We start from the raw sequence: 58,537 nt of genomic DNA, 5'->3' as shown, positions 1-58,537 counted from the left end.
ACGACGTCTTATCAAGAGCTGCGCTGTTCGATATAAAGTCATCAAGATTTGATGGCCTCATTGACAGACATGGTAGCTCCTGATCTGACTTCGCACACGCGCATACTGGTCTGGAGCTTCGTTAGTCGCATACGACCCATTTTGGTGCGACGCCGTTGACGTTGATACATTAGGATTGTATAGATTGATTGTTTAAGTATCATGTGTGCATTAAAACCAGGAAGACATGTACGAAGTTTAACAAAAAAACGTTTATATTGATCCTCAAACAAAGTAAAACATTGGTCTCTATTTAATATTGATTTTACAACGTGAACAAAAACTTTGTTAGATTTATTAACCGTTTTGTTACCTGTACAAATCGTGTAACAGAATATGGTGTGCCGATATGGTTCAAAGTATTTCTAGTGATTCCCCGATAATTGAAATTGGATATCATTGAATATAAATTAGAGGGTTTACTATTATCGTATGCGGGTGAACGTTAAGCATATTTAACAGTGTTGCGGCCTTTGAACGTGTATTTACTTGCACATGCATATACGATGTGTGCAGTATCGTGTTTCAAATGACAACACATCGTTGTATATCAGACAAAGCAGAACAATTAGGTATGCGTGTAGGCCGTGAAAGCCTGTGTCTTTTAAAAGCATCTGTGCTAAATGGGTTTGTTGTCAATATGCGATTGCGCAGGCTGTCCTGGAGCTACGATGGTCTCATATGGCCTACGACCCATTTTCGCATGACGCGGATCATATGAAGATCGGCAATTATTTTGTTTGAATATTCAATGATGTTTGAACTGTCATGGTTTTACTATCAATAGTCAAGGTTTTAAGTGGTTGATGTTAAATATTTGATAAAGATTAGCAAACACTTGTGTCTAAAGGAAGCTATGCAACTCAAGTTCGCTTTAAGATTTTCTTTTGTTTAAAGTGATGGTGTTTTGGTAGTATGGCTATTGTTTTGCTATGAAATGAACATGATTGTACGATATTATGGTGATTATATATTTGCAATGTTTGTCAGTGTAATCAATGAAATAGTAACGTGAGTGAGCAAGGTCATGACTTAAAGTCGAACGAGATAAGTCAAACATTAACCAGATCGTGTCAGTAAAGTTCCGTAGTTAATGGTGTGTACGCAGCGACGAAGGTTGCGTTACATGATATACACGATCCTGGATTTTGGAGTCTGTTTTCACAAGGTTCCTAGCAACATTGCAACGTACAATTTTTTTTTATATAAAGGCTTACGTTATATTTTTTATGAGAAATGCAATGAAGGCCCGAAAAGGGTACACAAGTGTGAAACATCTGTCCAGTATGGCTCGATTGGTCATTGTCGGCTCGGGTACTACTTAAATGTACATCTTAATGTATACTTAAGCGTACCTCGGCTACATTTAAGTAGTGCCCGAGCCGACAATGACAGATCGGGTTCCAGTATGTGAAGTGTTAAATAAAAATGATACTGACTCACATCAGAAAACATGAATACATTTGTATATTAAACCAGGTTTCAAAATACTTCTTTGGAACATTTCTTAAATAAATATTTTGTGTCCTTTTTATTGAAATGTCTTGAAATTATTGGCTAGAAAAGTAAATTATACGATGTCTGTTCAAGAAAGTTTTTTTTCTCACAAAAGCAATATAAAGATAGTTGTCACAGTTTTAAATACTTATTTATATGGTGGTAAAAATTTATCAGATTTTGGTCATGATAACTTTATTTACATGACATTGGTAATTTTAATGCATATACGGTCGACAATAAGCGAATTTTTATAGGAACTGGGTGTGTAGCGGAGCATGTAAAGGAAGACACCAATTGTCATCTCTGACATTTGCTAAGAAGATAGACAATCGTGACGTACAAGAGTCATAGTAGGTTTTTTATTATGACAATTTCATCTACATTGCATTAATTGCACATATAATGTTGCAGAACAATTGGATTCGTTGTAATATTAAATATTATGTGAAGCTAGCTTGACCTTTCTTTTGAAACGAACATAAAGAAGCTTCCTGTGATTGTTGTGAAAAATATGTGACCCTGCTTGTTGTTTACTAGTTACGTCATTTAAGTTCGACGTTTGAGTACAGCGTAATTATTTTGCCTAAACGTGCGGGTATAGCATTATTGACTATAAATGTACTTGTAACCTGTTCATTGTTAACACGTGCGAATATATTTGACTTTTTTGGGATCCTTCCGCACCTGAGGCTGCATATTGTTGGCCCATCTACCTTATTTCTGCTGGAGGCGGTATAATAGTTTATATAAAAGATAGCATCTCTTTTGTACGTAGACATGATTTAGAAAGTGACGATATTGAATCTATTTGGCTACAAATCAACATTGTAAAGTACAAACCATATCTAATTAACTTTGTTTATCGCCCACCAAATAGCCCTCAATCTTGGATTGACTCATTTGAATTACAGATAAATAAGGCAGACATGGAAGATTGTAATATGTATTCAACCGGGGATTTTAATTTTCACTGTTTAAGCCAAAACATATTTAACAATAAGAAATGGGAAAAACTTATCACTGATTTTAATTTAAAACAACACGTGTCTTTTCCAACAAGGGTTACGGAACGTTCATCATCAATATTAGACCATTTGTATTCAAAATATGACAACATTTCTGAGGTAATCATACCAAAAATAGGCATAAGTGACCATTACCCAGTAGTTTTTACATTAAGCGTCAAAGGTAAAATTGTTAAAACAGATGATCATAAAATTATTAAGTACAGATGTTTTAACAAATTTAACGAAATCAATTTACAAAATGACTTAGCAAATGCTAATTTTGATATGGTTGAAACAATAGAGGATGCTAATGAGGCATTTTAAGTATTTTATAACATATTAAACTCAGTCCTTAATAAGAATGCCCCTATCAAATATAAAAAAGTGAAGAGATTACAACAACCTGGTTGGTACAACGAAAACGTAAAACAAGCAAGGTCTTTAAGGGATAAATATAAACGTGAATCTAATTGGCCACAATATAAGTTGTGGCGTAATAAATGTAACAGTGCAATCAAAATGGCTAAAAAAGAATATTTTTCGAATGCGGTACAAAACAGAACAAGTGCGAAATCGCTCTGGAAAACTATTAAATTAGCATCAAATGAACACACAGAATCCTCTATTTTGCCAAATGTAATAAGGAAGGATGATCGGATAATATCTGGTAAAACAAATGTAGCTAATGCACTTAATGATCACTTTGTTGACATCTCGAAACTTATTAAAAAGACTTAATTTGCTGAACACGATTTCCACTCACTAAAAACATATCTAGATGCTAAGCTAGAGTCTAAGCATTTCTCTGTTCAGTTTATTACCACATCAGAAGTTAGTACTTTAATTAATCAACTTCATTCAAACAAATCTGCTGGGGCTGATGGTATAGGACCCAGCATTATTAAACTTTGCAAAGATTTCATTATACAACCAATCACTGCTCTTATAAATAACTGTATATCACATGGAACTTTTCCCGACATGCTTAAAATTGCAAACGTAATACCTTTATATAAGGGTGGATCGGTAGAAGATCCCAATAATTATAGACCAATATCACTTTTACCTACTATATCTAAAATATTTGAAAAGCATATAGCTAAACAATTGCATATATATCTAGAATCTACAAGTCTATTAAACAAAACCCAGTCGGGTTTTCGCAAATATCATTCTTGTCAAACAGCATTGATTAATATAGTTGATTCATGGCTTAAACAAATTGATAATGGAAATCTGGTAGGTACAATTTTCTTGGATTTTAAAAAAGCATTTGATCTTGTGGACCATAGGGTTCTTTTACACAAATTAAAACTTTATCATTTTAATGATAGGTCATGCGACCTATTTTCTTCATATCTCCGCAATCGATTTCAGTTTATCAAAGCAGAAAACACTACCTCTACTTGTAAAAGCATCATTGCTGGTGTTCCCCAAGGATCTATTTTAGGAACTCTTCTATTTCTTATTTACGTTAATGATCTTTCGCTAGATCTTACATGTGATTCTGCAATGTATGCTGATGATACAACATTGCACACTGTGGGAACAAATATTCAAACACTTCAAAATAAGCTACAAACAAATCTTTCAATTGTAAATGATTGGTGCCAAACTAATAACATGATTATTAATCCACTAAAAACTACTTGTATGGTATTAGGGTCAAAACGGAAAGCTCAAAACATGACAGATCTAAAACTTAAAATTTCAGATACGGTGATCAAAACAGTAAATTGTCAAAAACTTCTTGGCCTTTATATTGACAATACTCTATCTTGGAAACTACACATTAACAGCGTTTGTTCAAAAATGTCATCACGAATGTTTCTTTTGCAAAAAATAAAACCATATTTAACCCTTGAAATGCGTAAGCTCTTCTATAATGGTCATATCTCACCTATATCCGACTACGCATGCGTTACCTGGGGTTCAGCGGCCAAAACGGAAATTAATAGAATAGTCAAAATACAAAAGCGTTGTGGTGCACATATTTTAAATAAAAAGTACAACACTAATTCAAAAACACTATTTAAAGATCTAAAATGGTTGACTTTCGAACAGCGTAATCACTATTTCATGTCAGTTATTGTATTTAAAGCATTTCACAATCAAACCCCAACATACATACGTGACCTTTTGACACCTTCACAAAATATTCACTATAACTTGCGATCTTGCGAAAAGGGGGATTTAAAGCTAGTGCGAATACCCAAAACAAACTATTTCAAACAATCGTTTGAATTTTCTAGCAAAACAATTTGGAATTCGTTACCCCAATCTATACGTCAAACAAACAATTTAATTACATTTAAGAAAAAATTAAAAGCTTATCTTTCTTCCACACTTTATGAAATAAACTGAACATGCTTCATGTTGTTTTAGTAAATAACATTAGTTTAATGTTTAAATACTGTTCTTGCATAAATGGTTATTGTAGTTTTATGTCTGTCATTTGTTTTTAATTATAATATATATCATTATATGTGTATGCATTTATGATTCTTTATGTTTTGTTCTTATTGCTCAAGATGAAATATGATGTATTTGTTGTAAATTGTATCTTGTTAGAAGACCTTGTTGAAAATAAGAAATGTATTATATAAATTGCATATTATGGAATTTCATCTGATGTATTTCTTAACAAGTCTATCTTCTTTAAATAAAGATTTTATTATTATTATTATTATTATGTACCAGACCATCGAAAGTATGGACTCTGTTTCAATAAAGCAGCGACGTCCATCTAATTTTATTTAAACTGAAGGGCAAATTATTTGGATGTGGTATTGTGTTGTTGGGACAAAAAACGCTTTTCCGGTGTGGTGACAACTAACCAAGTGTACATGCACCGGCAGCGTGGATTGAAACCGGGTTTGTCTAAATAGGAAACAAATAAGAGTGTATTTGAACAGCAACTCGTACTATCGTATCTTGCTGACAAAGTGTCGGGAAGTAAACAGTGTTCGTGTTGAATGTATTGACACATGCGCGTAGGTAACAATACGTACATACGTCAGAGAAACAATTAGCGGCGAGATAATCGATGTATGAAAATATGCTCCTATGGGGGCTGCTTTCTGCCATATCGATCTTGCGTGTTGGCGGTTTTGAAGAGCGACACCAAGCCAGAACAACACACATGTGCGCGAAAACAACGATAACGGGTTATTACATCTTTAGGTATTTCGCGTGTTTGCGACTTTCAAACCATGTACATGCTAGAACGACACATGCGCCATCTGAAACTTTTGGAATGTTTGGCGACTTGCAAACCTGCCAACTCGCGGAATTCCAGAACGACAAATATTCCCGCCCAAACGAGAATAATGAACAGAACAGAACAGATAATTTATTAAGACTTGCACATAGTACATCGTTTGCATAATATGTGTACATAATATACAAAAGGTCATGTGTCAACATGGTAATGACAATGTTAGCAATACATGTTTAATCTTATATATTCAAATAAATAAATTTCAGTAACAATATACATTTATAAAGTAGTAAGCAAAGGGGATGTAATCTAATATATGACAATAACTTCATTTTCTATAACAGTATACACTTATAAAGAAATAAGCAAAGAGTTTGAACAAATATAATTCTATAGCAGTATACATTTATAAAGAAATAAGCAATGAAGATGAACAAAAGACTATTAAGATCCTTCGACAATATTAAAAAGAGTTTTTCGGAGAAACATAGCTTCTTTGATGTATAAGGAAAGTTTGATGAGATCTTCTCTTTCACACGATTTCATAAGTTCTAAAAATTTAAATACAGATAGATTTCTGTGATATTTCGCTTTGATGTACTTTTTTCTATCTGTTGTGAAACTTGAACAAACAAGTACAAAATGGTATTCGTCTTCGATGCCCCTTGTGTTACAGCAAAGGCAATACCTTTCCTCTCGCGGGATTCGATTTCTACCGAACCTCCCGGTTTGTATCCTTAAAGGATGTACCAAGAGTCTGAGTCGACTAAAATAAAATCGTAAGCTTTTAGGTATAATATCTAAATATGTTTCATATTCAAAATTTAGTTTATATTTCTTATATAGCATCAAAACTGGACTTTGTAGCGACCATGACCACTCTTGTTTAAAACAATCAATAACTCTAATTTTGAATTCAAATAAAAACGTTTTTTTTTCATTGATACAAGCGCAGTTTTCGAAAACACAAGTAAAACCATAATCATTCAAAAGTTTCTATATATTTGTTACCCAGTTTTTATAACCTTTCTGGCAATCTCTAAGTGCATCATAATAAACTGTGCGTAAAATAATGTTGTCACTATTGACCACTTTTAACCAATATTTCAACAATCGTACATATCTTTGAACATACAGCGGAAATCTACCAAGTTCACCGTAAACACCTGCTGTACAAGTATTACTCCTAACCTGCAATATCCGTTTACAAAACTTAAGGTGAATGCGCTCAATTTCTTTTGACTTCGTGTAGCCCCATATTTCACAAGAATAATTGAAGATAGGGGAGACAAATGCGTCAAATAATTGACATAGAGTTTTAGGCTTAAATTCAAACTGTTGACATTTAAACAACAACAGGTTTAAGGCTTTTAAGGATTTACCAATGAGATGTTCAATGTTTATACCAAAATTCATTGACCACCTCGATGGGTTGGCTATTGTAGGTCCAAGTTTCCGAAGGAAGCAGTCCTCCACGTTTCCGAAACACCATAATCTTTGTTTTAGAAGTATTAACTTGTAGGCCCCATGTATCACAGTAAGTGTACAAACAATCTAGATGGGCTTGTATTTCTTCCGGATATTTACCTACAATAGCCATATCATCTGCAAATAATAATAAAATCAAAACAATATCATCAATATGTAAGCCAGACTGTATGTCACTTTGCAAAAATAATTCAAGGTCTTCGACGAAAAGAGAAAATAGGATAGGCGACATTACCTCCCCTTGACGTAGACCAACAGCGTAATTGAAACAGTCTGAATAGTTAGAACACGATCTAACACACGATTTTACTTTATCGTACATGTCTTTTATGATTCTGAGTATTTTACCGTCTATACCTTGTTTATATAATTTTAACCAAAGTGCGTTACGAACTATGGAATCAAAACATGTCATCATGTCCACGTAAATGACATACAATCTTTTATTCTCGTTTAAAAATTTATTTACTAACGAATGAAGAATAATTATGGCGTCAACAGTCGAGCGCACTTTTTGAAATCCGAATTGTGCGTCCGAAATAGTATTACGGTCCGCACAGTATTGTTCAAGCCACTTAATTATTATGTATAGTCGTAAATAATTTTGACATACAGCTGACTAACGTTATACCACGGTAATTATTGACATCATCTTTACTTCCCTTTTTATGGAGCGGGATTATAACACCTTCCGTCCATTTCTCTGGATAACAGCCAGAGTTTAAAATGCTGTTAAAAATATCACATAAATGAGATGCTAATATATCTATGCATTCAATAAAATACTTTTAAGCAAACAGTCGCTGCCAGGCGATTTGTTTCGTTTTAACGATTTAACAGCACCGCGTATTTCATTAACTGTTAATGGCTCATCGAGTTCAGAATAAGTGCTGTTAGACTCATCAAAGTCATGAGTAGCACAAAAACTAGCCGCTTCTGTATTGTTACATTCAGATAAACCTTGACTTCGATTATAAAAATACTCTTTAAATTTATCTACAGTTATGTTATTACCACCATGTGTAGATTTTGATTAAAAATATTTCCAAAAATCTTTAAGTTTCGATCTCTTCAATTTTTAAATCTCTTGCGTTTTTAATTTAATAAACATGTTCTTTCTTTTCTTAACAACATTTTTATATGTAGTCTTACATTGAATTTAAAATATATTTTCACTCGACTTATCATCGTTAAAACGATTAAGCGCTTGTAAGTATGATTTTCTGGCAGACATGCAGTCCTTATTAAACCATTCTTTATTTGATGCTAAAGTTTTATTTGAAAACATTGGTTTATTATTTATAGAGTACATTTTGCTAAAAAGTGGATCCGCTACTGATCTAGTCCATATAAACGGACTGCCAGAGCCTTTGATAATTTTTGCTATGGCGGCTCTGGCAGTCCATATGCACCCCTTCATAAACATGGTTGCAGTTCAGCGCAGAGAATCCGTGCGCTTCACTAAACAGACGTCGTTCGAGACAAATTGAGGAAAATAATGAATAAACTTCATAAACATGTTAAATTTACCTGAATGGCAACCTACGGATGTTATCCTTTGCATGCACCCTATGAAACCCCGACGATGTTTCAACACTCTTTCCTCGCTGACATGTTTTATGTTTAAATTTGAAACAGTGTATTCTGTATCGAATAACACATCGTTATCGACTTTGTAGGCTCCAACACATAACCTGACGTGCAAAATATTGGTGTACTGCGACCTAACCAATATTGGGTCAATTTTCCAATATGGCGGATACAGCGTACAAAACAAAACCTTAGTCAATACAAATCAATTATTTCTTGCTTTAATGGTACCATTTGGATGAGTTTGTGGTTTAGATGGGTAAATTTTAATAAGCTCTTGCAGTTTCAGTGTTCATTAACCTTTGAATTGTTGATAACATTTTGCACCCATGGACAAGAGAGAGCGCATTGCAACTAAGCTGAGAGTTGAATTATTGCAACTACTACTGATCGTACCACCTCTGTAAATTCGTTAACAGTATTATTTACAGATTGTCTACTGTGACTATCAATATTATTTACAATACAATTCAATTTGGGCAAGCAACCAATAATCTCCGCCCGAAAACGTTCTCGGTACTCATCATTCCACCTAAGTCTATAATTACTTTCCTCGGGAATTATGACATTTGTCGTTCTCTCGTATTCGTGTATTGGTGACTTTCAAATCCGCAAACACGCCATAACCACACATGATAACGCCAGAACGAATATTATGATATCTGTCATTCGCTCGCATTTGATGATGGGTGATTTTCACATCTGCTAACACGCCATAACCAAACATGCACCCACAAGAACGGAATTTATGACATCTGTCGTTCTATCGTCTTTGTGAGTTGGTGACTTTCAACACGCATACACGAGATAACCACACATGTAACCACCGAAACGAGAATAATGACACGGTTCGTTCCCTCGTGTTGACGACGTTCTCTATGCATGACATTCTAGCACACGGTATGACTAAATACTGAATACAACATGTTTTTACAACGTTGTTTTGCACCTCGAGAGAACGACAACAGTCATAATTCTCATTATGGCGGGTATATTTGTAGTTCTTGTTTGTCGCGTGGTTGCGGATTTAAAGTCGCCCACAAAAACACGCCCACACGAGAGCACAAACATGTCATGTCGGCGAGTAAACTTGTCATTTTGTTCTCGTCTACATGTGTTGGCGACTTTTGGACCAAAACTCCAATAAGGGGGGGGGGGGGGGGGGGGGCAAAATAACGGTAAATTGAAGTGAAGTGGTTTTAGAAACGTGTCGTATTCACGTATCTGATAAGTCGGTCGTGTGTGTTGGCTAATTTGAAAGTCGCCAAAATGCGTGCACGAAAGAACGACACGTGGCATAATGTCGTAAGCGTGTGTATCTTTGTCGTTTTTGTATTTGGTCGTGTTTCAGTTCTTCGAACCTGCCAACAGCCGAGAACGCAATGGTAGACATCCGCCACCATACATTCCTAGTATGCATCGTCATCGTTTTCTACTGATTTATAGCAGCATTTGACACACATTTGTATATACGGGTTCGAGTTTGAGTAAATACTGTTTCAAAAGCTGAACAATGCATGGACCAAAATAGTATTTTGTATTCATAATGTAACAGAAAAATAAACTTCGTATGCTTGTAGTAGAAATAGAATAATGTCAATATGTAATATTAAGAAGTAGACAAAACATTGGTTCAATTAACCTTAGCTGACAGATAACCAATACGGATTCAACGCAGACTGGAAATTAATTTTAAAATTATTTACCGATAATGAATAATTGATTAAATATAAATGTTGCATGGGGGCTATTTGAACAGTATTATTTATGTAACAAATAATTATGTTCCTGACAGTTAACATGTAATTTAAACATGAGCAGCACGTATTTACCCAACACATCAATAGAACCAATTCAATTTCAAACCATTCATGGTCATTAAAATAATCGAACGAAATCGTCAATTTACCTGGGGTTAAGTACATATCATGTCACATTAAACACTTGTCATTGTCTACTTAATGACTAAATTTAAGATAAGAATTAAAATGAACAATCTAATCGATATGAGCGCATTACATAAGCAATCTGACATGAAAGCCTGAAATTATAATTAAAATAATGATAATAGAAAGCACATAAACGACTTTCAACGCTTTAACGACGATACAAACAAGGAATGAAGTCCCATTTTCCCAGAGCGAGGCTCAACTGTCTAGTTTGATTGTTGATGATACTGACATATTTCATCATTTCAATCTTGTAGCTTGATGAGAAATAACAATATGTGGACATGGCAATTTTATGGTATTTATTACTTTGTTGTTATTCTGTTTATCATTTCAATAAGCCAGTTACTAAGAACTAAACGAAGTAGTTAAAGAATGCAACAGTAATTATTAACAATGCAGTTGTCAAATAATATGTGTTACTTAGCCGTTTTCGCTTACCAATTGTCATTGCGAACTCAACGTAGTTAGCATTAATTTTTATCATATCGCAGTCTAAGTCTCAGCACAGCAAAATACTTCGGTGAACTCCGCGTTTTACGAGATGTAATCGAAACAATTATCAATTTATCAGGATCTCTAGCAAATCAACGTACTGACAGTACTGATGTGACGATGCTTTTGAAGAGGATGTATATAAAAGCATCAATTTAAGTTTATCTACATCACCAAAAGTGTGTATGTGGGTACGAAAATTTTGGGTACGAAACAAAAATGGGTACGGAAATTGTGGGAACAAAAATTATGCCAAAAAAATGGGTAAAATTTGGGCTGGATTTTTTTTTGGGGTAGGAACAAAATTGGGTACGGGTACGAATAAAAATTTGGGTACGAATAAAAATTGGGTACAAAAAATTTTGGGTACGAAACATTTTGGGTACGAAAAAAATTTGGGGGTACGGGGAAGTAGTACGCGTGGGGAACTTGATCCATTCAGCGAAACTGGGAAGCGGGTTACATTCTCGATCAAATATAACAACAAATATCTTTAAAAAGATATTCTACGTGTATTTTCTGTACCACTTATCTTAAAAAACGTTTTGTTACAGTAAAACGTTTGTGGATAATAACATAACGTTTCAGCAGATATATTGTAAACTTGACATGATCTTTAATGACACCATGCTCTTTAATTTCACATGTATATCATACCAAACTTTATATTTCGCTGTTTTCTTTCCTAAGTTAATGATGTCATGTGTACGTTCGTGATTTCACATAATTTTTCTCTTTTGATGATTGTTTTTTTTTCTCTAATTCAATAAGCTTGGGCATGTTTGTTCGTTAAGTACGGCAATAATTTCATGATGATTCCCGAAAGTAGGTATGAGCACATAGTCGTAAGAGTACTTGAATACGTGAATTCGCCCAACAACACATGGCAAGGTTGACTAAATCTCCGCGATATGACCTAATATGCGTTTAAAACAGCAAATAATATCCAACAAACGAATGAATTATCAAACATAGTATGTTCACTGATGTGGCTCTGTAATTTCTGTTTGAAAAGTTTATTCAACATGCAAAATGAGAAAGCACGCATAAGAGCGAGTTTCATAGATATTATACGTGTGTGTTGTTGTAGTTTATTTACAGGTCTTTTCCGCGTCTTCACGACTACATAAGTATCGACCTGCCCCTGTGATGTTTCAGGGGAGACAATCTCCAGATAAATTCTTGTCTGGACGCAGCTCCGCCAAGGGAGTGCAAGCACCGCTCAGCCTTTATGGCCCCTCTCGCTGTCACCGGCTGTCGTCTTCATCCCCGAGATGGTTTCCCCAGCGCGTTGAGCGCACTAGGTACCGCCGCCCCGGGGTCCCTCTTTAAAGCCACCCCCTCGATGTTCATGGGTTCCCTCCCATAACGAAGGAACCCCGAGTCCGTCCCGTATGTCGTTCCACTGGTGGTCTTGCTGTCCCGCCGTACCCGTCCCTCTACAGACGGGACCTCTGGACCGGTACGGGCAGGCGAACTCTCGACGATAAACAGCGGATTGGTCAGATCCGCTGAATCCTGGAAAAGACAGCAGTCTCAGCAGTGAAGAAGACGTCCGGCTCGAGGGTGACGGACTCAGCTGGATTTGCTGAGCCATCCGCAGAAGATCAAGCCGCGAGATATCAATCTTCTGCAGGTGGCTCCTGGCCTCGGTCGCGACCGAGTAGATATTATACGGCTATTATGCTGGTTATATACCATACTCGCTACAACGTTTACAAATGGCAGGTTTAAAATAATGCGTTTTCTTTACACTCATTATCGCGTTAAACGTTAATTATACACGTTTTCAGTCGAAATGTATTTACAGAATCACTACAAATGTCAAATACAATACAGAAAATGCATAGTTGTTTCATTGATCTATAAACATATAATGGATTGAATATAACTGATTTAAAATGAACGTTTTCAAACTATTATTACATCTTTTCCCCAGAATATGCTGTCCTATTTATAGCTGACCTTCTTTTACCTTTATCAATGATAATCAGCGAGGTATGACGATTAGAAAAATCGAGCTATCTCAATCGGACTAGCTCAGTCTTTTACATAGGTCGCCATTTTGAAGAATTTGTTCATGGTATGATAACTAAGACGATTTGCTTCGCAGCATCGTCAAAAAGGCGGCGGTAAAACGGAAAGAAGAGAGAAAATAACGTGGTGACGAGGTTTACTAGTATATGTATTGACTTACCGGTATACAAATATGAATCGCGAGTATCGAATTTTACAAAAAAGCAGTTGTAACTTATTGTTGGCCAGCAAACATGTTTATGATCTTAACCAATATATTTATGCAATATACACGCTTCAAACATGCATTGAGACTGCTATAAAAAGTATATGTAAAGTAATACGTATCATATTAAATTTCAACAATATCACATATTAACCCCATTTATGCCTAGCGTCTGGAAAAAAGGCCTTGGCAAACAGTCTACGCTGTTTGCTTAAAGTAATTTCTGTAAGAAATATTCTAAATATAGAAATAAATATACTAGACATCCCTAATTTTGGAAATAAATTGATCCAATTTAGAAGGATGGGAGAGTCCACTAGACATAAATGGGTTGAGAAGGAGACATCGATAATATCGCCTGGACTCATGAAACATCTTATTTTCTAGTTTGTACATATTTTTTTATTTCTAGTATAATGCATGCAAATGGACCAATAGGTACCTACAGTCAAGCATTCGGTGAAAAGTGTACTCTAGAAATTATAGAATAGAGGCCCGCCGGCTGCTTGCCAAGTCCATTATTAACACTACCTGTCATTATTCAAAGAACTACACTATGCACATGCTTCACTAGTTGCGTCTAGTATAACCTTTGCCCGAGGGACGAGACACCTTCTCCAAATGGCAAGCATGTGTTGGATGATTATTGCTTTACGCCCAAATTGAACCATTTACATGTACGTGTAACCATGACAATTGCGGAAAGAAGGCGGTTGTTACACAGGACAAGCAGTCTCCACATAGTGAACATTGTTGGCAAATTGAATCGCGTTTTGAGAAAACTGGGCATAATGCATGTACGTAAAGTGTCGTCCCAGATAAGCCTGTGCAGTCCACAGAGGCTAATCAGGGACGACACTTTCCGCTTTTATGGTATATTCGTTTAAAGGAAGTCTCTTCTACACGATAATCCAGATAAGGCGGAAAGTGTCGTCCCTGATTAGCCTGTGCGGACTGAGCATCTAATCTGGAACGACACTTTACGCACATGCATTAAGCCCAGTTTTCTGAGTACGCGGCTCAAATATTATTAAATTACATGATTAATAATAGAGTCATAGTTTAATGAAAAAATGTTTTATGACAATGTTTTAGTTCGTCCTTTAAGATTGATCTTCACTTTGAGGCGGGTAGACGGATGCTACACGTACGACAAAATGTGAACTTTGACCTCTAAGACCCCTCTTAGTGTGACCTCAACCTTTTAGCTAGGGGGACGAGAGTTACACGCCACATCCTCAATAGTGATATTTTGTGGTGTTATTTTAAAACTGTATGAGAAATTAAGAAGTTACACAGTAAGTTTTACAGCGTGATATTGATCTCTGAGTTGGCTAATACAGAAATCAAAACGAAAGACAACGATTTAGCTTTGTATGATCATCAGCGGTTATGATTGATAAAAAATACACAAGGGAAACAACTCTGTTTTTAATGAAGTCGTCTTCGCTGAAACACAAGTTCGTTCCCTTCCGTCTCTAAACTGTTCAATTGTTCATTACCTTTAGAAATTCTGGAAAGAAAATAAAACTAAAAACAAATAATACATTTTAAAACTCAATTTGATACATTAGATAGTATCGCTGTGTATAATGTTCTTTATTGATTTACGCGTGTCTAATAAGTGAAGAATATTATTATACAACAATTAGTCTAATATATAAATAATAAAGCGGTTAAGCAGGTGTTCAGATACACATACCAAATAATTAATTATAATTTATTAAAACTATTGCAACACAATATTAATACATAAAATGAAATTATTAATCATGAAAAGCAAACAATCAAGTATACACACAATACATACATAACATATTATCACTGATTTAATAAAAACACATAATGATAGTGGTGTGCAAAATGGCAACCACACATGAATTTAGACCAAATGCTTATAATTGCGTATTGAATATCATATGCAAATAAAGACATATTTAATATCATGGTTGTATATCAGAAGGACCATGCTAAAACTTACATTAAACTGACACTACATTCGTCTTTTTTTTTACATAAGTTGCAATTGTTTGTTTCTTTCACGAAGAGTTATTAAATTACATATGAGCGTATCTCTTTAAAATGACGTTAAATACAGTCATTCATTCTATCATAAACGTAATTATCACAATTATCGTGTTGTAAGAAACATTATGGGCGATTATCAGAAAACTATTAATAATATATCAAACCGTGTATGGCGGCCGAGGAAGTGGGAATGAGATATCTCGATAACAAGGCTTAGCCTTATTTCCCGATTACATGTAAATGTAAACTAGTATAAGTGCATTACTTTTAAACGTCAAATAGTAAAACAGCATAAAACACTTTCACCCTGAAAGAATGTTAAACGTCCCAAAGTCATATTATAATATACACTTATTATATACATTTGCACATATTTCAAATTAATTTATTTGTATGTACACCGTCGTCGAAAGGAATTGCTATGTACAATTTGCACATCGGGTCGTCTAGTATATGAACTATAACGAGTTCTGATAAACACAGACTTATTATAGAATTTGCTACCAGGGTGAAGAGGGGTGCGGTCTCTGTTATTTTATGTATTTTTAGCGGAAAAACACACGAGTTTAAAATGAAAAATTAATGTAAAAGATCCAACAACATTTATAAGACATACAGCACTTTTCCGATAAGAATCTACAGGGTACACACCGGAATGTAGAGCAAGTTATCTCGGTATTAACTAAATGTTCGATTCTTCGAGCACCGGTAGTTGACCAATATTTGGCACTTTATACTAGTAAAGTGGGACCCATTGATCATTTATTCATCATTTTCACGAACTCTGAAATACATGGAAAGCAGAGATTAAAAGCCAATAAAAAAATAATGCAAAACATGTACTGGTAACCAGTTGTAAGCAGACAACCAATTTTAAGCATACATCAAATAAACATTAATCATACGTCAAACAAACATCACATACGTTAAGCGTCACTCTCAAACACACGTTACACCAAACAAACACCCAGCTGGTCCACTGCACAAGAATCACATAACTATGCACATCTTGATCATAAAGAACTTTGTACGTATTGAGCACTGAATACATATTTTTCTGGCACTGGACCGCTTGACAATCCGCTGGATTAGGACATCACAGTAGCAACAACCAACAACATCATCACAACCAACAGTATCATTACTGTCAAAGATTTTTGATAGTATAGTTTAGCAAACTAACTATTAACTTTGAATGTAAACAAAAGTCCACCAATGTCCCTCAGATAGAAGGAAAGGACTTGAAATTTTGGGGTCTATGCAAATCACAATACTGCAAAGAGGATTACAAAGTTTATTTATCTATTTATCTATTTAATTTTCATGCTTTAATTTCTATTCTAATCTCATGCACATTTAAAAACAAATAAGAAATTATAGTCTAGATTATCCCTGATGATCGAATGTCAAATGTTAAAAACAAATGTTCTTGCTGTGCTCCGCTGTATACGTCATACATATATTCAGTTCTCAGGTCCAGTTCTTTCCAGTTACCCGATGGAACTACACAGTACACATCACTGCTACACTTTTTGAGGTTTACTATGATATGAATGCTTCCTTCTTGTCAGTGCGTTTCTCTGTATAATTTATTTGTAATTGTCTTTATGAAACTGATGGCCAATATTCAACTAGTTCTAATATGCATCATACGTCTTATTAAACTTCTATCTTCTATCCCCTTTTCCATCAACTTTCTTCATCAATATTCAACTAGTTCTAGTATGCAACATACGTCTTATTAAACTTCTATCTTCTATCCCCTTTTCCATCAACTGTCTTCATCAATATTCAACTAGTTCTAGTATGCAACATACGTCTTATTAAACTTCTATCTTCTATCCCCTTTTCCATCAACCTTCTTCATCGTAATTCTTACACCAACAAAAATGGGATCTACAAGGATATAAGAATATCCATTCAGATCATTATGCTTATGATTAATCCCTTATAACAGCTTTCAATTATACCACATTTTACTACTTATCAAAATCACATGGCAATAACATAATATTTCCGTAACATCAAGCACTACAAGTTTTACAAGAAAAACAAAACAATACAGAATGATTACTACAATAATGCAAATGTTGGACGAGAAAGATTATTGTTAAATAACATACCCCATTTAGATTCCTTCTATAAACACAACACTCTAGATGCCTCCACAATGTGGCCGACGATCAGAAATTCTGATGGCACCTCCTTCCACACAACAAACGCTCTGGTCTTAAGCCCAAATTCAACTGACTCAGAAACACACAGAAAACTCTCGAACTCTGCCATACACTAACCAGGCTTCCTTGAATAAACAAAAGTATCCCCATACCCCAGAACTGACCCTAAATTTCTCATTAGATTTGACCGCATGATTTATGATTTCAGGACTTTCAGTACTCTTGGATGTGTATCCCGCAGCCGGTTTATAGTAACATTTATACTTGCTATTCTAATTAACTATATTAACATTTACACACACAAAAAAAAACAACCCTATTTCTTTGACACACCCCCCTGCTTAAGATGAAATTCCCAATTTCTGTCTCAACCTTTTGGATTTGTGTCAAGACTAGGTTCATGACTCATGTCCCAGATTTTCGACTGAGATAATCAGCCCCGACATTTTCAGTTCCCTTTATAGCAACAACAGTGAACCGGTAAGCCTGCAAAACAAGAGCCCAACGCATGATTCTACCATTAGAATCCTTTGCCTTGTTCAGATAGACCAGTGGCATGTGGTCTGTTTCTAACAGAAACTTCTTACCATATAAGTATGTGTGGAATTTCTGTACTCCCCACACAACTGCAAGGCATTCTTTCTCAACCACCGAATAATTTCTTTCCCTTTGCAGCAATTTACGACTAGCATATGCTACCGGAAACTTACCATCCTCATGTTCTTGCAGAAGTACTGCCCCTAAACCTACATTAGAGGCGTCTGTACGTAGAATAAATGGCTTACCTAAATCTGCCATTCGGAGAATTGGTGACATCGTCACTCGTTCCTTCAATTCCTTGAATGCCCTTCCATGAGGTGATTCCCAAACCAAGGTATTGGGTTTACCTTTCTTGGTGAGGTCGGTAAGTGGTACAGCCACAGCGGCAAAGTTTGGTATGAACTTACGATAATAACCTACCAGCCCTAAGAAGGATCGAAGTTCAGTCTTGGTTCGTGGTCTTGCGGCTTGAGCTATTGCTGTAACCTTCTGTGGGTTTGGTTCCACTTTTCCGTGCCCTACTTGGTGTCCTAAGATATCAAGTCTCTCACAAGCCAACATGCACTTGCTAGGCTTTGCCGTCAGTCCAGCATTTCGCAGGCGCCCTAAGACTTCTGCAATCAACGTAAGATGCTCCTCCCATGTCTCGGTGAACAGGAACATATCGTCTAAAAAGTTATCCACTCCACTAAGGTCTTTCAGCAACATTCTCATCATTCTGCTGAAGACAGCGGGTGCGCATGCCAGTCCAAATGGCATTCTTCGAAACTGCCATAGCCCGGTGTCAGTTGCAAAGCTAGTATACTTTTTGCTTTCCTCGGAAACTGGAATCTGCCAGTACCCCTTTGACAAATCAATTCTCGAAAAGTAACGACAGTGGGATAAGCGTGCAAAAATGTCATCCTGACATGGCATTGGCTCAGCATCAAAGACTGTGACCTGATTTAACTTGCGAAAGTCCACACAAAATCTATTAGTGCCATCTGGTTTCTTCACTATAACGACTGGTGATCTATATGGTGAATCTGATGGTTCAATGACACCCATTCGTAACATCTCCTGAACTTCTTTGTTTATGGTCTCCTTCACAGCATGTGGAACAGGATATGGCCTTGAACGAATTGGATCATCTGTAGTTGTTTTAATATGGTGTTCTACCAAATTGGTTTTCCCAGGAATGTCAGTTAACACGTCTTGGAAGTCTTGAAGTAATGTTTGCAAAGATTCGCATTGTTTGGCATCTAGGTTTTCACCAAGTTTGACATCTTCAACAGATTCTGATTGTTCTATTATAGGACATTGTATCTCTTCATTAAATCGACCATACTCACTTAAACAGTCCTTCTCACCACTTGGTACCTTGTCGTCTTCAATAATGGCCGCTGCGATAATTATCAGTAATCCAGCCTGACCCGTTTCAGCCTCATTGCCAATTCTCTCCACATATTTCTTCAACATATTGGCATGGTATGTCTTCACATGACCATTGACGTCAAGTCGGTAGTCTGATTCACCAACTTTCTCTACAATTTCATATGGCCCTTGCCACTGCATGAGCAATTTGTTTCGGTTTGTTGGCAACAGAACTAGAGCTCGCTCTCCTACTGAAAATGTTCTTTGCCTCGCTTTCTTATCGAAGTGTTTCTTGTATTTTCCAGCAGATTTCTTCAGTTCTTCTTGTGCAAATTGCATTGTTTCTGCTAGCCTTTCCTTTAGGTCCAAAACGTATTCATAAACAGTTTTTACCTCTTCACTAAGGGTTTCCTGTGTCAACATCTCTCTTAATATTTGCATTGGTCCTCTTACTGTTCTCCCGTAGAGCAGTTCAAATGGAGAAAACCCTGTGCTTGCCTGTGGGGCTTCTCTGTATGCGAACAAGGCTGGCGAAATGTACTTGTCCCAGTCCTTGGGTCGCTCTGTACACATACGCTTTATCATGGACTTCAGCGTGCCATTCATTCTTTCCACTAACCCGTTACACTGGGGATGGTATGGTGTAGTCACTAACTGTTTCATTGACAACAGCCTACTTATCTCCTTCATGAGTCCAGATGTAAACTGTGCTCCCATGTCACTAAGCATTTCTTGTGGAACTCCAACTCGAGTGAAAATGTCTACTAATGCCTCTGCAACGGTTTCTGTCTCAATGTTCTTCAATGCCATCGCCTCCGGATATCTTGTAGCGTAGTCAACCACCGTTAATATGTACCGGTTTCCTCTGTCACTAACTGGTGTAATAGGTCCAATCAGATCAACAGCCACGCGTTTAAATGGTGTATCTATTAATGGCATTTCTCCCAACGGAACCTTGGAAACTTTTCCTTTTGATGTCATCCTCTGACAGGTATCACAGGAGGTACAGAAACGTTTCACATCTGACATTACACCAGACCAATGAAATTGTGACAGTACTTTATCCAATGTTTTCTGCATTCCTAGATGTCCTCCTAATAAACTCTCATGAGCTATCTTCATGATTTCATCTCGAAATTCCTTAGGGACAACAAGCTGGCAAACAGGTTCTGCCTTGTTATGTTTTGGAGACGTAAATTCACGGTACAAGAATCCATTGCGTTCATAATACCGAGAAGTATTCAGTTTTCCACACTGCTTTACCTCTTCCGACATTGCTTGTTCCCGGGCAGCTTGAAGAGTTGGGTCACTTTTCTGTGCTTCTTGAAACATCTGTGGATTCATCCCCTTGATCTGTGTTGGCACCTTTAACGGTTTGATTTTGCTTACCTTTTCTTTTGAAGCCTGAGCTCTGGTGACTACTGCTGCCTGTTCGTTCACCGTTTCATCCACTTTCTTCTCTTCTGATATGGTCGCATATTCTCCAATTGCAATATCTCTGATTCCGTCAATATTCCCCAATATCAAGTCGTATACTGGACTTTCAACACACATGGCAATAACCTTACCTGTAAAATAAGGTGTTTCCACAAACACTTTTGCCGTGGGGAATTGTCTCACTGTTCCATCAAGTAAGACACAATTCTGAACTTTCCCAGTAAAACTGTGGTTTGGTACAAGAGACCTCTTTACCACCACTGATGAACATCCAGTATCCCTCAAGACACGAATTTGTTTTCCGTTGACCCATCCTATGCACTCCGGCATATTTTCCCGAATAGGTCCATCACACGCTGCCGACATGACAGGTAATTTGTGACCACATGACAGACTTACCTTTCCTTGGGATAGGCCACACGCCGACAAACTAGATTTACTTACCTTTCGGTCATACTTGTCTTCAGGTCTTCTTCCACCTCTTGCTGGTTCCCAGCTTTTGAAACCATTACCTGAATACTGGCCTGATAGGTTACCACCCCTATGGTTGTTTGTGCCCATGGTGTTCCGACCATTTATCCTCGGGCAGTCTCTACGTAAATGTGGTCCATTGCAAACAAAGCAAGCCTTACCTTTCACACCATCTCTAGATTCATTCCCCGTTTTGCCATTGCCCTCATGGGCCTCAATATACCGATCTGCACAATCGGCCATCTCTGTTACTGAAGCAAACTTACGCTCCTTTAAGAACACTTGCAGTCCCTTTGAGCACCCATTCAAGTATTGCTCACGTAAAATCAAATCTCTTAAACCCTCATAGGTTTCGTCAGACCCAGCCTGGCACATCCAATTGGTTAAGTAATCTCCCAATCGAATTACAAATTGAGACGCTGTCTCCCCTGATTCACATTTACTACTACGAAACTTTTCCCTGAAACCATCTCCGTTGAGATTGAACCTTTTTAGCAGGGCATCCTTAAGTTTCTGATAATCATTAGCCTCAGCAACAGTGAGTCTCGAATACACATCCAGGGCACGCCCCTGCAACAGTGCACTCAAATTTGCACCCCAGCATTCCTTCTTCCATCCAGCACTCTCTGCAAATCGCTCAAATCTTTTGAGATATGCATCCATGCTATCACGCTTGTCATCAAAATTGGGTAACTTTGGCAACTTAGCCTTAGTACCACTCTCACTAGTAGTACGACTATCACCTCTCTGTGACCCACTACGTAATCTTTCCATCTCAATTTCTCTCTCCATTTCTAATTTCTTAAATTCTCTCTCTCTATTTCTCTCTTCACGCTCATAAGCTCTTTCTTTCCTTTCTGCCTCCTCTCTTTCTCTTATAAAGGAGAGCAAAGTTTCCCCGGACAAACCAGACTTTTCACCCATTTGAAAAAGATTTTCCAAATCAGACATGGTGAAAATCAAACCCAATGAATAAGGGATTTAACAAGAAAGTTAACTCTTATAATAACCTGCTGGCCCCTTTTAACAGTTTCTCCCCTTTGCCTGACCTGACCAGTGCCTGTGACCTCACACTGACCTGTAGCAAGTCCCCTTAGAGATAACAACCCAGGTATTAACAGCACAGCACACAGAGATAAAATTTCTCTTGAATTTACAGACAAGCTTTTATTTCCTCACTGCAGTATTTCTCTGTGATAATCGAATAGCATAACCCCACCCGTACTACCAGTTTTGTCAAAGATTTTTGATAGTATAGTTTAGCAAACTAACTATAAACTTTGAATGTAAACAAAAGTCCACCAATGTCCCTCAGATAGAAGGAAAGGACTTGAAATTTTGGGGGTCTATGCAAATCACAATACTGCAAAGAGGATTACAAAGTTTATTTATCTATTTATCTATTTAATTTTCATGCTTTAATTTCTATTCTAATCTCATGCACATTTAAAAACAAATAAGAAATTATAGTCTAGATTATCCCTGATGATCGAATGTCAAATGTTAAAAACAAATGTTCTTGCTGTGCTCCGCTGTATACGTCATACATATATTCAGTTCTCAGGTCCAGTTCTTTCCAGTTACCCGATGGAACTACACAGTACACATCACTGCTACACTTTTTGAGGTTTACTATGATATGAATGCTTCCTTCTTGTCAGTGCGTTTCTCTGTATAATTTATTTGTAATTGTCTTTATGAAACTGATGGCCAATATTCAACTAGTTCTAATATGCATCATACGTCTTATTAAACTTCTATCTTCTATCCCCTTTTCCATCAACTGTCTTCATCAATATTCAACTAGTTCTAGTATGCAACATACGTCTTATTAAACTTCTATCTTCTATCCCCTTTTCCATCAACCTTCTTCATCGTAATTCTTACACCAACAAAAATGGGATCTACAAGGATATAAGAATATCCATTCAGATCATTATGCTTATGATTAATCCCTTATAACAGCTTTCAATTATACCACATTTTACTACTTATCAAAATCACATGGCAATAACATAATATTTCCGTAACATCAAGCACTACAAGTTTTACAAGAAAAACAAAACAATACAGAATGATTACTACAATAATGCAAATGTTGGACGAGAAAGATTATTGTTAAATAACATACCCCATTTAGATTCCTTCTATAAACACAACACTCTAGATGCCTCCACAATGTGGCCGACGATCAGAAATTCTGATGGCACCTCCTTCCACACAACAAACGCTCTGGTCTTAAGCCCAAATTCAACTGACTCAGAAACACACAGAAAACTCTCGAACTCTGCCATACACTAACCAGGCTTCCTTGAATAAACAAAAGTATCCCCATACCCCAGAACTGACCCTAAATTTCTCATTAGATTTGACCGCATGATTTATGATTTCAGGGCTTTCAGTACTCTTGGATGTGTATCCCGCAGCCGGTTTATAGTAACATTTATACTTGCTATTCTAATTAACTATATTAACATTTACACACACAAAAAAAAACAACCCTATTTCTTTGACAATTACAACCAACAGCATCATAACAACCAACAGTATCATCAGCGCCAAGGCCCGTATTCACCAATGAAGTCTTAGAATACTGTAAGGAATATGAATATATAATATTCTTAAATTATTAATTTGTGATATTTTATTTTAATTTTAAGACATATTAATCAATCAATGTTAAGCTCTAGAAACGGCATATTTTACATGCTTATACACTAAAATAAAACTTTGAAAGAAGTTAAATAAAAAGTATGTACAATTATTAGTTTATGTATATCGTGTAAGTACCTGTTATCGAACAGCACCTATTATCGGACGTTTTGTTTTGGTTCTGTATGCACATGCGCAAAAGTGCGCATGACGTCACATTGATAAACAAATGGTCGCACATGAAGTCCATGAGCTACTTGCCTACTTAGCTTGAAACAAATGCGCCGAAAACAGGTTAAAGGAATGCATTTATTGTTATTTACACCGTGTGTGTGTTTTTTGCTATTACTTTTTGAATGCATTTATCAAAACGTGCATTTACACACCAAAAAGCATATTTCCGTTTGCAATTTTGATTGCAGCAGACGCAGATTTTTTCGCCGAGTCCGGGTCACGTGATAGTCATGTGACTTTGTATATACTGGAGTAGTATTTATGAAGTGTCGGGTAATAGGTCATGTTTACATCGGCCGCCATTTTGTTTTGTCTGCTAGAGGTGACAATAATCAGGGAATCATTGTTATAAATTCTTGAAGGTAGTTTGCTGGAAAACTTTACAGATAAATCATTCAATGATTGAACTGTTAGTCATTTGTTAAAACAAAATGTTTTTGTCATTTGAAGTGTTTCAATTTCAAGGTAATTTAACGTAAATTCTTAGGTGTTCGATAACTGGTTCGTCCACCATAATATAGATTCTAACGTTGAAAAAAAATCTTTATATGTTTTTGCTATTGGCGCAAGCTTTTTAAATAAACAATAAAGTTGCATGGTCATTGTGAAATAAATACATAATTGATACTGACATTTTTATGTTTTATCGTCGAAAATTTAGGTAGTGATTCTCTATAAACGCCAGTTAAAAAACTGGCTTTAAACTGGACTGGTGAATATGGTCCTCGTTGGTGATATGCAGCACTGCGGTACGTACCGTCGTAGCTGATCATGTTGTCCCCGTCCAGGTCCGCCTCTTTCATCATCTCCTCCACCTCCTCGTCTGTTAGCTTCTCGCCCAGGTTAGTCATCACGCCACGTAACTCTGTAGGAGAAACATGCACACAGAGTAGTCATCCTTTTGTTTTGTTTCCAATGATTTATTTTATACGTCAAAATATAACATAGATGATTATGGTAGTCTTGTGTACTCGTGTGTCTGTTCACTAGACTTATAAACAGCTTCAATAAATGTATTTAAAACTATCGTTTGACCATTTTTTTCTTATCAAGTTCCGCAAATATGTAGTGCAAAAAAACGCAAGCTGAGTGTTTCGTTATAGAATTCTGTCTTTCTTTCAAACTCGTCGCAATGGTATTCGTTGTACGTTTTGGGATATACAGGCGAGAAATTGTGAAATTTTTTGATTACTTATGCAGAAAAAGCATTACCTATATGATACGCTTCATACAGTGCTTTCGCTATAATTTTGTATAATTATAAATAATTTGTTTATAGTATATACGTCGGTCAGGTTTGTTTAATTGTAAACATGACGTATCGTTAATCTGTATCAGCAGATGGACTAGTGAAGTTGACCGTATTTCAATAAAGATATTAATTCTTAAACAGATTCATGTAGGCATGCTTGTTTAAATAACACTTTATGGACTACACAACTTATAAGAGTGTGCATTTCCAAACACTCTAATGAAGAAGTTGCATACGCATTTAATACGTACAGTCATTTTTTTATTATAAACTGGCACCTGTAAAGGTTTCCAAGTAAAAAACATCATTAATATTTAATCTTAAATCCCTTTATTACGTTTCCACTAAGGGACTAATCGGTATGAGATGGACATGTATTACGCATCATGCTAACCAACATTTACCCGACACTGACTTTTATGCGAGGATATATTACAGTAAAGTACCGCTGTAATGCTGCTTTCGCATGCATACATTTTGTATAATCTGTTTTATTTATGTATGCAAATAATATGCCACTTATTACGTGAACGAACAAAACCGACAATGAATTTAGGACAGAATTCAAGCGTTTTGTTAATGGTAATAAAAGTTAAAGGCTATCAGGTTGATATTGACGAGCTATTATTGTTGTACTCTGCATCTCTAACTTACCTGCGGGCGATATGAGACCATCTCCGTCCTTGTCGAATATCTTGAAGGCTTCTTTGATCTCCTCCTCCGTGTCTGTCTCCTTCATCTTCCGCGCCATCATCTGCAGGAACTCGTCGAACTCTATCGAACCGTTACCTGCAGACGAATACAGCAGACAAATACAACAGACGGGATATATAGAAGATACTATTTATTCGACGAACTCTGTCGTACCGTTACCTGCAGACGAATAAAGCAGACAAATACAACAGACCAATACAGAAGACTGGATATATAGAAAATATTATTATCTCATCGAACTATATCATACCGTTTTCTGTGGCGAATATATCAGACGAATTCAGCAGACAAATACAGCAAACGTAAAATAAAGAAGATATTATTTACTCGACGAGCTCTATCGTACCGTTACCTGCAGCGTATACAGTATATAAATACATCAGACGAATGCAGCAAAAGGAGAATATAAAATATACTATTAACTCGTCGAACTGTATCACACCGTTTCCTGTGGCGAATACATCAGACAAATAAAGCAGAAAAATACAGTAGACGGGAAACCTAGAGTATTCTTTTTACTCGACGAACTCTATCGTACCGTTACCTGCAGCAAATACAGCAAACGAATGGGAAGTACAATCTCCAATAATAAGTTGAAAGTACATTCTAAAGTATTTTATGAAAAGAACACTATCCAGTAACTAATAAAAAGTAGAATGGCCAATAACTAGTGGAAATTCTACCTTCAAGCGCAATGTAACTAGCGCAATGTAACTAGCGCAATGTACAGAGAGAAAGAGAGATAGAGATATTTTCTTCTTTTGATCTTTTCCCAATAAGTTTGTTATGTGCAGGTTTAAAAACATATGCTCACTGTCATACGCATTTTTTTCGTTCTGCATTTCAGTCACAAGTGTACCAGTTTTCGCACGAACGGGTATAACATAGCATTTGAAAAGACCACCAAACATGAATTATTCACAACGATTTTTAATAGAATAATCATAGCGAAATTTCTTACACGTAACTGATCTACTGTAATGTCTATAAATGTATGTACAACTCTTCCAGTGTGTGGATTTTGAAAGATGTTGTAGCGTGCGTAACGTGCATCAGGCGCACGTGTGCCGTGCCTACTGCGAGAACGGTAACGTAATACGTACCGTCAGTGTCGACCTCCCGTATCATGTCTTCCAGCTCCTGGTCGCTTGGGTTCTGTCCCAACGATCGCATCACCGTCCCCAGTTCCTTGGTGGAGATATCCCCGTCACCGTCCTTGTCGAACAGCGAGAATGCCTCCTTCAGCTCTGAAACACGGTGGTAACGTATGGGTTATACATGAACTTGTTTTACTGTAGTTACACAAGAGTCATGTATGGAATTGTTGTACGGGGTAATATAGGAGTCATGCATGGGACTGTTTTTAGGGGTAATAAAGGAGTCATAGTGGGAGTGTTTAACGAGGGTCACATAGGGATCATACACAGCCTGAATTACGATGGTCACACAGGACTCATACATTGGCATGTATTACGATGGTTACATAGGAAACATATATCGGCATGTTTTACGACGGTTACATAGGAGACATTCATGGGCCTGGATTACCATGGTCATATATAAGTCATACATGGGCCTGTATTCCGATAGTCACATAGCAGTCATGCATGGGCCTGTATTACGATTGTCACAAAGGTGTCATACATGGGCCTGTATAACGATTGTCACATAAGAGTCATTCATGGGCCTGTATAACGATGGTTACATAGGAGTCATACATGGGCCTGCATTGCGATGGTCACATTGGAGTCATACATGGGCCTGTATTACGATAGTCACAAATGAGTGATACATGGGCCTGCATTACGATGGTCACATTGGAGTCATACACGGGCCTGTATTACGATGGTCACCTAGGATTCTTACATGGGCCTGTTTTACGATGGTCACAAAGCAGTCATACAAGGGTCTGTATTAAGATGGTTAATAGGAGTCATACATGTGTATGTATTACAATGGTCAGACAGGATTCGTGCATGTGCCTGTTTTACGATGGTCACATAGGAGTTATACACGGGTCTGTATTACGATGGTCACGTAGGAGTCATACATGGGCCTGTATTATGATTGTCAAAAAGTAGTCATACATGGGCCTGTATTTCGATGGTCACAAAGGATGCATACATGGGCCTGTATTATGATGGTCACATAGGAGTTATACACGGGCTTGTAATACGATGGGCACATGGGAGTCATACATCGGCCTATATTACGATGCTCACATAGGAGTCGTACACCGGCCTGTATTACGATGGTTACTTAGGAGTCATACATGGGCCTGTATTACGATGGTCACATAAGAGTCATACACGGACCTGAATTACGATGGTCACATAGGAGTCATACATGGGCCTGTATTACGATGGTTACATAGAAGTCATACATGGGCTTGTATTACGTTGGTAACATAGGATTCATATCTAGCCCTGAATTACGATGGTCACATAAGGGTCATAAACGGGCCTGTACCATGATTGTCACATAGAAGTCACTCATGGGCCTGTATAACGATTGTCACATAGAAGTCATACACGGGCCTGTATTACGATGTTCAAATAAGAGTCATACACGGGCCTGTATCACGCTTGTCACATAAAAGTCACTCGTGGGTCTGTATAACGATTGTCACATAGATGTTATACATGGGCCTGTATTACGATGGCCATATATGAGTCATACATTGGCCTGTATCACGATGGTCACATATAAGTCATACGTGGGGCTGTATTACGATGGTCACATAGGAGTTATACACGGGTCTGTATTACGATGGTCACGTAGGAGTCATACATGGGCCTGTATTACGATTGTCAATAAGGAGTCATACATGGACCTGTATTTCGATGGTCACGTAGGATTCATACATGGGCCTGTATTATGATGGTCACATAGGAGTTATACACGGGCTTGTATTACGATGGGCACATGGAATTCATACATCGGCCTATACATGTATTACGATGGTCACATAGGAGTCGTACACCGGCCTGTTTTACGATGGTTACTTATGAGTCATACATGGGCCTGTATTACGATGGTCACATAAGAGTCATACACGGGCTTTAATTACGATGGTCACATAGGAGTCATACATGGGCCTGTATTACGTTGGTAACATAGGATTCATATCTGGCCCTCAATTACGATGGTCACATAAGAGTCATACACGGGCCTGTATCATGATTGTCACATAGAAGTCACTCATGGGCCTGTATTACGATTGTCACATAGAAGTCATACATGGGCCTGTATTACGATGGTCACATAATAGTCATACACGGGCCTGCATCACGATTGTCACATAGAAGTCAATATTGGGCCTGTATTTCGATTGTCACATATGAGTCATATATGGGCCTGTATTACGATGACCACATATGAGTCATACATTGGCCTGTATCACGATGGTCACATATAAGTCATACATGGGGCTGTATCACGATGGTCACATATGAGTCATATATTAGCCTGTATTTCGATTGTCACGTATGAGTCATATATGGGCCTGTATTACGATGGTCACATAGGAGTCATACATGGGCCTGTATTACGATGGCCGCATAGAAGTCATGCATGGTCCTATAATCCGATTGTCACAAAGGAGTCATTTACGGGCCTGCATTACGATTGTCACATAGGAGTCATACATTGGCCTGTATTACGATGGTCACAAAGGAGCCATACGTGGTCCTGTATTACGATGGTCACATAGGATTCATACATGGGCATATATTACATTAGTAACATAGGAGTCATGCATGGGCCTGTGTTAGGATGGTCACATAGGAGACATACATGGACCTGTATTACGATGGTCACATAGGAGCCATACATGGCCCTGTATCACGATGGTCACATAGGAGTCTTACAAGGGCCTTTATTACGATGGTCACATATAAGACATACATGGGCCTGTATCAAGATGATCAATAGGAGTCTTACATGGGCCTGTATTACGATGGTAACGTATGAGTTATATATGGGCCTTTATAACGATTGTCACATATAAGTCATACATGGGCCTCTATCAAGATAATCACATAGGAGTCTTACATGGGCCTGTATCACGATGGTCACATAGAAGTCATACATGGACCTGTATTACGATGGTCACAAAGAAGACATACATCGGCCTTTATTACGACGGTAAGATAGAAGTCATACATGGGCCTGTATTACGATTGTCACATATAAGTCATACATGGGCTTGTATTACGATGGTCACATAGGAGTCATATCACGGGCCTGTATTACGATGGTCACATATGAGTCAAATATGGGCCTGTATTACGATTGTCACATATAAGTCATACATGGGCTTGTATTACGATGGTCACATAGGAGTCATATCACGGGCCTGTATTACGATGGTCACATATGAGTCAAATATGGGCCTGTATTACGATTGTTACATATAAGTCATACATGGGCTTGTATTACGATGGTCACGTAGGAGTCATATCACGGGCCTGTATTACGATTGTCACATAGGAGTCATACATGGGCCTGTATTACGCTGGTCACATAGGAGTCATACATGGCCTGTATTACGATTGTCACATAGGAGTCATATCACGGGCCTGTATTACGATTGTCACATAGGAGTCATATCACGGGCCTGTATTACGATGGTCACATAGGAGTCCTACACGGGCCTGTATTACGATGGTCACAAAGGAGCCATACGTGGGCCTGTATTACGATGGTTACATATGAGTCATACATGGGCATATATTACATTAGTGACATAGGAGTCATGCATGGGCCTGTGTTACGATGGTCACATAGGATTCATACATGGGCCTGTATTACGATGGTCACAAAGGAGTCATACATGGACCTGTATTACGATGGTCACATAGGAGTCATACATATACCTGTATTACGATGGTCACATATAAGTCATTTATGGGTCTGTATCACTATCGTCACATAGGAGTCACGTATGTACTTGTTTAACGGAGCTTTGTAGTACAACACCTTTTCCGAGAATCTCTAAATACAGTTTAAGCAGATTTTAGATTGTGTATAAATGGGGATCGAATCCGGGACCCCCTACTGGATATCACCATGTCCACTATATCACAGTGTAACCTCAATGCGTTTCAGTTAGAATTTGCTTGGAAACGGTTTCCAATGCCATACAGCGTTTTTTTTTACATCACCATGCTCAACAGTTTTACCATTTTGTAAATTGTTTCAAATTGAGGTTTCCCTCGAGTACTGATAGACGCATGTTTAAAGAATGCATGTTGTACAAGTTAAAGTCGTAAATTGATGCAATATGGCGAGAAAAAACTAGGGTGTACCTGCTATTTGTTCCTCGGTCAGCTGGTTTGGGTCTACCTGAAACAGGAACGCAAACGCCATTTTGAAGTCCAAAATCACCGTCTATTCAGCACACAATATTTATTTCACAATCACCAATTTGCAACACAAATCATATTTCATAAACGCTAGGGTCTTACAGTAAATATATTTGTCAAAAGTATTATTAGAATACTCCAATAGAGGCGCCGGATAGCCTTATTGTCTTTCACTCCAAATATTGTCTTAAAATGAACTTTCTAAGGAAAGATCACAAGTTCTCGAAGCATGTGCCAAAATATTCATTTCAGTCAACGAAATTCAAAACTCACATGTGAAAAAAAACATAAGTCAATATTCAACTCATTTGCAGCACTGTTTTTGTTCACGACCAATTGTATCATGTAAAATATAATTTATACAATGCCTAACAGGAACGTTTAGTGCTCAACAATCAAGTACAGAGTAATAGTTTTGTAATGTATACTGCGTGTGGAACGCAAACGCATGTCGGCCAAAACAGCTTCCGAAATCCCAGCCACTTTTTTTTCAAAACTTAAATGTATACCGCTTTCAACATTCTAAAAACGTACAAAACATCAGGTCCGTTGCAATAAACAAAAAGTCAATCATACAAAAAGTCTAGCACATTCTTTCTTTTCAACACTAAGATGAGCGAAACATTAAGTTCTTAAGAACAACTACATAGCTATCTATGTTCATGTTTAGGTTTTGACTTAATTTTCAGCAATGAACACACACTGACAGCGCTCGTCTCTATGGGGCTTTTTCAATCTCAAAATTTATAATTAGCTGCTCATAGGTATAAAGAAGTCATCGAAAGCTATCCATATAAGAGCCACAATCAGAAATGTAAATATAGTAGCATAAGCTGCATTGGACCGTATTCCTTTAGGCCCCGACATATAATGTTCAATTTATTACATTACCGCCTAACAGCACAGTGCTTGGATTATATACCTAAATAAAAAAGCGAAATAAAAATGTGAACGATTAACTGATCATCCTTGGCAATATAACTATATGCACTCTTTATATTATTAGTAAAAATTAGTAAAAATTGAATATTATTTTAGTCGATAATCGTAAAAATGATTACCCGTACATCGTCCTACGCCCGTATATTTATTAATGCTGTTAAATATCATAACAAACAGAAACGTTTTACTCATAAATCATACGCTATGTAATCCTCTTTTAACCATTTCAGCAACCTTAACGAAAAATCATGGAACTATACAGACAAAGGGATGAGCTTCCTCGTATAGGTCCCTGGAAAAATTGAATCTGCTACACATGTGTAAATTAGTAAGTGAACAGTGGAAAACTATAGATCTTTATATAATTACCATTGGTCATGTTTTACCGAGAATGCACATGCTAATAAATAGACGTTATCCCAAAATACGGAAGATACGATTGCTAAATATATGAAATTACATCGGCAGAGAAACAAACATTTGCTTTCTTATCCGTATTGCTCGTTGTGTTCAATTTCTAACTATGTATGAATCATTTTACGCACGAACTTTTCAGTTCGTTTTCCATTCAGCCGAATGCATAATTAATAATTATAAATGTAGCTTGTAAAAAGATTCGCATTCATAAAATAAGATTAACGCCTCTAAGTGGTTCATCGCAAAAAATAGTTTAATCACCGAAAAACCAACTAGCTCTATTCGACCATTCACGTTTTGATAGCAACCTCAAAAGACTCAAAAGGCGCTTTGAGTAAGATTATTCAGTGGATTATTACATTTGGATGACTGTAAAGGCCCCGTCACACTAGGCCACGTTCATAAAGACCGCGCTGCGTCCTGAAAATGTCGTAGGGCGTAGCGAGGACGGGGTAAAAATTGTAAAAAAATGCATTTCTGAAGTTTCTGCTACGCTCATACCACGTTTGCGCTAAGTTCTTACTGCGTCCAATACGTTCCCACTATGTTCTTACTGCACGTGTATTCAGGCGGGTACCACGTCCAACACGTTCTTGCTATGCTTTAACTACGCTCGTACTAGGTTGCTACTACGACCGCCAAGATAGCACTGCGATCTAACCACGCGCCCATCACGTTCTCATCGCGTTCTATGTCTGCACGAAAATTCAATGAAAAAAGAAAGTGGTGTTCCGGATTAGCCTCAGAAAATTGCACAGGCTGATCCGAGACGGCATTTTACGTAGGTATCACTATAACATCTTTTCTCATAGAACGACCCAATTTTATTATACATTAACTGCATATGACCTATGAATCAACAGAGTTAAGATTTAATAAATTTAGTCGTACATATTAATGCAAATTTATTTACATAACCAATTTAACAAACCATAATTGAATTACCAATACAAAGTAAAATGTACACATCACATAATGTCAAATGCAATCATAAGTAAAACCAGGAACACATTTAGTGATCAGTCCTAATAGGTCCAAGACGCCTATCCAACTCTATTGTTTTGTTACCATATGTTCTTGTCATGACACCGATCCTGCTGGACTGTTGAAGTACAGCTTCAGATACTCCCGTTGCCTCTTTCCTGCTACAGTATCCCTGTTAGGTCCGTTGATTGCTTCAACTTCATGCATGTTTGGATTGGCTCTCCAGAGGCCTGGTACTATATTATGTTGATCATCCTCCGCGTCAAGTTGGGTATTCTGCGTAACGGGATACCGTTTTCTCATTAGATTATGAAGGCATATGCAAGCCTCGAGTACAGTTATCACTATGTCAGATCCTTGCATCATTGTGGTCAATACTATCTGCCATCTCTGTGCCAGTATACCAAAAGCGTTCTCTACTACACGTCACCCTCTTGAAATACTATAGTTGGTTATTAACTCTTGCTTCAAAAGTCCTCGGTGGGAGTATGGTTTCATCAGGTGGGTTCGTAGTCCAAAAGCGTCATCACCCAAGATAAAATATGGCATGCCCTGATCATCATTGGGTATTGAGTCTTGATCTGGGAATCCGATTTTCCAAACACTTCAATTCGGAATCGTTGTATATCTGAGCGTCATACATGGACCCGTATCCACCAATATCTGTCCACACAAACTTGTAATCGGCGTCCACCAAAGCCAAAAGAACCACTGTAAAGAAGCCTTTGTTATTGTGAAACAAAGATCCAGTGTTATTTGGGCATCTGATAGCCACGTGTTTGCCATTAATTGCTCCGCAGGCGTGTGGCACATTCCACTTTGTCTGAAACTCTTCCGCAACAGTGCGCCATTCGACTTGTGATTTTGGGCATGATATGACTTCGTCCTTATATTCGTTAACGATTGCCCGGCACATTTCAGGAATAAACAAAGATAGTGTGTTCCTAGAAACTCTAAAGTTGTACTGCAAGGACGGGTACTTGTCGCCAGATGCCAAGTGTCGTAACGTAATCGCAAGTTTCAGACCTGGATCCAGCGCTTTCCTGAAGGGGGTGTCTGACTTCTGACATCTTGGACCAACTCGGTTGAGAAGCTCATCAAACATTTCAGTAGGCATTTTAAGAAAATTGAAGAATGACTACTGACCTTCCATTTTTAATTCTGCCATAAGTCGGTCATAATGGCCGAGCTGCAGCCTTCTTTCTGCTGACAGCCAAGGTCGCACCCATCAAGACCTGGGCTGTCTTCTTTTTCTTTTCCGCCTTCTCCTTCTCACAAGCAATAGTGCGACCTGTCCATCGAGAAGAGCCTGTTTTCCAGCCAATACATCAACATGCTGGATAAGTTCTTGGGTGTTAATTCTATATTGAAATGGATGTGAAAGGGAATTGAATCCAGTTTTTATACTCGACCACCAGAACGTGACATGGTCGTGGCTAGAGCCTGCTTCAAACGTACCTTAGACGTGATAAGCACAGGTAGAACGTACAAAAAACCTAATGCGGTCTTTTGAAACGTAGTACGGACGTATCATTGTCGCAACACTAGCGTGGAAGGGTCGTAGTGAGAACCGGATGGACGTAACAAGAACGTAGCGACAATCTAGAGACAACGTGATGCGAACGTCACACACTCGTCCACGTCTGCACTACGCGTGCATTGTGTCAATGAGGTTCTTACTAGGTTTTAGCTACGTTATAACTACGATCTTACCAAGTTCTTACCACGTCCTGATTTGACCACGTCCTCGCCACGTAAGTTTTGAACATGTTCAAAGTTCACCCACGTCCTTCACGTCCATGAAGACAGTACCACGCGCAAAGCCGTGTCTACTGCGTCGTCGCTACGTTGTACACGTTCGAACTGCGTCTTGACATATTTTTTAGGACGTAGTGGAAACATGGCCTAGTGTGACGGGGGTATAAGACAAGACAATAGTTGTGTATATACTACAGTGTACATAGGCGGTGAAGATATACAACAACAACAACATGGCCACAAAAAATGTTATTGTTGGCGTCAAATAAATCACTTTCAAAAGCCTAAAATAGCTTTCTATTACATAATTAACAGATCAGGAAAACACTCACACTGCCTTTGTAAAGTGTATACAAAAGAAAATCCACTTAAGCCCAAGTCTCACTTTTGCCAGTAGAGCCCCGGTCCATCCTGGTTTGCTAACGCCGGTCGACCGGCGAGGACCGGGATGATTCGTAGATTTTTTTTTAACGCAGTCACACTATTTCCCGGTGCCGCCCCGGTTGAAGCCGGTCAACAGCCCGGCAGAGTCCCGGTCAGCCCGGACTGGCTACGGTTTATCCCGGTGAAGCCCCGGCAGAGCCCCGGTTGTCGCAAGTAGTGCCCCGGTGAACGCCGGCAGCGTCCAGGCATAGCCCCGGTTGTCGCCGGTAGTGCCCCGGTTAAGCCCCGGTGAAAGCCGGCAGAGCCGGCACTCACCGTATCTATACCGGCATTAGACTCCGGCAGAGCTATGGCAACGCCCCGGTTTTACCCCGGTCTTCGCCGGTAATGCCCCGGCGGAGCCCCGATAAATGCCGGTGGCGTTCCGGCAGAGCGTCTGTTTTCTAATATACCGTAGCTTTACCGGGACTCTAACGGCATTCACCGGGGCGTTGCCGTAGCTCCGCCGAGGTCTGTATGGGCCCCGGTGGAGCTACGGTGCCGTCCCAGTTGTTCCCGGTGCCGTCCCGGTTGTTCCCGGTGCCGCGCCGGTCGTTGCCGGTCCTTTCCGGTGACTCCCGGTTCATCCTGGAGGTATTAAACATTTTAATACTTTCCCGGTGGAGCCCTGGTTTTCCCCGGTTCATCCCGGTCGTCCCAGATTGAGCCCCGGTTCATCCCGGTAGAGCCCCGGTTCATCCCGGTAGATCCCGGATCACGCAAAGGGCTCCGCCGGCATCATAGTGAGACTGGGCCTTTATCCTGATAAAGAACGGTGTACAGATTGTGTACGTTGTCTCACGTAGAACTTTTCGCGCTCGATTTGCGCGCTCGATCTGCGAAATATATCCGGTAACTTCGTATATTTCCGGGAATTATCATGAATATTTGTTGTTGTTTTTTCATTTTCTTTTTTCTTGAATGTCTCGTTAATGCAAAATAAAATAATAATATCTTAAAATATGTTTATATATACCAAATGTAATGTCTTCAAAAAATGTATCAGAAAAAATTATTCTTACTGTCTCCGTAGACACTCGTATCTTTTCGGCCTAGACCGTCAAGTGAGGAACTTATTCTCGCATGAATATGCAAATAATAATAATAAAAACTATGTCGTAGCCAATGCTTAGCAATTTTGCTTCAATAATATTTTTTACACGTTTTATGACACTGTCATGTTATATAGTGATGGTCTGTATTAACAAGGCCAAGTGGTAAATTGGACTTTTGGGAATTCATTCGTGGGTTTTGGCAGCCAGCCAATTCTGACTGTCTCAGAAATTTGTATCGTTGCTTTAGCCTAAGGGCTACGCCCCAGGCCAAAAACAACACTTGTTCAATAGATTGGACCATTTCAAAACAATCGCGTTCAAAATACATCTTTAATTTAATTTCCATGACTGGTTACACATTTTTTTTGTAACGGGATTAAAATTTAAAGTAGTTATGGATCGCTATTTTGGTCCAATGAGGTACTTTCCTGAAGTTGTTCTCACCGCTTTTTTTCTTTTCTAACTAAGACCATACAATTATCGTGCATTGTAACATTTTCTACATATAATGCAAGCGTAATTTTGGCATTGATTCCCGGTGTGTGCCTGTAAAACTTACTCATGTATATTTTTATTAATCAAATAACATCCCCAAAAAGTTTTTCCTTTCAAGCAATATGAAAATAAGTCGCTTAAACCCGCTTAAAACGAAATGTTGTTACCCTGTCCTTCTGTCCTTTTTGATCCTCCGGTTTAATGGTAGCCGGATACTTCTTTGGTGCTCGTTGACTCTACAATAAAATACAGAAGTTAGCAAGCATGTTCTGTACACATCAGCCTCGCGCTGGTAAAACGTGGCTTAATGCATGTGCTTAAACAATCGTCCCAGATACGCCCGTGCAGTCCGCAATACATTTGATAAGATACATTAGGCTTTTTTAAACATTGGTAAACGTATTTGCCGTCTCATGTTTTGCAATTTCCAAAAAGCATACACAACTCTTTTTCTTCCGCTTGAATAAATGGTCAAATACAATGGTTTTTGATTAATTGGCTTTTTTTCGTAATTGTTTCTTATGTTGTCTTTCATCTCAGTTAGACAAATAAATCATTGAATTGTTTACGTCTTGTTTATAATAAATAAATAAATAAAACACATATTTATGAAATGTGTGGCATGGCAAGCACGTTTAAGAGTTAACAACCAACTGACGATTGTCTGCAACTTTTGTAGATTGTCTATCTATAATGCATTTTACAAATATGTTCATGGTCCCCCAATCAATTCATCAACGATCATACTGAGCGTTTTGTGTAAACTGCGATTGGGATACGTATCGTTACTGCTGTGTTGTTTTCCTCTTTAACCCATTTATACCTTGCGTCTAGAAAAAGGCCTTGGCAAACAGCGTAGACCCAGATAAGACGCCGCATAATTTGGCGTCTCATCAGGGTCTGCGCTGTTAGCTTAAATGAATTTCTGATTTTCTAAATATAGAAATAAATATACTAGACAACCCCTTATTTTGGAAATAAATTGATCCAATTTAGAAAGATGGGAGAGTCCACTAGGCATACATGGTTTAAGACAGGAGAACATACTAGTATGATGTTCCGAGGCTCTGATCAAGTATACGCTTTCTTCATCACACCACCTCTTCGAACAAATCAAACCGTATTATTATAACAGATTTAAAAAAATACTTCAATATAAAACATGTTTGTCTGACATGGTAATTTGAGTCGTGTTCTGAGAAAACTGGGACTAATGCATGTGCGAAAAGTGTCATCCCATATAAACCTGTGCAATCCGCACGACACTTTCCGTCTAAAATTGATTTTCGGGAAGGATGGGGCTACCTTGAAACTAAAAAATACCATAAAAGCGAAAAGTGTTGTCCCTGATTAGCCTGTGCGGACTGCACAGGCTAATCTTGGACGACACTGTACGCACATGCATTATGCCCAGTTTTCTCAGAACGCGACTCATTTAATTACTCACGTCAGAATAGGCTAAATGTGCATACACTTACATAATGGTCCGATTGTTTATTGATAAAATCCGATGTATTGGAATAAAATGTTTTTAAAACCTAGTATTCTTATACATAGGTGCACCATAGCTTTGCACACTAGAGCTTTGTTTTGTCAATACTCAACCATTAGTTGGTTTTGCTTCCTAACACGTCAAACACAATATTAATTGAGTAACATGACTTATGTTTCAAGTTTGGAATGTTAACAAAATGTGATCACACACAAATATGCTGCTAGAGAGGCTATTATATCAGATATGTGTCCACTATCATAGGCCCCTAAAATCTTCACGGATTCGTAGCATTGTCGCCGGAAATGGCAGAAGGATTAATGTTGCAAAGGCAGTGTTAGACTCTGATTAATTATGCAACTGTCGTCTAAATTATCATGATAACTATATCAATAAAACACAAAACATTTTTTTGAATATACATTCAAGCCATTTGTTGAGTTTTCGAAAGCGGAACAACTAAATGCAAAATGCATAATATAATATCAAAATCCTAATATGAGCATGGGTACCACCGGTCCGGTATGGTTACCATCAACCAAACTCACGCATACATGGATCAGTCGGTCCGGTATGGTTACCATCAACCAAACTCACGCATACATGGATCAGTCGGTCCGGTATGGTTACCATCAACCAAACTCACGCATACATGGATCAGTCGGTCCGGTATGGTTACTATCAACCAAACTCACGCATACATGGATCAGTCGGTCCGGTATGGTTACCATCGACCAAACTCACGCATACATGGATCAGTCGGTCCGGTATGGTTACCATCAACCAAACTCACGCATACATGGATCAGTCGGTCCGGTATGGTTACAATCAACCAAACTCACGCATACATGGATCAGACGGTCCGGTATGGTTACCATCAACCAAACTCACGCATACATGGATCAGTCGGTCCGGTATGGTTACCATCAACCAAACTCACGCATACATGGATCAGTCGGTCCGGTATGGTTACCATCAACCAAACTCACGCATACATGGATCAGTCGGTCCGGTATGGTTACCATCAACTAAACTCACGCATACATGGATCAGTCGGTCCGGTATGGTTACCATCAACCAAACTCACGCATACATGGATCAGTCGGTCCGGTATGGTTACCATCAACCAAACTCACGCATGCATGGATCAGTCGGTCCGGTATGGTTACCATCAACCAAACTCACGCATACATGGAACAGTCGGTCCGGTATGGTTACCATCAACTAAACTCACGCATACATGGATCAGTCGGTCCGGTATGGTTACCATCAACCAAACTCACGCATACATGGATCAGTCGGTCCGGTATGGTTACCATCAACCAAACTCACGCATACATGGATCAGTCGGTCCGGTATGGTTACCATCAACCAAACTCACGCATACATGGATCAGTCGGTCCGGTATGGTTACCATCAACCAAACTCACGCATACATGGATCAGTCGGTCCGGTATGGTTACCATCAACCAAACTCACGCATACATGGATCAGTCGGTCCGGTATGGTTACCATCAACCAAACTCACGCATACATGGATCAGTCGGTCCGGTATGGTTACCATCAACCAAACTCACGCATACATGGATCAGTCGGTCCGGTATGGTTACCATCAACCAAACTCACGCATACATGGATCAGTCGTTCCGGTATGGTTACCATCAACCAAACTCACGCATACATGGATCAGTCGGTCCGGTATGGTTACCATCAACCAAACTCACGCATACATGGATCAGTCGGTCCGGTATGGTTACCATCAACCAAACTCACGCATACATGGATCAGTCGGTCCGGTATGGTTACAATCAACCAAACTCACGCATACATGGATCAGACGGTCCGGTATGGTTACCATCAACCAAACTCACGCATACATGGATCAGTCGGTCCGGTATGGTTACCATCAACCAAACTCACGCATTTTTGGATCAGTCGGTCCGGTATGGTTACCATCAACCAAACTCACGCATACATGGATCAGTCGGTCCGATATGGTTACCATCAACTAAACTCACGCATACATGGATCAGTCGGTCCGGTATGGTTACCATCAACCAAACTCACGCATACATGGATCAGTCGGTCCGGTATGGTTACCATCAACCAAACTCACGCATACATGGATCAGTCGGTCCGGTATGGTTACCATCAACCAAACTCACGCATACATGGAACAGTCGGTCCGGTATGGTTACCATCAACTAAACTCACGCATACATGGATCAGTCGGTCCGGTATGGTTACCATCAACCAAACTCACGCATACATGGATCAGTCGGTCCGGTATGGTTACCATCAACCAAACTCACGCATACATGGATCAGTCGGTCCGGTATGGTTACCATCAACCAAACTCACGCATACATGGATCAGTCGGTCCGGTATGGTTACCATCAACCAAACTCACGCATACATGGATCAGTCGGTCCGGTATGGTTACCATCAACCAAACTCACGCATACATGGATCAGTCGGTCCGGTATGGTTACCATCAACCAAACTCACGCATACATGGATCAGTCGGTCCGGTATGGTTACCATCAACCAAACTCACGCATACATGGATCAGTCGGTCCGGTATGGTTACCATCAACCAAACTCACGCATACATGGATCAGTCGGTCCGGTATCGTTACCATCAACCAAACTCACGCTTACATGGATCAGTCGGTCCGGTATGGTTACCATCAACCAAACTCACGCATACATGGATCAGTCGGCCCGGTATGGTTACCATCAACCAAACTCACGCATACATGGATCAATCGGTCCGGTATGGTTACCATCAACCAAACTCACGCATACAGGGATCAGTCTCGGATCGCCTAAGCGAAAAAACTCGTGAACCAACAAGTGCGCTTAAAGGACAGCCCCTAATTGACCCAGAAAGCTAGGACGTCATCTCATAAAAACATTCGTTCAATCCTTTCTAGTTCCGCAGTATTTTTGGACACTTCCAGTATATGCGCGGTAATAATTTCCGCAACGTCCATTGACTATGAGCGCATGTGAACATTTATACATGTATTTAAGGATCGTATATGTACATGTGTGCGCATACTTTTACTTTCATAGTGTTGTGACATAAAAATTTAATAATTCGTATAAGCACTTATGTTTGAACTTGTTGTTTATGTTTAGGATTATAATACATTGAATATATTGGACCTGGATTAACATTTTATCGTTCTATATACATGTACTAGTATTTCGTTTATATTATTTGAATATTAAGTTAACAAAGGTCGCCGTGGTCTAATGGATATGGTGTCAGCCTAGCGACCGGATGGTCATTGGATCGATCCCTACCGTGGGAGCCTTCTCAAAATCTTCAACAAAGACACCAAGTACTGTTCATAGTCCCAGGAAAAGAACTCGAGGGGGTGTCAATAAGCCTTAGGCTTTCGATGCAATCGAGCTAAAATAAATAGGTTTAAACAAAGACAAGTCGGAAAAACGTATCGTTTGCATGGGAAGTGTATATGGACCTAAAGAAGGGGCGCTTCTCGTCGGAAGATCCATTGGCTCCATATTCTTTAGGCGAGTAAGAGGCTATTTATAGAATCGAAATGAGTGATGGGCTTTTATCAAATGCGTAAAACATTGCATAACGCATAAATGAGTCGTGTTTTGAGAAACTGGACATAATGCACGTGCGTAAAGTGTCGTCCCAGATTAGCCTATGCAGTCCACACAGGCTAATCAGGGACGACACTTTCCACTTTTATTACATTTTTCGTTTAAATGTAGAATCTTCTTAGCACAAATTCTATTTCGGCGGACAGTGTCGTCTCTGATTAGCCTGTGCGCACTGCACTTTACGCACATGCATTATGTACAGTTTTCTCAGAACGCGACTCATATTAACAAAGCTCCCGGCGACCTTCAAACTTGGCTGGGGCCAGCGTCCCAGTAGCGTCTTGTGAACTTGAAAATGTTAAATAAATAGCTCAATATTCATACTATCTTTCTCGGAATAGTGATTAGTGATTAATGTACAAGCTTTTTCCGATATGTACGCAGGGCGTTATAAATTAAAAGTTTAAAGGGAGTTTAACTATTTTTCTCATTGATTCAACTTTCGTAAAGCTTCTACCATTGTTTAAAAGAACGGCTCTTTACGGATAAAGGTTAACGATGCGATGTTTTGTCGTAATAATTTAAGTTTACTACGTACATTTAGTTCATTTGTGTTGATCATTCTAAAAAGTTTGTTCCTTTGATTTAAAAAAAAACCTAACTTTTAACAAGTGTGATGTATTTTACAGTCAGTGTTTGTATTGGCTTTGAAAGGATTTTATTGACCCGCAATTTTGTATGGTGTACGTATAATTGATCATTATTTTTAAATCAATTTCCACAAAATAATGAATGAATATATTATATAAGATATCAATAAGAAAAATATTTTATTTCAGAACGATTCAATTATACGATATTATTTTATTTCCTTGCAAGTGGGCATTATAATATTACGCGTAATTGCTTCACAACCACGCATAAGCGTCAATAAGCTCAACTCAAGTGAGTTAATGAATGCACGCATAAATAAAAATGGATACAGTCTGTGTTGATCGGAGGTATTCACCAGGTTAAATCATACCTTAAATTGCAAAAATGTAATCTATTGAAAAAGCGAACAAGACCCAAGTGCATTTACTTGTGTAACAAATGCAATTATGTGTCGCTGCATATATAGAAAAACATGTAGTCTCAATGAAGTATTTCAGTTAATGACCTTTATTTAAGCACGATACTTCTGAAAGTATTTCGCTCAAGTGTTTAAAAAGTACACGAGAAAACAAAAAAGAAAACGTACCATTTGAATTGTGATTTTGTAATATCCTACAAAAGGCAAAATATTATCTCGTCATATCATCAATAAATGTAAACCATTATTACGAACAATTTACACAGACAGTTTATGGTTGTCTTGAGTAGTTAAATTAAATTATGATTTTATGTATCAATTTCCGAAAGCCCTCAATTTCGACATTATCAACCGAGTGTAGATTTCTTACAGATCCAATAAGACCAAATGTATTGACAATAGAAGCTTACGCCTTAGCCAATAGAACATTGTATGCATTTCAGTGTTGTTTACTCAAAGGACATAATTTAATTCAATTAAACAAACATATCTGACAGCAAAGCGTATTAATAAATTGTAATGGATGATTCTTTAGTGAGCCTAATCACTGAATCATGATGGATTATTTCTTACTTCGTTAAGCTTGACGTGAGCAATCCGTTCTTAATATATGCGGCTTAATATCATATGCTTAGTCTTGTGAACATACACCCATGCAAAACATTAATATAAAAACAACGTTTGAGGCTCAATTACGCGCACTGATTTATAACAATTTGAAATGGGTGCCTAACATGAAAACCCGCAAAAATAAATAAGCAGAATTAGCACCTATCAAGTGTTAGTGTACACGCATGGTCAAAGAAGATCTCTTACTACATCAACCGGAAAACAAATCGCACGTCGCTCACAGACACCGTGTGTGTATGTCGCATCACAAGATAACACTTCATAAAAGCCATATACCCATATTTTGCCATACATTGTATCATAATGATACCTCCGTTTCTATCAAGAACGCAGGTCCTTATTCGCATAATATCTTGTAGAGTCCGCATAGGATAAGCAGGAACGACGCTTTTCCGACTTTATGGTATTTTTCGTCTAAAGAATATATTTTTGGCGACAATTCATTTGAGACAGAGAGTGCCGTCCCTTTGAGACAGAGAGTGCCGTCCCTTTGAGACAGAGAGTGCCGTCCCTGATAAGCCTTAAAATATGTGAATGTCAGCGCCGTGTGAACGTTTTGCAAACTCAGACGAAAACGCCATGGAAGCGAGATAATGTAAAAGCGACGTCGAGCGATCACGTAGAACACCGACGACATGGCATAGGTGTGATGCATCACAAGCGTCAATACGCTGCTATAATTGTTTTCCGAAAATGAATAAACAAATAAGCAAATACCTTGGTCGCAACAAGGACGAGTGTCTGGTGTGAGTGGGGTACCGCTGTGAATGATGACCGAAATGTCTGTCTGGTGTGGTTGGGGCCCCGCTGTGAATGATGACGAAATGTTTGTCTGGAGTAATTGGGGTCCCGCTGTGAATGATGACCAAAATGTATGTCTGGTGTGCTTGGGGTCCCGCTCTGAATGATGACCAAAATGTCTGTCTGGTGTGATTGTAGCCCCGCTGTGAATGATGACCGAAATGTTTGTATGGTGTGATTGGGGCCCCGCTATGAATGATGACCGAAATGTATGTCTGGTGTGATTGGGGCCCCGCTGTAAATGATGACCGAAATGTCTGTCTGGTGTGATTGGGTCCCCGCTGTGAATGATAACCGAAATGTATGTCTGGTGTGATTGGGGCCCAGCTGTGAATAATGACCGAAATGTCTATCTGGTGTGATTGGGGCCCCGCCGTGAATGATGGCCGAAATGTTTGTCTGGTGTGATTAGGGCCCGATTGGGGGCACGCTGTAAATGAAGACCGCAATGTATATCTGGTGTTATCTGGGTCCCGCTGTGAATAATGACCGAAATGTCTGTCTAGTGTGATTGGGGCCTCGCTGTGAATGAAGACCGAAATGTCTATCTGGTATGATTGGGGCCTCGCTGTGAATAATGACCGAAATGTCTGTCTGGTGTGATTGTGGCCCCGCTGTGAATAATGACCGAAATGTTTGTCTGGTGTGGTTGGGACACCCGGTGAACGAAGACCGACGTCTGTCTGTTGTAATTGGGACACCGCTGTGAATGATTACCGACATTTGGATATTTTTAAGATTGCGACTATCGGCATTTTTTGAATGTGAATTGTGCATTGGTGGAGCACCAGTCGATACATTTAATCGAATGACGGAAGTTGGATAAGAATACTATGCAAACTGTTAAAGCCATGTATAAATAGTTATTTTCTTCATAATTGTGGCGCGTCATGCACGCGGCAGTGACATGTTTATTGATTCTCACGCCAGACAAATCAATCGGCATTCCATTTAATTCGATCCACCGTACATTTTGGCACCTTCCAAACCCTCTATTGAATTTAAACAACTGATTTCGTCACTGATACAAGTGTTAAAAACGTTGTGCAGGCCAAAATGGTTTATAATGTGTTTCCTAGAATGAAACGATTCAGTATCATTTGTAAATGTTGATATGTAGTACAAACTATATACAAATGTAGATGCAAATGCGTATGTCAAAGCTGCGGCATGCCATGGTGTTCAGATCTTTTCATGTGCATTACAATAACATGCCTCGCTCGTTGTCGTTGTCCTCTTCCCTTCAAACTCGCGTTTGTGTCCCTTGTGGTAACTTCTTCATATGCTTTAAATGTGTTGTATTTTAAGGCTATGATGTACAAGATATACTTTGGGACATATTGCCTCATCGAACTTTATTTTCTAACTTTCGAGCTTTAACTTTAATGTTTCACACGTGTGACTTTTGTGAGTTTTTATGAGATATTGGGTGCATACTTTTCCCACATGAGCGCACTCCAAAAACTGTGAGTTTGTGACGCCATTGTCATATTTTTACATGCTGTGCCAAAGAAAAGGAAGCGTGCCAATACAAAAAAAATCAGTAAATCCTATTGCCTGATATATTGACTGAGTGGCCAACGATTTCTCCGTTCGCTTTGGTCATTTGAATAGTATTATAAATTCGTTCGTTCGTCCGGTCATACGTCCCGTGTCTTAATCAAGACGTATTCAAACAACACTATCTATAATGGTTTAAGGCCCGTGATGGTTGATGATGACGATGATGAAGATGTTGTTGTTGTTGTTGACGATTTTGTTGATGAAGTTGTTATTGATAATGATGACCACGATGATGACGACGACGTCGATGATGATGGTGGTGGTGATGATGATGATGATAATGATGCTGATGATGATGATGATGAGATGATGAAGCTGCTGCTGATGATGTTGCTGCTATTGTTGTTGTTGTTGTTGTTGCTGTTGTTGTTGTTGCTGCTGCTGCTGATGATGATAATGATGGTGATGATGATGATGATGATGATGATGATGATGATGATGATGATGATGATGATGATGATGATGATGATGATGATGATGATGATGATGTGGGCTTACAAAACAATGGCCTACACACTATTATTTTATTTTGACACGTTCTACAACGTCACTCGATTATTGATAATGTGATTATATGAACCAAATCAAGCGATGATTAAGTACACCAACACAGAATAGGACGATTACTGATAATAGTTGTATACGTTTTAAAGTGGTTGGAATTTAACATGGCCGTAAGTAATATACACAAATTATGAAGTTGAAATTAAATTTAAAAAAAGAGTTTGCATTTTGTCTTAAAGAAACATTCGATTATTTGCTTCATAAAGTTGAATATGAGTGTTGTGTTTGCGCGTTGAATATATCATAAAACATAGTTTCTTACTAAGGATTGTAAACGTAACTGTCTGTCAAGGTAGCGAAAAATGTTCATCGTTGCAATGTTAAGTTTGAAAGCGCGAATCACGATGCGTGATTTCGATGCGATGGTGAAAGAATACCATGCCAGATCGTAAGATCATTTTTTGAGAACGTTATTCGAGATAGTGATAATAATATTATCTAGCCGGTGTTCTCCTTTCGTGTTCTTGCTTGTTCGATCTTTGAAAGAAACGAGGGCAAGAGAACGAGATCATGAAAGGAAGACATTAATTACGAATCACGATACGAACACAGATACGATGCTAGATGGCGATATGACCTTTGCGACACGCATGGTGTTTGCGCTTTCAAGCACCATGACCCGCATTCTCGCACACCTTGTGTCTTGTTGTTGCAGTCTCGACTTTGTAATTATTAGATCCAAAATGCGAAATAACGAGTATAATACCAGAACACCGTATCGACGAGTATCGAGAAAACATTGCGCACTTTCATTATTCTCAATAAACTATTTTTGCAAATGTTCAATATTTTCCCATATATGCACAGTGTCGATAAACACTGAACGCTATCAATGAGAAATCCTTACGTCGCAGCGTCGTTGGGCCAATCGAATAGCGCTTATGAATAATGGTTATTTATATAGAATGCATTTTAACCGACTATTTTTGTTTTCTTCAGCATAAACTTACTCCAGATGAGCTCGAGGGTAAGTACAAAACCAAATGACGAATTCAGCAATATATTCTTGCGACCTAAAACAAAGACCTCAAACAAAGAATACAATTAGTACAATATTTTTGCAAAATGTCAGACTTGAATAGTATTGATTTTAAATCATCACCTTTAACGACTCACCATATCCCTCTAAAGGAATAATCCGACTATGATCTATTTTTTGACTCGGTGAAGCAAAGGTTACACAAGCAATTCTTATATAACAATAAAAGGATTGTCGTTTGAATTTGACATACTTAACTTCATATACATGCATAAGTTCTTTAAAAAATATCTTGAATAAGAAGATTGCGATCGAAATTGGAAAATGAATTAATTTGTCAAAACTTGTACAGATTGTAATTAATTGAACCTTTTTTGATGAAAACTCATTAAGCTCGAATAAATAATGATTTCTGAAAACACTGATTGCAAGCATACTCGTTTGTTGCTATTATTTTCCAAAAATCTAAAATATTTTAAATTGCACAATTTTTCAGAAACGTTTCATATTCGCGTCGTGTGTTAAAGCCGGAATGAATAATATTTGCGATGCGATAAAAAATTAATCTTTGACTTTTAAATAAAGCTTTTTTATAATAAATTTGATGAATTATGTAAGCAATAAAATTTCACCCAAACTTCCTTGTCTATGTGTAATAACCTCTATAAACACATGCATAATGAAAATCCAGGAAAGTGAAAGCTGCACTTAAGACAAAAAAACAATAATGCCTTGTGAGTGTTTGTTTAAATATATGCTATTAACATCCTACCTTAGTAAATAATACCGGAAAGCATCACTAATTGGAGTCAATATTTTTTAAATATTGAGGAAATGAGTGGCCATGCCCAGATCTTGACATGGAATTAAGCCGTCTACTGGTTTATAAAACAACATCTACGTGCAACAAACGCCATTATACAACGTGCAATTAAATATGAACAATAACTGTTCGAAGCATCATTTGAGCATTATTTAAGGCATTTTAGTTATAAATCAACATTGTTCTTGAAGCAAACGTTATTTGAAGGTAAATACTTTACAAGTTACACAAATTTCATCATTTCACATTTGCAAATACTTGAATCTGGTACTTGAACGTCTCCGACAGAGATGCGGCAGGCGTTCCGCGTATTCGACAAGGACGACGACGGCACTATCTCGACGCACGAGCTGCGGACCGTGATGCGCTCCCTGGGCCAGGACCCGACGCAAGAGGAACTGGAAGACATCGTCCGGCAGGCCGACACCGACGGTGAGTGCCCCTGACAGTCGCATGATCATGTGCCTAATGGAGTGTGTTGCTTACAAAACATGTGCAGATGTTTGGAAGGATAGTTTTCCGATGATCACTAAAATTTGTTCACAAGCGCATGCAGAAAATGTGACGCATTGTTCACGTTCGGTCGTTTCATTGATTACTCAGTTGAACCGTTATTTTATTTCAGCTTGAAATCAGTTTCGCGCCCGTTATGCCTTAATTTAACCAGCATTTTGTTTCTATTACGAAAGCTCATTCTATCTTAAGGCTTTCCGACTGTGTTTTATAACTGCAACATCCGGTCCTTGTTTTATGTGAATTGTGATCATAAATCATTACAATTAAATGTAAGGATTAATTATTAAAATTGATTTAGGTTGAATAATGCGGATGAATGATGAGGATTAAATATGAGGATGGATAAACGTATATAACGACTATGCTGCATATTTTATTATAAATGCAAACTACTAATACTACTACTAATAATAATAATTATAATAATACTAATTGTATTCATGTGCTCAGTATATCATTGTGTATGCAGGTGACGGTGTGATCGAGTTTGACGAGTTTATCGCCCTGATGACGAAGCAGCTCGCCGCATCCGGCACAGAGAAGGATATCATGGAGGCGTTCAAGGTGACGCAGTCGAAACTGAACATTTTCTATATACAGCAGTACTCAGTGAACATCACGATTGGAATTAAAGGTTATGCATTGTATCTTAGATGGACATTAATTTTAACGCAATGAAAACTTGACTGCACTCTTTACCAGTCATTTATTACAACGAAACGGTCAGTGGGCATCATCGCGGCGATATCTGTACATGCCGCGTGCTGACACCATGTATCAGTGGTATCACAGAAGCCATTTATAGGTTACATGATTCAAAGTTAGAGGTTAATAATTAGTTGCAATTATGCGATCATCACCCGGAACAAATATGTACCGATGAACGTAAATTTACTACATGTTATAGTCAATTGGAGACTGTTCAGGTCTCTAGAGTACATGTAATGAAATGTTTTCTGGATTATGGGCGACTGATGCGAATGTCGTTTCGGTAACTTAAAGCATTATCGATGTGTATATACTTACGATGACATAATGTGGAAGGCTTAAATCTATGGCTTGTTGAGAAACTCTCGAGTCCGTTTCATGTGAAGAACCAGTGACCGGTGTCTTCCGAAAGCTTCCGAGAACATCCCCGACTGAGCATTTAACCCAGGACCTCTCTGTCGCAATCCGATCTCATATCCAGTATAACACTGTTACATCGGAATGTTTTAACATAAAGCGAACACAACGCAATTTCAGTTGACATTATGAGAAATGTAACGCAATATTAAATAAACATCAAGAGAACATTAACGCAATATTAACTGGGCATAATGAAACAGGTTTTACGGATATTGAAATAATTGTTACGCACTTTATCGTAACTCAAAAGAAAAGATACATTGTTAACTTGACATTTTGAGAATGGTTTATCCACGGACTCTAGATGAGATGGGTCAATATACGCTCCGTGGTTTAACGCAATTTGATTTAAACTTCATGGTAAGGTAACGGAACTCTGTTTTGCATTTTGTTTTGTTAAGTTATACTTGCAACCCGTCTGTCGATATTGTCTCTATTATTTAGTTAGCATAATATGTCCTTCACTTAACCCTGTTGTCTTGGATATGGTAAACCGTGTTTACCGCCTAGTGTGTTTAATTCACGATCACAGTGGAGTTCATGAATATTGTATGTATAGCAAACATTGGAACTATATAATGACCATCAATTTAGCTGTGACACTATTTACGGAAATTTGAATGCCCCAAATCGTATCTGTTATTTTCCATGTACATAATTGTGTATCTATAAATGAAGTCACCATATAAACATTTATTGCCAGGCTCCATGCAAGGTAGGCATGTGTATGACAAAACATATACAAACGCAGACCATCGGCAGTAACTTGATACAAATTTTATGTTCTATTGTCAAATGTATTGCATGACAAATTGTGAAATTATTCGGCATCGCACCCACTTCATCAAAACATGTGTAAAATATTGATTCATGATGGGGATTGCACCTCTTTGCATACGGAGCATGGAACTGGTGACAGTTAAACTTCATCACACACAGAACCTCCTTGTTAACGTAAAACGTCTGCACCTGCAATAGTAACTACTCGGACTATTGCAGCAAGCCAATATTACGAACTTAATATAACGACTTTATGAATCCTCCAAAGGATTGAGTTATGCAATTTATCGTTTGCTGATCCAGTTTGACGATATTTTAAATGTACGTTTGTAGCATGTGGCCGGTGTAGGCAGCGTGTATCCATCGTTACTTCTCAGTTTATCTCGACAACCCGCTAATCCGAAGTGGCCTATGTGATCGGAGTATCCTTTTGATGTATTTCAGGTGTTCGACCCGACAAACAAAGGCTACATACTGGCAACCGACCTACGACACATCATGGCGACCAAGGGGGACAGAATGACGGACGAGGAGGTGGATGAAATGATTGAGGACGCCGATCTAGATGGTGACGGACATATTGAATACCAGGGTAGCGTGATCCTCATTACAATAGGGGGTGATAGGCGTTAATTGTGTTTCTTAAAATATGATTGCGTGACGTAGTGAAATTCAATCAAATGTACTTCAATTTAAAGATAAAAGGCCCGTTTCAGAAAGAATTCTTAATATGTTCGTTAGAATTCTGTTCGTACGAATATTTTTTATCACACATTTAAAACTGATTCGGGCTACTCATTCACAATGTTTAAAAAACGAAAGTGATGTCTAAGGGAACAATATTTTAAATTTTCATGCGTGTGTGTTACAATATTCAAAGATTTTAAAAATATTCTCGGTGCGCAACAATTATTTTTGATCCTAAAGTAGGTCTACCTTAACAGACTTGTGAAGAAAGCGAACATTTCAGCTTCATGTCTCATTTTTTCCAGAGTTTGTAAAGATGCTGTGCCAGAAATGAACAGCCCCCTTATTTCTAGAAAAACAGCACCGTTCCAACCGCAATATGGACATTCGAATTATTGGACAGTTGCTTAATTTTCACGCTGAGTGTTCCCGTTCAATGACGTCAGGAGCATTATCTACGATCTGTTAACATTAGTGTACATAACGCGATCTGAACCACATTTGAGTTGATATCTTGAATTTAAGCACTTTGTACAAACTATAGACCAATATCAAACATATGCTCGTATTTTTCAGATATTGAGAAACTCTTAAGTTTTTTCCTCTGAAGAATAAATACCCAATCGGATGCTTCTCGATAAAAGATCGAACTCACGACCTCCCTCTCTCAAATAACTACGCTTTTTCTTGTATCAATTTGATATATCACAATCATATGAGATCACAGTGTAGATAATTGTGATTCTTGTCCATGCTATCATTGATTTCGGAGTGATTGACTTGAGTATTTGCTAGCTCATGGTGGTAATTTGTTTTGTTTACTTTGTCGTTATTATTGTTTTTAATCCATATGTATGCACACATTGTCGAAGATCGAGCATTTGTAATCACAAACAATAAGTTCCCTATGTTTTCAACCGCCAAACAAACATAGTGATTAATTATGTCAATAGTATAACATGCATTTACAAATGCATTGTTTTTATGCTAATTGTTATCAAATGCAATTGCTTTTTTAAATGTATTTGCTGTTGTTATATTGCTACAATGTTGTAACGTAATAAGTATTCGCATTATTGAAGCGATGACTTGGTGTTTGCATTTGTGTTTGTTCAAAAGCATAATAAGAAAAACACGTAGCTGCGTCCCACTGTTAAAATCCTTAAAATAGTGTAACATGTTATGCAGATGAGCACATGACAGTCACGATTTAAAAATACAGCAAGAAAAACAAGATCATACTAATTCTATTGTAACATTTTAGTTTCCGGGTCGTGTCCTATCAGCAATCTTACTTGACACGTTTGAGTTACGACCGATGTTTAAGCTCACAATAAAAACATTTTTGATCGACACTCTACGGTGGCACCTTAGTGACACCTGCTGTCCAAATTAGAAACAAAGACAGGAAAACAGAAATTGTGTTTTCCACTCCAAAAAAATAAAAAGACAGGAAAACAATAATTGTGTTTTCTGCTCCAAAAACAAATAAAAAAAGACGGGAAGACAGAAATTGTGTTTTCCGCTCCAAAAAAAGAAAAGACAGGAAAACATAAATTGTGTTTTTCGTTCCAAAAACAAAAGACAGGAAAACAGAAATTGTGTTTTCTGCTCCAAAAAAAAAGACAGGAAAACAGAAATTGTTTTCATGTCTTTTGTTGGAGCGGAAAACACAATCGCTATATTGTGCGCACAAGACAATCGGCCAATCACAGATGCGGATTATATGGAGGGAAAAAGATACTATCTTGTTCCCTCAAATTAATCAGCCAATAAAAACGTCATAAAGGCAAGGCTCTGATATAACATAAAATACTACTATTACTACTTCTTCTACTGCTGCAGCTGTTGTTGTTGCTGCTGCTTCTACTACTACTACTACTTATACTACTACTACTACTACTACTACTACTACTACTACTACTACTAACTACTACTACTACTACTACTACTACTACTACTACGACTACTACTACTACTACTACTACTACTACTACTACTACTACTACTACTACTACTACTACTACTACTACTACTACTACTACTACTACTACTACTACTACTACTACTACTACTACTACTACTACTACTACTACTACTACTACTACTACTACTACTACTACTACTACTACTACTACTACTACTACTACTACTACTACTACTACTACTACTACTACTACTACTACTACTACTACTACTACTACTACTACTACTACTACTACGACTACTACTACTACGACTACTACTTCGTACTACTACTACTACTACTACTACTACTACCTACTACTACTACTACTACTACTACTACTACTACTACTACTACTACTACTACTACTTCTACTGCTACAACTACTACTACTGCTACTGCTACTGTGCTGCTGCTGCTGATGATGATGATGAAAATACTAATAACATTTTCTATTTCTGAACAATTATTAAAACGAAAACGGTTAAATAATCAAACGACGTTTTATTCTCATTTTCTACACCGATATATCTGAACAGCGCCCAAGAGCTGAAGATGACGATGACGCTGTTGGGAGCCCAGATGAGCCAATCAGAGATCGACTACATGATCTCCGTTACAGACGTGGATGGGGACGGGCTGATTAATTATGATGGTTTGCACATATTCCACCATCTCTTTGTCTTTCCATTAAGCTCACTTTGCATATATAAGGAGTGCTGGTCTGGTAAACAAATAGTACTTGTTGTCATTGGGGCAGACCTTACGCACGCTACCGCAGTGGGGATCGAACCCGTGACGGTTGAAGGGTTGAGGTCACTCTTGACAGGATATGTGTGTTATCATCCGGTTACTCCGATTACCTTCCATGGCATAATTTTACAACAAAATTGAATATCTTTCAATAAAAAAGAAGATACACGTTTTATTGAAATTATAATTTGAAAATCGCAAAATTTTCAGAATTTTAGTAAGCTATGGTACGAGTTCTCCGGGACCTTATGAAACGCAGCCTCTGGCACGGAAAACTTCATAAACTTTAAAATACACATATAACAAGAACAACAACATTTATTCAGCAGTAAAGCTTATACAAGCTCATAGCCTACATTTAACATGCATTATACAATTAATAAGTAATGGTAGAAGATAGAAATTGGACGATAGTATTATGAACTGGTAAACATGAAGGGAATACATAATGGCATACATACATACAACTTTAAATGATCTCCCATTTGAAATGGATAATACTAATGTTAATATTAATGTTAACAATAATAATGCTAATAATAATAGTAATTATACTACTACTTATAATAAAAATGGTAATTCGTGTCGTTTTTTGTCCAGAATTCATAAGAATTATGATGAGCAAATGAGGGCTGCGTTCAGCGTGCTGCACGTGGCTCCGGACATTCGGCGTGCGCGTGCAATGTACACTGGTGGTCCAAAGTGTATTTCCTCTCGTTTGATTTGAAACAACTCTGTTCAGGCATCATCAATATGTGATTTTTATATATAAAAAATCAGTATCGTAAAAGATTAAACTGACTGAGTCCGTCATAGTAAACGTCCAACGAAAACTATGATACGATATAATTTTTGAAGAAGTGTAGTAGACAAGCACCCACCTCAAGGCCAGCATTTTTTAAATTTGTTTTACGAGAAATTTTACAAAAAAATTGAGTCGGGGGATAAATAAAAATAAAATCATGAAAAGTGAGCAGTCTACCAAAAAAAAAAAAAACTGTCTAAACTGATTTTTTTTTTAAAATTTAAAATTAAGCCAATTTAACCTTATGTATACTTGCATTAACCTTTAAGTGTTCTATATATCTTATTACACTGTTGTAGAAGCTTTTTTATAATAATAGTAAACATATTTTTTATATATATGTATATGTAAAAGCACCTTTCGCATGTATTATACTATATTGCTTCAATAGAGACGATTAACCACGCCAGGTGTGTAGTGTATTATAGTGATCGTTAAACTTTTGTTGAGTGTTAATCATATGTATGTTTATAACAAATATAGCATGCATTTGAATTAAATAAAAAAGAATTGAAAACTTTTTAAATTGTTAAATAGCTTTAAATTACAACCAACATTGTAACTTTCATCCATGGGTGGAATATGCACACTAAAAAATACAATTAAATATACAACAGACTTGCTTTATATCATGATAATTTGTATTAATCATGAGAAAAAATGAGCCACATAACAGGAAATTGGACCTTAGGGCGATTGCGACCATTTTGGCTCCAAAAGAGCAATCTGAGTAGAGAGACGAGAAGATCGAGGACGAGAGAGTATCGTCTCATCGTATATCTATGTCAGCTATCGCTCGAATCTCGCTCGAGCTCTATCTCTAGATATATACTAATCTCTTCTCTTCTACTCTCTCTCTCTCCTCTCTCTATCTCTATCTCTATCTCATTCATCTCTCTCTCTCTCTCTCTATCTCTCTCTCTCTCTCTCTCTCTCTCTCTCTCTCTCAAAAACAAACCAATATAAAGGCGCGTGAAAATTGTCTCCCAAAGACAGAAAGTGTAGAACCAGATATTGTCCTCCTTGTACCCCCAACAACCAACCAGTCATCTCGGTTCCAACCACACAAACGCAGCCCCTTTTCAACTATATTAAACTAAAATACCTTTCAAAACTATTCTGACCCTTTGCAACACCATTAAAACACCTGACAATATCCAATAGCGCAACAGAGAGAGCCCATGTGAATTTACACCAAGACACAGGGCAGTAGAGTAATATCTGTACTAATCTATGTTTATGTACTAACTAGTCCTCCGCGACGGACGTTAAACGGGGGTGCAGTGTATCGATGCTGTACACCGGGCACTTAAAAGAACCAGGGGCGCCTCTGGAATCGGGGCGCCCTCTGTATCCCGCTCGAACCCCCACTAACACCTTTTGGGGCGGAGAGCACAAAAACCACACACAAACTATAAGGAATTAACATTAATGCCAATAAGGATAATGCTAATCTAGAGATAATAGGAATACTGCAAAAACCATTTCGATAAAGGCAAACCACTACATAATCCATTAAAAAAAAGCATCTAGTCACATTAAGGTCTCATTGGCCATCGTGCTATGATGTATAATATGACCTTATTTTCTCCCCTGAAGGGTCACATGGGGCAGGTCGATACATCTGTAGTCGAGAAGACGCTGGACGACCTGTAAATAAATCTCAAATACACTTGCATTTCCGAAATGGCGGACATTAACATCAACGAGACAAATGTAGCATATGTTAAAATCAAATTAATTAAAAACGGAGCAGAAACAATTTCAATTAGAAAAGATAATCTTCAGAACACCATTGTTGACATCATGCCCATATTATGTGATACGAAATTCAAAATAATAATGAGTTTTTGCAGATGATGCAGAGGTGTCACCATCGATAACTTTCGGTGTGTTAAAAAGTTTTGGGTAGGTTTAATAAATATGCGTATTTATTAAAATGCATATCCTGTAATATTTTTATAGATAAAAATCAACATTCCCGAAAATGTCCAACAAGTACTACTTAACGTTTCTTTATAATGAACATGAGGACTGAACCACAGGTACTTGCATCAATAACCCCATTCCCCACCCACCCATATATATTCTTTATTTAGAAAAAAAGTATGCAACACAGATTCTAAAGAATATAACATTGGGTCCCGATGTTCGTATGTCCGTCAAAGTCACAAAAAAGTTTTAATTTATTTTTCTTGACATTATTTTTCAAAAATAAGTTATTAATTAGTCGAATTATGATGTTCTATCAACTGTTAATAATGTTTTCATACTGCAAGATTTGTACTGCAAGAAATGCAAATAAATTTATCACACCTCAGGCTCTGTTGATAAATGTGCTCAAGGCCCTCGTTTGGCCGTTTTTGGGGCCGAAATTCGGCCTTCATTCCCACCTTAAAATAGTATACTTTTTCCCCCCTATTTCACCTAAAATTTCCCCCCTCCAAAACATTTTTTTAAACTTATATACCTATGTTGCCAGCTGGTATCTTGCTATAAACCTTTGATTAAATGTATATCTATGTAAATTACATTAAAATAGAGCAATATTTAGTGTTGAATGACTGG

At 38.0% G+C, this 58,537-nt stretch overlaps 2 protein-coding genes across 3 annotated transcripts; one reads left to right on the top strand and one right to left on the bottom strand.

The window, feature by feature from the left end:
• Positions 1-14,543: 14,543 nt before the first annotated feature.
• On the bottom strand, positions 14,544-44,280 carry LOC127871862 (calmodulin-A-like). 2 transcript variants are annotated; one of them, XM_052415125.1, is made up of 7 exons: positions 44,143-44,280; positions 37,996-38,064; positions 31,698-31,734; positions 27,492-27,635; positions 26,329-26,463; positions 25,180-25,287; positions 14,544-15,043 (listed from the first exon to the last, which is right to left on the bottom strand). In XM_052415125.1, exons 1-7 carry the CDS (start codon positions 44,143-44,145, stop codon positions 15,018-15,020), a joined length of 522 nt encoding a protein of 173 aa, XP_052271085.1. In that variant the 5' UTR covers positions 44,146-44,280; the 3' UTR covers positions 14,544-15,017. The 2 variants fall into 2 exon arrangements, with proteins under 2 accessions (XP_052271085.1, XP_052271084.1); XM_052415124.1 differs by lacking the exon at positions 14,544-15,043 and adding an exon at positions 15,309-16,342.
• A 3,292-nt stretch (positions 44,281-47,572) lies between these two features.
• On the top strand, positions 47,573-53,427 carry LOC127871866 (neo-calmodulin-like). The gene is made up of 6 exons (XM_052415128.1): positions 47,573-47,642; positions 48,472-48,499; positions 49,623-49,766; positions 50,320-50,414; positions 52,203-52,350; positions 52,751-53,427. The coding sequence occupies exons 1-6, from the start codon at positions 47,637-47,639 to the stop codon at positions 52,777-52,779; spliced, it is 450 nt and encodes a 149-aa protein (XP_052271088.1). The 5' UTR covers positions 47,573-47,636; the 3' UTR covers positions 52,780-53,427.
• Positions 53,428-58,537: the final 5,110 nt, after the last annotated feature.

Source organism: Dreissena polymorpha, chromosome 3 (assembly GCF_020536995.1).
Source record: "Dreissena polymorpha isolate Duluth1 chromosome 3, UMN_Dpol_1.0, whole genome shotgun sequence".
Lineage (NCBI taxonomy): Eukaryota > Metazoa > Mollusca > Bivalvia > Myida > Dreissenidae > Dreissena > Dreissena polymorpha.
The sequence above is the reverse complement of the archived record's forward strand: the minus strand, read 5'-3'. Positions and strand labels throughout refer to the sequence as shown.

Excerpts from the sequence above, each read along its gene's own strand:
- LOC127871862 (XM_052415125.1), bottom strand. Across the intron at positions 31,735-37,995 it reads AAAAAGGACAGAAGGACAGG|GTAGACCCAAACCAGCTGAC; the intron begins GTAACAACATTT and ends TTCCTGTTTCAG. Across the intron at positions 15,044-25,179 it reads CAACATGATCAGCTACGACG|AATTTCTAAAGGTAATGAAC; the intron begins GTACGTACCGCA and ends TTTTCTTTCCAG.
- LOC127871866 (XM_052415128.1), top strand. Across the intron at positions 50,415-52,202 it reads ATATCATGGAGGCGTTCAAG|GTGTTCGACCCGACAAACAA; the intron begins GTGACGCAGTCG and ends GATGTATTTCAG. Across the intron at positions 52,351-52,750 it reads CGGACATATTGAATACCAGG|AGTTTGTAAAGATGCTGTGC; the intron begins GTAGCGTGATCC and ends CATTTTTTCCAG.